The 71,901-nt window shown below is 44.8% G+C and overlaps 1 long non-coding RNA gene across 1 annotated transcript, besides 4 other annotated features; it reads right to left on the bottom strand.

Annotated features, from left to right (window-relative positions):
• Positions 1,399–1,900: an enhancer, noted in NCBI's record as "H3K4me1 hESC enhancer chr8:20241249-20241750 (GRCh37/hg19 assembly coordinates)". NCBI's record gives its function as "activates a minimal SCP1, AML or CMV promoter by ChIP-STARR-seq in primed H9 embryonic stem cells {active_cell/tissue: H9 hESC(primed)}" and the evidence as "EXISTENCE:reporter gene assay evidence [ECO:0000049][PMID:30033119]".
• Positions 23,227–35,310, bottom strand: LOC105379314 (uncharacterized). The gene is made up of 2 exons (NR_188141.1): positions 35,243–35,310; positions 23,227–25,912 (listed from the first exon to the last, which is right to left on the bottom strand). It is a non-coding gene; the product is annotated as an uncharacterized LOC105379314 (long non-coding RNA).
• Positions 30,286–30,809: an enhancer, noted in NCBI's record as "NANOG hESC enhancer chr8:20212340-20212863 (GRCh37/hg19 assembly coordinates)". NCBI's record gives its function as "activates a minimal SCP1, AML or CMV promoter by ChIP-STARR-seq in primed H9 embryonic stem cells {active_cell/tissue: H9 hESC(primed)}" and the evidence as "EXISTENCE:reporter gene assay evidence [ECO:0000049][PMID:30033119]".
• Positions 31,960–32,582: an enhancer, noted in NCBI's record as "OCT4-NANOG-H3K4me1 hESC enhancer chr8:20210567-20211189 (GRCh37/hg19 assembly coordinates)". NCBI's record gives its function as "activates a minimal SCP1, AML or CMV promoter by ChIP-STARR-seq in primed H9 embryonic stem cells {active_cell/tissue: H9 hESC(primed)}" and the evidence as "EXISTENCE:reporter gene assay evidence [ECO:0000049][PMID:30033119]".
• Positions 56,296–56,912: an enhancer, noted in NCBI's record as "H3K27ac-H3K4me1 hESC enhancer chr8:20186237-20186853 (GRCh37/hg19 assembly coordinates)". NCBI's record gives its function as "activates a minimal SCP1, AML or CMV promoter by ChIP-STARR-seq in primed H9 embryonic stem cells {active_cell/tissue: H9 hESC(primed)}" and the evidence as "EXISTENCE:reporter gene assay evidence [ECO:0000049][PMID:30033119]".

The raw sequence follows: 71,901 nt of genomic DNA, 5'->3' as shown, positions 1-71,901 counted from the left end.
AGCTCAGGTGTCCTTCCACCTCAGCCTCCCAGGGAGCTGGGACCACAGGCATGCACCATCACACCTGGCTAATTTTTAAAACTTTTATAGAGTAAGGGTTTCATCATGTTGCCCAGGCTGGTCTCGGAGTCCTGGGCTCAAGTGATCCACCTGCCTCAGCCTCCCAAAGTGCTGGGATTACAGGCATGAGCCACCGCACCAGGGGCTCTGCTCTCTTCTAATCTGCTGCTTTCTGCTGTTTCTAAGCATTATGGTCTGGAAGGCCAAACATAAGATCTCTGTGAAGCATGCTACAGAAGAGGAAACAAGTGTCCCTCAGATGAAGCATGAGTGCCTCAGCCCACGGTCACCCGGAGATACTGCCTCCTCAAAAGCCACTTCCCTTCCTTTCTCATTCCCACAGGCGTCCCAAGCAATTGATACACATACATCTGCACATCTGCAGCTAGCGTACGCACAAACAAGACCAACTGAGAGTGTATTCCTGCTGTGAAGATCTTGGCCAGTGTAAGAGTGAAGAAAGAAAGAAGTGGAGCGAGAAGATGAGATTGGGAGGCACTTTAGTTTCCAAGATTAAGCCCAAAGAGCAGTGGTGACTTTAATGAAGGCATGAGCAGGCAGCATGGAGGGGTGCATTGAACTCTGGTGTTTCCCCTATATCTTCATCAGACTCCTAGGCTACCCCTAGCCAAGACGTAATGCAAGCACAAACAGTGGGCTTGCTATAAAACATGACTTTCTAGAAGGCCTTTAGTTAGCCTTTCAAAATACTGCCACCCCTAAGCCTCTCTTATATAAAAATTCTGGAATCACAAGCATTGACATTTCCCAGTCAGTCACTGGCTTTCCAGCCATTCTTGGATAGGGTCCTCCCCAATGACAAGTCAAGATACCATGACAGACTGGGCACAGTGGCGCACGCTTGTAATCCCAGCACTTTCGGAGGCCGAGGCTGGAGAATTGCTAGAGCTCAGGACTTTGACACCAGCCTGGGCAACATAGTAAACCTTGTCTTTACTAAAATTAGCCAGACATGGTGACTCAGGCCTGTAGTCCCAGCTACTTGGAGGAGACTGAGGCAGGAGGATGGCTTGAGCCCAGGAAGTGAAGGCTGCAGTGAGCCTTCACTCCAGCCTGGGTGACAGGGCAAGACCCTGTCCCAAAAAAAAAAAAATGATACCATGACAGATTAAAGGATCAAAGATGTCCAGAGGCTTCCCAATGATGAAGGGAGACCATTTCCCATCTTGCCCCCAGGCTGCCAGCCCTCTGAGGCCAGTTCTCCAGGGAAATCACATCAGAACCTATGGAGGCCAATCCAATCCTGCTTTGTGGCCCAAGTCGCAGACATCAGTCCACACCAGCATGGGCACGCAGACTCCCGCCTGCCCTTCAGCTCAGGGCCCAGTGCCTGTGAGAACCAGGAGACCGTGCGGCCCGGAGGTGGCTGTCTCCAGGCTGCGGCTCTCGGCTGCCACGCGACTATTCACAAGGGGTAGGTAGCTAAGAGGAGAATGCCTGTGTGCTGTTCAGTTAAAAGAATAAAACGACCCATAAGGCTGGTAATAACCATCCCTGTGAAGAGGTATGAGCGACACTAAAGCCGTCACGCTAGGAAGAAGGAAGGATTGCTGTTATCTTCTCGTGCTCTCCCCACTGGCAGGAACCTCAGACATGCGTGGTCATTCACTCTGGGCTCAGCTGCAGCTGGTCAGAGAAAGAATGGAGCTGACAGAGATGGATTTATTTCAGTTCAGTCAAGCACGCTGGGTGCCCACAATGTGCCCAGCCCTGTCTCAGACAATGTAGCAAACTGGCCCCCAAGCCAATGTGCTTCAGAACTACCCAAGGAACTGTTATACAAAGACAGACCCTAGGGTTCCACTTCTGCATATCCAGAATCAGAAATCTGTGATTTTTTTTTTTTAACTCCCCAGGTGATTCTGTTGCAGCTTGTCTGGGGCCTGGCATTTGGAAACCACCGCGGTGAGGAATGTAATAAAAGCATAAAATACAGTTTGTCCTTAAGGAGCTTACCATACAAGCAAAGAGATAAGCCTCATTCAAATGAAGCAAATTTAATTATTTCCTCATCTGTGTTCGAATAGTGCTTTTATACCTTTCTCTATCATAGCTTTTGTCACCTTGGTTTGGAAATGTTTATTAGTCTCTCTCCTTTACAAGCATTCTGTGAACTATTTGAAGGTAGGGGCTATGTTTATTCATCTTGGATACATTCAGTCACGTGGTCTTTTTACCATTCATGCATTCTTTTATTTAAACAAATATTGAGTCCACCAGACACTGTTCTGGGCTCTGGCAGTGTGGCAGAAAGCAAAAGTGACCACCCTCTCACTTTCCTAGAACTTACATTCTAGTGAAGGGAGGAGGATGGGGAGAAACAAAATAAATGAATAAGACAAGTGCCATAAAGAAAATAAAACAAGGTAATGAGAAAGAGATTGACAAGGAGGCCAATATTTGATAGCATGGTCATAGGAGACTTCTCTAAGTTGGTGACTTTTGAGCTAAATCCCAAAATGATAACATACAGTTTATGGCATAAACAACTGGAAAGAGAATCCCTGGCAGAGACACCAAGTGCAGAGGCTCAAAGGTTGCAACCAACTTTGGTTCAGGCTGAAGCAAAGGAGAGAAGGCCAGGGAGGTGGAACTTAGTGACTGACAGGGAGAGAAACAGGAGACGGGGCCAGAAAGGTGGGCAGAGGCTAAGTGACATGCACCCTCATAAGCCATGGGTAAGGATGGTTCTATTTTATTTTCTAGTTCTATTTCTATTTGATTCCAATTGCAATAGGACAAACACCACTGGAGAATTTTAACCAAGGTGATTAACCAACATGATCTGATTTCCTCCCTTCAAGAATCCCTGTCTATGGAGAATGCATTACATTGGGGCAATAGTGGAAGTGAGGTGATTTCAAAATCTGGACTGGAGATGCTGGGCAAGGCAGAAGAAGTGGAGAAAAGGCCAGGCACAGCACATATCTTGGAAGCATCTCTCAGCCCGATTGACAGATTGATCCTGGAGAGACAGAAAGTCATCAGGGATGACTCCTAGATTGGTGAATAAGCCCAACCCTGAAACATAATAATAAGCACTCAATGAATGATTACTGAACAATTGGATAAATGAGTATAAAACAATTCAACATCAGCATCTCAAACATAATTACATTCCAATGTGTCTGGTGCAGACAAAAGTGCTCTGGGTCATGAAGAAAGATGTCAGTGTGGATTCAAATTGCCTGGAGGCAGGATTTGAATTCTGACTCAGAAGTTAAGTAGCACTGGGTTACAGAAGCAGACAGGAAGGGGCATTCTAAACCAGAACATAAAAATGAGCCTGGTATGGCTTTGTGTGTGGTTTTTTGTTTATTTGCTTGCTTTCTTGTTTGCTTTCATCTTTTTGGCTCTAGGTGGTTTTTTTTTTTCAGGGATGGGAGCTTCAGGAGAAGGGTTGAGACAACGGCACTGGCAAAGCAGAGCATAGAGATGCACTTGGATGATTATGAAAACCGGAGAAGAATATGAAGTGCCTCGAAAGCCAGGCAGCAGTTTGGATTCACAAAGCAATAGACATCCATCACAGGCCCTTGTCTAGGGAAGCAGCACACCGTGGGTGATTTACGTCCTGAATTTGGAATGGTCTGGGGCTGGAGGTGGGAGCCGCAACACAGAGAGACAACAGATCAGATAGAATTACAGTAATCCAGACACTAGGTTCATCGAACTACCCTCCCTGAAGCAAACCTACAATGCCACAAGCCTGGGCTCTGACTAGGAAGAAATATCATTGTGCCAGAGGCTCTCACAGCTGGCCAGAGGGGACAGGGCTGGAGAACGGGTTGGGAGGCGGGATGTGGGAAGAAGCAAGTAGCTCTGAGCCAACCAAGCAGCCCTTACTAAGGCTTGGAGAGGACACCTAAGATTCATCAGTTACAGGTGGGTGCCCTGGAGCAATCTGTGTAATTTCTGTCTCTTTCAAACAGATTCCAAATCAAAGCAGAATTCCTGGTCCTTCCCAAGGCATTTGCAGCTGCAGTGAGGGGGTCACATCTAGGGGAGCATCGTATCCTCCCTGGCAATCAGGGACTTAAGGACCAGCCATGACCTAACCCCAACCTGGCAGCCCTTGCAGGGAGTGAGAGAGGTGCTCCGTAGAGGATGGAAGCAGAGGTCCTTTTTCCTGCCCATATTCGAGATGCTGCTAGAACCTGGCCTTTTCCCAGGTTCTCTCCCTCTGTCTGTCTGTCTGTCTGTCTGTCTCTCTCTCTCTCTCTCTCTCTCTCTATATATATATATATAATATATGTAAAGTATATATATAAAGAGTATATATAATATATATAATAAATATATATATAAATATATATATATATATATATGGGAAAAGCCTAGGTTCTAGTAGCACCTCAACTATGAGGGAAAATATATATATGTGTGTGTGTGTGTGTATATATGATATAAGTCTCTCACACAAATCTGCGAGTTTCAGGGACCCCATCCCCACCTCCAAGTCACCAGCAGGTCAGTAAACGACCATCTGTCATTTGGAAGCTGGAGGCAACAGAAAGGGGCAATGGATGATGGAGTCAGGGCTCCAGAATGAAAGGGAATTGATGGAGTGACAGAGAATGGCAGCAGCAGCCTCTGGTGGACACTCGCTGTCTTACAGCCGGAAGCTTCAGGCTGCTCCAGCCCTGGAAATGAGGATGCCGGCCCCACAGCCAGGAGACAGCAATGCAAGCTAAATCTGCAAGGAGGCTGGGATGGTTCTAAAAGGCAGCCATTTAGAACTCATCAGAAATGATTCACAGACGGGCTGCACCAGGGCCGCTTGGCTCGATCAAGGAGCAGTGGGTCTTTCCTGAGGTGCACACACAGATGACAGCTTCTGCCCCGCTAATTTTTATTCTGAAGTATAACAAGAAGTATCAAGGATGCAGTCCATTGACAAAAAAAGGGACCTAGCATGTTCCTTCTTACTTCAGGCTCCTTCACTGTATTGTCCTTCACCCCAAGAACGCCACATGTACACCTGCACAGACAGACACACCAGTCAGTCAACAGATATTAATTGGGCATCTACTGTGCCTCTGGCATGATGCTAAGACCTAGGGACATAGATGACTATGACAGGGTCCCTGACCTCCAGGGGAAGATCAAGCCCTGTAGAGTTGGGTCCATTAGAGAAGTTTTCCCAAGGTCAACATATTGGAGTTGTATCTTGAATGAGGGGTTTTTCCCAATCAAATAACAATGATGAAATTCCAGGAAGAAGAAATAGCATGTAAAGGGGCAGGACATCCTGAAAGAGTCTAGGGAAAGGTCCAGGATGCTCAGAGGTTCTGTATGGCCAGCAGCAATGGCAGAGAAGATGAAAATGGCCTGGTCAGTTGGGAACAGATTATAAAAGGCCTCTGCTAAGGAGGCTGAGCTGCAGAGAGAGAGATTAAATCAACAGTTCATTGGAAACAAATAGATGTTGACATCTGGTGACTGAGGACCCAGGAATGCCTAATCTTACCCAGCAAATCATTTGTGCTCTCCATGAGGTCTTCAAGAGAGCATGTACACACCAATGGCATGACTGTCAGTTTTGCAAGCCCTGTAGACTCCAAATCAGGAACATGTGGCTTAGAATTGAAGACCCATGTGGGATCTTTTGTTCTCTCTGCTCCCAAACCTAAATTAAGAGAAAGAAGGGCATCGTGTGATCATCAGGACCTGTCTTCACACTCCTACCCTACCCCTTCCATGGAAAGAGCTGTGGCCAGACTGCCCTCTTGAGACAGGAGGAAGAAGAGCACCAAACCCAGATGCCAAGGACCAATTAAGTGCCATGACTGTGGAAATTCCACATTGCAGTAGTTTAAAACTGCACTCCAGTTTCTCCCTGTGACCTGTCTCAACCAGTGAGGTCTCTGAGAGAACCATAGATCTCATCAGGGTTCTTTCTTCATCATGGGAGCCTGGGCTACCTTTCACTTTTCCCAGTTTTCAAAAAGTGTACATACAAGATGCACGGTAATATGACTGCACTCTCCCACAACCCAACACAGCTTCAAAATTTAGAAGACAAAACTGAAGCATTAGCTTTTCCCAAGCAAAAGCTAATTCCCACTTTGTCCGTCAGTCATGAAATATAGCCATGTGGTAAATATCTAGGGAAAAAGGAAAAGTGAGTTGGGAGAAACTTGCTATTGAGCTGACCAGGCCACCATATGCAAATTTTATAGAAACTCCAGGCTTTAATAGGACTGCTCGGTCTAAGGCAGATGGCAGAAGAGGCCCTCCAGAAAAGTGACCTTCAGCACAGTGACCAGACCCACTAGCATGTGGACATAGGGCAGTGGGGTGGCTGTGAATGAATGCTGGTATATTAGACTAGCAATTTCCAGGATCATCTCCAGGGGCCAAATGAGAACACTTCCCTTGAGCCTTTTAGTGCTGGAACATTGATTAAGCTTCACTTTCCCAATTGCAGTTCAAACATTTTCTTCTATCACCAAGCTTCTCACTGAAGCAAGGCCTGACTTTCCCAAATAATGATGTAACAAATCAAATAGCACTTCTCCTGAAATCTCCCTCAATTCTTCCAGCTGTAAACAGCCTCTCCACACTTAGCACTTCTCTAATCCTTCTCTGTGCCTTTCTTGTAATTGCATATATGTGTAATTTCTCTCCTCTTAGAAGATTATAAACTCCTTGAAGACAGAAGCAAAGAGCAACTAAAATTGGAATTCTTTTTCTTCTTTATATGGGAAGGAGAAACTCCATGGAGCTCTGTTTTGAACTCCAGGGGTAGGTTCATAGCTCCCACAACTCTCAGCGTAACCCCAGCTAACCTTGGGGATGAGACACAAATGGCAAAGCCAGGCAGGCACACAGGCAGAGTAGGAAGTGGCTTGGGTGGTATTCTTTGGGGAATGCAAGGAATTTTCCTACTGTGCTCCCAAACCTCCCACCCTCAAAACACAGCACAATATCTGAAATTCCATCATTATTAATACATTCCTTTCAGTCTTTGAGATTTCTCTCCTGTATTAGTCCATTTTCACCCTGCTATAAGGATCTTCCCTGAGACGGAGTAATTTTTAAAGGAAAGCAGTTTAATTGACTCACAGTTCTGCATGGCTGGGAGGCCTCAGGAAACTTACAATCATGGCAGAAGGAGAAACAGGCACCTTCTTCACAAGGTGGCAGGAGGGAGAAGAACGAAGGAGGAACTTCCAAACACTTGTAAAACCATCGTATCTCATGAGAACTCATTCACTATCATGAGAACAGCATGGGGGAAACTGCCCCCATGATCCAATCACCTCCTTCCCTCCACATGTGGGGATTACAGGTCCCTCGGTCAAGAGGTGGGAATTACAATTCAAGATGAGATTTGGGTGGGGACACAAAACCAAACCATATCATCTCTTTTGCAGTTCCCTCTTGAATAAGCACTAATTATCCCATAAAAGGAGAATATCTTAAGCCATAGCCATGCAATGGCTTGGCACGGGATTCCTCAGCCCCAGTGATAAGTAAAGTTTTACAGGACTATGAGAATGCCAGCCTGAAGGTAGGTATTCGAACATGTAAAAATCCCTAAGGATAAGGTTTGTTGTTTGGTTTTAATCTACTCTTATAACCTCAACACCCATTAATGTGCCTGGAACATAGAAGTTGCTCAATAAATGTTTGCCAAAAAATGAATGACTGAGTGAACGATGAAGGAAAAGTCCAGAAGACAGTGATATTCCCCTGGGAAAGGTCAAAAGCCAGAAAAAAATTCCCTGGGGTTAGAATTTGTTCCTTTTTTTAAGAGACAAGGTCTTGCTCTGTTGCCTAAGCTGGAGTGCAGTGGTACAATCATAGTTCACTGCAGCCTCACACTCCTGGGCTCAAGCAATCCTCCCACCTCAGCCTCCCAAGTAGCTAGGGACTACAGGCATGCACCACCATGCCTGTCTATTTGTTTTTATTTTTTTTGTAGAGATGAGGGGGGCTTGTCTTACTTTGTTAACCAGGCTAGTCTTGAACTCCTGGCCTCAAGTGATTCTCCTACCTTGGCCTCCCAAAATGCTGAGATTACAGGTGTGAGCCACTGCACCCAGCCCTTTACTCTTCTTGTCTGACCTCCACAGTGTCTTTGACTGCATAACAAATACTCAGTAAATTTACCCAAACTGATATATCTGTAAACCAAAAAAGTATCTGAAATAGGTCTCAAACAATTTAAAAGTTTATTTTGCCATGACTATGAATCATGACCAGTGACACAGCCTCAGGAAGTCCTGAGAACATGTCCCCAAGGCAGTTAGGCTACAGCTTGGTTTTATATGTCCTCAGGAGACATAAGACATCAATCAATACACTTGTTCTGTCAGGAAAGACAAGACAACTGAAAGGATTGGGGAACTTACAGGCCATAGGTGGATTCAAAGATTTTCTGATTGCAACTGGTTGAAAGAGTTAAGTTATTGTCTAAAGACCTTGAGCCAATTGAAAGAAGTGTCTGCGTTAAGGTAAGAGGTTGTGGAGACCAAGGTTCCTATTATGTAGATGAATTCTCATAAGTGGCATCCCTAGAGGCAATAGGTGGCAAATATTTCCTTTTCAGAACTTTAAAATGTGCTAAACTCTCAGTCAATCTCTTCAGAATCAGAAAAAGACCTGGAAAGTAAGGGAATTTGCTTTATAATGTAAATTTTCCCCACAAGAGACAGCTTTGCAGGGCCATTTCAAATTATGTCAAATAAATATATTTTGGAATAAATACTTTGGTTTCTTTCACTTTGGAATAAATACTTTGTTTCTTCGGCCTTGTTATCTGTCATATGATGTTATACTAGAGTCAGGTTGGAATTTGGGATCTTGTTGCTACAAAGAGTCTGTTCCATCAGTTGTAGGATCTCTGTTTTAAAATTAATGCTGGTCAGTTGTGTCTAAACTCCAAAAGGGAGAGGATATAATGAAGCATGTCTGACCGCCAAGCCTCCTGGTCCCATCATGGCCTGAACTAGTTTTTCAGGTTTATTGGGGTCCCCTTGGCTGAGAGGAGAGTCCATTCCATCGGTTGCGGAGGCTTAGAATTTTATTTTCGGTCCACATATCCTCGTTCTTAACAGCTTTGCTGGATGACTCTGTGGCTCGGCCCAGGAGTAGCCCTCCCTCGCTGTCAAAAATCAGTCTCACCACCAGGGGGCAATGCAGACCAAAGACCAGGGTTTTCTTGTACAAACCTCTTATGCCTAACAGCAGGGGGCCCCCAAATGCCATTTGCACCACCAAAGGCAGCATTCCCTCTGCATATTTGTTAACATCAAAATCTCATTTAAGCATCTTTGCTTCTTGGAGTTACATCTGAGGTAATAGTTAAAAAGCCATCCCAAAATCAATAAAAACAGTGGCCTATATTTGGGAAAAAATATGTATAATAATAACTTCTGCTGTTGGTACTGCATTCACCGTTAGAAAAATTCCCTATTGTATTTGTCTAAGCAACTAAAGTATGATCCCTGAGGAGCCTGAAGCATCCCACAGATGATTCATATTTAATTGATAATTAATATGCAGTGAGTGCTGCATAATATCTATGAAATGCACATGAGTCTCTTCTCAGGAACAACTAGCACTAGACTAAAATCTCGTATTTGGAATCCAAATGGTTAGGATTTTAGCTAAGCCCTTCATTGTTCAGTTGTAAAAACAAAACAAAAGCAAAAACAAACAAAAAAAAACTGGTCCAAAATGGGAAAGAGACATGCCCAAGCTAAGGAAGGAAGCAAAAAGGGAATATGTAATATCTGTTGATTCAGGCACTGTATCTCATTAAGCACATATGGAACTGAACTTATTCCATCTCTACCAGGCTATAATTAGCACCCATTTTCTCACATGAGGAAGTAGACTTAGGAAATTACAACACTCTTTGCTTTATTTCACTAGTGCTTTCATTCAACATTGATTGAGCTCTAATTTGGCGCCAGCCACTATGCTGAGCTGTAGGGATAGGGAGACTGTATGACCTCAGGTAAATGGGGCAGAGGCACACAGACATTACAACGACTGAGTATAGTGAGCATTATTCTATAGCCTCAGTTCTCCCTTAAGCCATAGCTTGATATTGTACTGCATTTTGCTGCCTTGACTGTATCATCACCTCCCTCCTTCCCAGGGCAGGTTCTGTGTTGTATCCTCTTTGCTTCTCCAGTGTTTAATATCTTGTACTCCAATAATGACTGGTTGACCAAATGGATGGAAGGAAGAAAGGAAGGGTGGGTGGATGGATGAATGGATGGATGGATGGATGGATGGATGGATGGATGGATGGATGGTGGATGGACAAATGAATGGATCAATGAATAAATGAACAGATGAATGAAGTCTGGCCACTGTGGGTCAAAAAGGGAAAGAAGTGAGACATTGAAAGACTTTCTTCATTACTATATTCTTATTATCTGTGCAGATATTTGATCTGCTTAGCATGTTGTGAACCCCTTGAACTTTCCTGTATTTTTCTACTGCTGGCACATGTTAGGCAGCTTCTAGGTGCTTAGTAAAAGCTTGTGGAATGAGTGGTATTTTTCCATGTTTAACTTCATTCTCTCTCGTTTCTTTGATAAGTTTTAGGGTGGGGGGTGAGGTTCTTCGGTCTTTCATGCAAAGAGGAAGACTAAGCCACAGAAAGGTGAAGTGTCTGGGGGTCTAAATCATCTAGAACTCTGGGATTCGGAGACCCCAGACCCTGGGGCAAATCCTTGAGAGAGCCTGTGGCCTTTACAAGAAGTACCTGGAGGTCCCAGCCCTGAGGAGGGAGGAGGAGAGCCTCCCAGCTGTGTCTGGAGGAAGGCCCCAGGCCTGAACCTTTCAGCTAGAGGTGTCCATGCCCCCAGTGGCCAAAGGGGATTGTGGGAGCTGGGGCTGGCTGCTCTGGAAGAGAGCAGGGAGAAGGAGGCAGGAACAATGGCTGGAGTCCTTTCAATAGAGGAGCCGGGAGGAGGTTGGTGGAACAGCAGGTGCAACTCCAACCCAGACAGCTCAGAGCACTCTGCCCTCGTTACTGCCCCAGCCCTGTGGGGTTAGTGAGGGGCCGCCTGAAACTTGAGGCCCAGGGTGGGGCCTCCAGAGGCCAAAGACAAACCCTGGGTGTCTGTAGTGCTGCATTTTACCCAGGTTTTGAAAGGAGTACGCTTAGTTTGAGGAGGCCTGCCCTTCTCTGTGCCTCTGTTTTCTAATCATTGCAGTGGCGTTATGGAGAAGAATGAGTGAGTCACTGCTAGAAAACACCTGACAGAGGCCAGGTACATATTAGGTGGTCATTAAATACTTTCCCCTCCCTCCCTCTTCACTGTTTCCTGATGTGGCACCTTAGTTTCCTCATGAGTGAAATAGGAATGACAGTCCCCACACCAGCTTTGTCTTAGGGATCTTATGAAAAATGATAATAAGATAGATGTAAAAGCACTATAAAGTCTATAGGTAAAATGTGAAAGCGAGGTCAAACGAACGCATGAGGGCCCCAGGATAGAACACGCCAAGGCAAGCAAATCTCTAAGGTAAAAATCTGGGGGAGAAAAACCTCCTTCAGTTTCATCCAATTTGGCCTGTCCACAATGGCCTCTTTACTCGCTGCTGCCAAACCCTCTCACTATTCCCTCCAGGTGTTAGGAAGGCTCCTCCTGCCGCCGACTCCTCCTCCTCCTCCTCCTTTCTCTCCTCCTCTTTTTCCCCCTCCTCCTCCTCCTTCTCTTCCTCCTCCTCCTGCTCCTTTTCCATCTCCTCCTCTTCCTCCTCCTTTCCCTCCTCCTCCTTTCCCTTCTCCTCCTTTCCCTCCTCCTCCTTTTCTTCCTCCTCCTTTCTCTCCTCCTCTTCTTCCTCCTCCTCTTCTTCCTCCTCCTCTTCTTTCCCCTCCTCCTCTTTCCCCTCCACCATTTCCTCCTCCTCCTCCTTCTCCTTTTCTTCCTTCTCCTCCCCTTCCTTCCCTTCCTTCTTCTCCTCCTCCTCCTCTTCCCCCTCCTCCTTCCCCACTTCCCCTCCTCCTCTTCCTCTTCCTTCTCATCCTCCTTTTCCTCTTCCTCTTTCATCTCCTCCTCCTACATCCCCACTGCTCTCATTCCAGTGTTCACCAGCACAGGCATGTTGCTGCCACCTGTCCTTGGGAGAGGACTCAGATTGCTGTCACTGCCACTGGACAGAGGGCGGGAAGAACAAGCCCATTGGCCCCCTAGCGTCCTGTAAACATGCCCAGAATAGAACCCGCTCAAATGGCAGCTGTTTCATGAAGCTATCCTAGAAAAGCTCACTTGGCTGAGCCAACTCCTCCCTGTGGATGATGGGAAAGTGGAAAGAGGCTAGACTTGAAGGCTGGACTTGAAGGTGGGAAGGGGGAGCTGAAGGCCAGGTCTACATCTGAATCTAGAATGCTGTGTGACCTTGAATAAGTTCCCGAACGCCCTCGACTACAATTTTTTCTCACATCCAAGGTGATGCTTGGTTTTAAGGGTTAAATAAAACAATTAGGGCGTGGTGGCCTGTGCCTGTGGTCCTAGCTACTTGGGAGGCTGAGGTGGGAGGATCACTTGAATCCAGAAGGTCGAAGTTGCAGTGAGCTATGATTGCACCACTGCGCTTCAGCCTGGGCAATGGAGTGAGACCCTGTCACAAAAAAAAAAAAAAAAAAAAAAAAAAAAAGATCTATCTATCCACCTATCTATATCTATATATACATGTCCAGATCTATAAATATATAGGTATAGACTATATGTAGATATAAGTTATAGACAAAGAAATAGAGAGACAAGGAGCACGAGAACAATCCCTCCTGCCCCTGTGGGCATGCCTTTGAACATGACTTTTTTTGGCTGCACCCATCAAGTAATGGAGTTTATTTACCCTTTCCTTGAATCTTGACTGGCCCTGGGACTTGCTTTCACAACCAGAAATGACAACTAGAATGTGGCAGAAGTGGCATTGTGTGTCTTCCTAGTCCAGGTCTCAACAGGACCTGCAGCTTCCACTCTTCTTCTCTTAAATCAGAACTCTTCCACTGCTGTGTGATGAAGCCTGGGCTGGCCTTCTTGAGGATGGGAGATCTTGAGGGGGAGAGGCAGGGAAAACAGTCAACACCAAGCACCAGATGCATCCATGAGGCCACCTTAGACCAAGGGGCCCAGCTGAGCCACGCCAGGAATACACCCATGTTAGTGACCTCTGGAGAAAGTATCCCCCATGGCACCATCTGCTCACCTTCTATTTCCTGCAGGGATCTTTGTCCAAAGCTGAGCCCTGCTCAGAGTGTGGAACTGCAGACTTGTGAGAAAATAAAATAGTTGTTGTTTTAAGCTACCGAGCTTTGGGGATGGTTGGTACAAAGAAAAGATTATCATACGTGCATAGGTATATTTGTGTGTTGTGTGTATGTGTGTGTGCGTAATTGAATATGTGCATATTAGCATCAGGATTAATGAAGTGAACAATTGAATTAGTGAATGAGTTCAAAGCTTTAATATACTCGACTTTTAGACTTTTGCTTCCTGAGCCATTTGGCACAGAATTTGTTTTGTGAAGTTGACTTTATTCTTTCTTTTCCCTCAACAAAAGAGAAAACTAAGAAGGATCTGAAAGAAACTCACATAGTGCTTAGCAATATCAAGGGTGTAGAGGAAGGCCCACTCTGCCAGTTTTTCTTGGATGCACCAAAATAAAAGTAAATAATCAGAGTTGTTGACAAGAATGTCTTAACTTGACCAGGAGTAGTGGCTCACGCCTGTAATCCCACTATTTTGGGAGGCTGAGGCAAGAGGATCACTTGAGGCCAGAATCTTGAGACCAGCCCTGGCAACATAGTGAGACTCCATCTCTACAAAAATAGAAAAATTAGCTGGGCATGGTAGTGCAAGCCTGTAGTCCCAACTACTCGGAAGACTGAGGTGGGAGGATCACTTGAGCCTGGCAGGTTGCGGCTGCAGTGAGCTATGACCACACCACTGCATTCCAGCCTGGTTGACTACAGAATGAGACCCTATCTCAAAAATATGTATATGTGTATATATATATATATATATATTTTAACTCTTTTGACTATGGATGGTGAGTGCCTGTGGGGCAGAAAATCAGACTCAGAGAAGGGAGATGAGACCACTGGATCACACTGTAAGGCAAGAAAGCCAGAGACAGAACAGAGGCACTACTGCTGCGTTTTGGGGACTGGCCTGGGACACCTGGGCCACACTGGGTCCCATGTGCCTGATGGGTCTCAAGTGACCTGGCTAGCACACTTCAGCTGGAATTCACAGGAGATGATGTTTTGTAAGATGATCCTGAGTCAGCCTCAGAAATAGCTATGGAAAAAGATGACTTTTCACCTTGATGTGAGTCTGATTGGAAAGAGCAAGGAACAATCATATCTGTTCTCTCTGCACTTCATCTATGGCCACCACTTTCCTGATGACCATCATGACCAGCCATTATGGAGGGTCCGTCTTCCCAGCCCCCTTACACTCCAGCCATTAGGTATCTCACTGTCTCATTTTAAATTGGAAGAAAGCAGGGCCCAGAGTGATGAGCTAAATTGCCCAATGTCCCACAGTGAGGAAGTTCAAGAACTAAACCAGGTGAGGCGCGGTGGCTCACACCTGTAAACACAGCACTTTGGGAGGCTGAGGCAGATGGATCACTTGAGCTCAGGAGTTCAAGACTAGCCTGGCCAACATGGTGAAACCCCATCTCTACTAAAATACAAAAATTATCCAGGTGTGGTGGCACATGCCTGTAATCCCAGCTACTCAGGAGGCTGAGGCAGGAGAATCACTTCAAGCTGGGAGGTGGAGGTTGCAGTGAGCGGAGATCATGCCACTGCACTCCAGCCTGAGCAACAGAGTGAGACTCTGTTTAAAAAAAAAAAAAAAAGGAACTAAACCAAAATGTATCTGCTTCCCAAACTCCCAGCCTTTTTCACCATGCTGGCACCATCTTCCATCTCCTGCCGGGGTCTTCTTCCAAAGCTGAGGGCGAGGGAGGGAAGGACTTTGCACAGAAGACCGCGCAAGGCACACAGGCCTGTTGTGAAAACTAACCCGGCTGGGAGCAAGGCCATCCTCATATAGCTGCTTGCCATTCACCTTGGATAGGATCTGCTTTGGTTCCACTTCCTCCCAAATGCTTTTCCACTAGAAAATTGAGAAATTGTATAATTGCAGTGAATAGAGATACAGAAAGGGCTACAGAAGCTTGGAGTTTCTATCTGAAGCCTTGTAAGATACTAATCATTTTCATCTGTCCTCCCAAATTAAAAGCAGCCAGACGACCGCTTCACATCAGGCTTTTCTACAAGGGAGCATAAGACATGGTCCCCACTGTAAAGGAGCTTAACCTCTAGTCACATAAATACACACAAAACTAACAATGCTGAGCTTTGCTGTACCAATTTAATACAACAAGAATGAGAAAAGAAAGATCCCAGCCTGGCGCGGTGGCTCACACCCATAATCCCAGCACTTAGGGAGGCCAAAGCAGAAGGATCACTTGAGGCCAGGAGTTCAGACCAGCTGGGCCAACATAGAAAAATCTCATCTTTAAAAATATATTTTATAAATAGCTGGGTGTAGCGGTGTGCACCTGTAATCCCAGCCATTCAGGAGGCTGAGGCAGGAGGATCACTTAAGCCCCAGAGTTAGAGGCTATAGTTTGCTATGATCATGCCCCTGCACTCCAGCCTGGGTGACAGAGCCAGAACTTGTCTCAAAAAAGAAGAAAGAAGGAAAGAAGAAAGGAAAGGAAAGGAAAGGAAGAAAAGAAGGAAGGAAGGAAGGAAGGAAGGAGAGAGAGAGAAAGAAAAAGTAAGAAGAAAGAGAAGGAAGGAAAGATAGAAAGATCCTTAAGGAGAAAGATTTTTTTTTTTTTTCAGATGGAGTCTCACCCTGTCACCCAGTAAGGAGAAAGAATATTTTACAAAACTTAGGGAATTTGAGCCAGATCTTGAAGGAAAATGTGTTTGGGCCAGAGAAGGAAAGGTGGTTCTGGCAGTGGCAACAGCATGGGCAAAGACTGGGTGGGAGGGATGAATGCCTTCTGCAGAGGGCAGTGAGGAGACAGACCACTCTGGGGACTGGGAGGCAGAGAACTGAATAGCCCCATAGTGAGCTGGAAAGCCAGAGGTCAGGGAAAGGGAGGCATCCGCTACCCCAGCCCCATCCATCCCAATTTCCAAAAGACAGAGGCACGTCCCTCTACCCACGCAAGACCCACAGACAGACGTATGCATGTGCGCCCCCTACTCTGTTTGCTCCTGTCAGAAACCAGCCTGCAAGATGATTGTGGATTCCAGAGGAGGGTGGGGAGGGCCAGGATAGCAGATTGCAGAGGCTCTAATTACATATCTTTGAGGTGGAAATTTAGTAAAACCACAGACTTGGAACAACATAAAAGTGCATAAAACAGCCTCATCCATTCATTATGCAAAGGAATTGCTCATTTATGGAGTTTGGATTACAGCAGAGAGCTTATAAAGCAGAAAAATGGTGCTTTATAGAATCCATAAGCAGCAACATGCTAGCTTCACAGAAGCACACCTGTTGGAGGCAGCCTAACCAAGGCAGCCAGTGGCACCCCTAACCAAGGGGTGGCCCCACAGTGCCACTGCCACCCCTACCTCCAGAAGTGATGAGAAAGGGCAAAGTTCAAGAGAAGCTTGGGGAGAGGACAACTGCCTGTCACAGTTCTGGGATCATAGGGAAAGGGGTCTGAAGAGCCATTTATGATGAGAAAAATTAACGTAAATATTGGGGTCATATTGGGGGCAAAGGACTTAGAAAACTATGATAAGGTCAAGCATGGTGGTTCCTGCCTATAATCCCAGCAGTTTGGGAGGCTAAGATGAGGGAATTGCTTGAGTCCAGGAGTTTAAGACATGCCTGGGCAACATAGCAAGACACCGTCTCTACAAAAAAATTAAAAGTTAGTCAGGCATCATGGTGCACACCTATAGTCCCAGCCACTCAGGAGGCTGAGGTGGGAGGATCGCTTGAGCCAGGAGATGGAGGCTGCAGTGAGTTGTGATTGTGACATGCACACCGGAGCCTGGGTAACAGAGGAAGACCCTATCTCAAAAAAAAAAAAAAAAAAGAAAAAAGAAAAGAAAAGAATAGAAAGAAAAAGAAAGAAAGAAATTATCTGAGACCAGCATCCCCTATTGAAGGTTGTGGGGGGAATCTGAATCTAATTTTGCCTTAATTTTCACATTTTATTACCTACTTTCCTTTTCCTTCATATTAAAATTTCTTTAGAGATGATTAAGTCCCTAAAAGAGCATTTCCCAAAGTGTGTCCTTATGAAACACTAGTTTACGAGGGGAAAACTGTTTGGTGGTCCAATACACTGAGGAAATTTCAAATTAAATATAACCTTCTCAGAATTTATAGTGAACATCATTAACATGGTACAGGCTCTGAGAGGTCTTGTGATAAAGAAACTTAAATTTGTTTAACTTGGTATTTCTAAAATTTAAGTAATAAAAAAGTCTAGGGTTTTGTTTTTATTTGAAAAACATCTACTATCATCCGGAGGAACAAGTGGTTTTCTCAAACAGGCTTTGTGAAATAATGATTTTTGTTTGGCTGTTTTTTCAGTTCCTGTCTCTGGAAGTAAATTTTGGAAACCCTCCAGTCATCCAAGACCTATTGCTTGATCCTTTTGTTTTCGTCCAGCATGTGGAGTTCTGTCCTAATCGCTTATATAGGGTTGTATTATTTACTCATAAGGAGACTTCATTACCAGGTTTCTAGGTGGAACCAGGGGACTCTGCAAACGCAGGCTTTCTGGGACTTGGAAAGTCATGTCCTGGTGCCCAGAGGGGGAAATGAATCAAGGTGCTCTGGTCAGTGGCACTCAGCCATACCTGGGTACCAAAGGGAAGACGCATGCGAGTGCCATGTTAAAAACAACAGTAGGGCTGGGCGGGATGGCTCACGCCTGTAATCCCAGCACTTTGGGAGGTCAAGGCCAGTGAATCACAAGTTGAGGAGATTGAGACCATCCTGGTTAACACGGTGAAATCCCATCTCTACTAAAAATACAAAAAATTAGCCGAGTATGGTGGCACAAGCCTGTAATCCCAGCTACCCAGGAGGCTGAGGCAGGAGAATCGCTTGAACCCGGGAGGCGGAGGCTGCAGTGAGCTGAGATTGAGCCACTACACACCAGCCTGGGTGACAGTGCGAGACTCCATCTCAAAAAAAAAAAAAAAACTAATGGTAAACCTGAAGACAGCCCCAAAGTCCATCAACAGACAACTGTATAAACTAACTGTGGTATATCCATACAATGGAATGCCACTTCTAAACTAAAACAGAATAAACTGTCAGTATAGCCACCACCAGGAATAAATTTCAAAATGACTATGCTGAGTAAAATACTCCAGACAACAGCAACAAAAAAGAATATAGATCATATGATTCATGTATATAAAACTCTGAGAATTGCAAACTAGACCAGGTACAGTGGCACACTGGGAGGCCCAGAAGGGAGGATCATTTGAGCTCAGGAGTTTAAGACCAGCCTACGCAACATAATGAGACCTCATTCAAAAGAGGTGTCTTGCTTTTGAGATGGTGTCTTGCTCTGTCGCCCAGGCTGGAGTGGAGTGGCACAATTTTGGCTCACTGCAACCTCCGCCTCCCGGGTTCAAGCAATTCTCGTGCCTCAGCCTCCTGGGTAGCTGGGATTACAGGCGTCTGCCACTACACCTGGCTAATTTTTGTATTTTTTTAGTAGAGACGGGGTTTCACCATGTCGGCCAAGCTGGTCTCGAGCTCCCGACCCCAAATGATCCCCCCGCCTTAACCTCCCAAAGTACTGGGATTACAGGTGTGACCCACCGCACCCAGCCAAAAAATTTGTTTTAATTAGCCAGGGGTGGTGGTGCGGACCTGTATTTCCAGCTACTAGAGGCTGAAGTGGCAGGGTTGCTCGAACCCAGGAGGTCGAGGCTGCTGTGAGCCGTGATCATGCTACTGCACTCCAGCCTGGGTGACAAAGTGAGACCCTGTCTCGACTAAAAACTAAAAATAAGAAAGCAAACTAAAGTAATCTGAAGTGACAGAAAGCACATCAGTGGTTGCCTGGGGATGGGATTATAGGGAGAGAAAGATTCTAAAGGGACACTAGGAAGTCTTTGGGGGTGGACGATGAAACTGTCTGGCATCTCACTTGTGATAGTTTTATAGTTGTATACATAAGTCAAAACTCAGTAGATGGTCCTTTAATGTTGTACTACCATTACATGGCATATTATGGGTACCATTTATTATCTATAAGCAATATCTCAAAAAAATGCCAAAAAATAAAATTGGAAATTTTTCTCTGAAAAAGAACGATGGGAAATTGTGCCTGGCTTCCCTCTCATTAATGATTTCTAAATCATCAGGCTTTGTAAGCAAATGAGTGAATGTGCTCAACTCCTTGATGGGCTCCATTTCTAGACATTGTCTTCTGTATCCTTTTCTCAACCACGTAGGCAGAGATAACTATTCATCTTTGTTTATTTTCTCATCAAAGGAAAGGACTTGAAAGAATTTCATCTGATTCCTAGAAATTGTAAGGATGCAGAAGAAAGAAGCTTTCCATTATTCCTTGGCTTTTCTTGGATCATGAAGTTCTGCCAAAGTTTGTGTGGTCTAGGAGACTAACAAAGCTGGATCTCTCTGTCCAAGCCTGGGCTCATCCTCACTGGCTGTATGTCCTTGACTTGGTCATTTCCTCTCTCTATGTCTTTGGAGAATCAGACACTTCAGAGATGTAATCATTTGTGGGGTTTTGTTTTGTTTGAGACTGGATCTGGCTATGTGGCCCAGCAGGCTGGTCTCAAATTCCTGGCCTCAAACAGTTCTCCTGCCTCAATCTCCTGAATAGCTGGGATTGCAGGTGTGAGCCACTGCACCTGGCTGTAAAAGATTTAAAGGATTAAAAGAACAGCTTTCTTTCTTTTCTTTCTTTTTGAGATGGAGTTTCACTCTTGTTGCCCAGGCTGGAGGGCAATGGCTCGATCTCGACTCACTGCAAACTCCGCCTCCTGGGTTCAAGCGATTCTCCTGCCTCAGCCTCCTGAGTAGCTGGGATTAGGCATGTGTCACCACGCCCGGCTAATTTTGTATTTTTAGTAAAGACAGGGTTTCACCATGTTGGCCAGGCTGGTCTTGAACTCCTGACCTCAGATGATCCGCCCACCTTAGCTTCCCAAAGTGCTGGGATTACAGGCATGAGCCAATGCGCCTGGCCAAGAGAACAGCTCTCTTTGAGAAAACTGAGGCAAGAAATGAGTTTCTTCATTCCTAAAATGAAAAGGTGGGCAAGTTCCTTCTTATTCTGACCTTTTATGATTCTTCAAATTTTTCTGTGCTGGTGAGAATGGCAAGTGAGCGCTCTAAATGAATACATACGAGTTTGAGAGAAGAGGAAAGATGGAGACAAAAAAGGGAGAATTGGCTATATTGAATGCTAAGAGCCTGGTTTTCTGTTGTTTTGTTTTTGTTTTTTGAGGCAGGCTCTTGCTCTGTCGCCCAAGCTGGAGTGCAGTAACGCAATCTTGCTCACTGCAACCTCCACCTCCCTGGTTCAAACAATTCTCCCACCTCAGCCTCCTCAGTAGCTGGGACTGCAGACATGCTCCACCATGACCAGCTAATTTTTGCTGCTTTTGGTAGAGACGGGGTTTCACCATGTTGGCCAGGCTGGTCTTGAACTCCTGACCTCAGGTGATCCGCCCACCTCAGCTTCCCAAAGTGCTGGGATTACAGGCGTGAGCCACCGCTGCTGGCTGAGTCTGGTCTTTGAAGTTAGTCAGCTTCATCACTGGATGAATCTCTGGCAAGTCCTCTGACTGAGCTAATTCACAGCTCTGAGTCTCATCTGCAAGCTGGGGTTCTTGGTAACTACCATAGTTACTCTCAGGAGTAAAGTTTTTTATTTGTAAAAATCTCCAGCACAGTGTCCAGCCTACAGAAGGTCCTGCCTTCTATACCCGCTTCTAGACCATATGGGCAGAGATAACTATTCATCTTTGTTTATTTTCTCATCGAAGGAAAGAACTTGAAAGAATCTCATCTGAAATTCAAAACATTAGTTCCTTCCTCTCCTTCCAGAGACAAATTGCTTATTAAACATTTTGCCCTATAAGTTCACTGACAAATACAGGGCGAAAGAACCCCAAATCCTCAGACCTGATTCCTCGGCAAAACCTAAGCCCTCTCCAAATGACAAGGCGCCCAGACCTCGATTGTTGCTTAACTGACCCACTTATCACCTCAGTCACTTATGACCGAGCCTCGGTGACCCACTGCCTCTGAGTGGCCTCACAAAGGAAGCAGGCCCTTCTCCCTCAGCCCTGAGGCTCTTCATTCCCTCCCACCTTTCCAGACTCAGGAAGTGCTGCTTCTGCCACTTCAACCTCTGTTTCCAACACCCCACCTCCTCTTCCACCTGACTTCCTTTCCTTCCTGTCCCTCTTTGCTTTTTAGGGGACAGGCAGGTCTAAAGCACCTTCAGAGATCAAGGTAGTGAAAGTAGGTGGATAATGTCAAATGAGGAGACAGGGCTTTCTGTGTCCCAGTAAGTTAAGAATAGCAGAGCTGGAAGACTTCTTAGGGTCTATATTAGTTTCCTGTGCCTGCCATACTAAAAACTGGGTGACTTAAAATAACAAGAATGTATTCTCTAACTGTTCTGGAGGCCAGCAGTCCAAAATCAAGGTATCAGGAGGGACTTGTTCCATCTGAAAGCTCTAGGAGACCATACCTTCTTGCCTCTTCCAGCTTCTGGTGGATGAGAGTCTTTGGTGTCCGTTGGCTATAGACCCATCACTCCAGTCTCTGCCTCTGTCATCACATGGCATTCTCCCTGTGGGTCTTTCTGTCTCTGAATTTCCGTGTGTCCTTTTCTTTTAAAGACACCAGTCACAGTGGATTATGACTCACTCCAATCCAATATGAACCCATCTTCACCCGATTACATCTGCAAGGACCCTATTTCCAAATACGAACACATTCTGAGGTTCTGGATGGACATGTATTTTGCCAGGACACCCTTTAACCCTTTACCCAGTGCAGACTCCTCCATGTTTAATTCACCTGAGGACAGTAAGCCCTATAGGTTAAGCTACTTAGCCGGGCATGGTGGCTCACACCTGTAATCCCAGCACTTTGGGAGGCCGGGGTGGGTGGATCGTTTGAAGTCAGTAGTTCGAGACCAGCCTGACCAACATGGCGAAACCTTGTCTCTACTGAAAATACAAAATTAGCTGGGCGTGGTGGCGTATGCCTGTAATCCCAGCTGGGGCAGGAGAATCACTTGAACCCAGGAGGCAGAGGTTGCAGTGAGCTGAGATCTCATCACTGCACTCCAGCCTGGGTGAGACATGGCGAGACTCAGTCTCAAAAAAAAAAAAAAAAAAAAAAGATTGAGTGACTTGGCCTTTATGTGCCCAATGAATGGCAGAGCTAACACTAGAGTTCAGGCTTTTCGCTCCCATATCCAAGGTGATTTTTAGAGCACCAATCAGTTTCTAAAGAGCACAAATTTGACAATAAACTCAGGGTTGGGGCAAAGCGATGATTTTTGTTTGGGAAGCTTCCTGTGCTGAACTAGGCTTATAATGGTATTAGCTACTGTTTACCAGGCTTTACAGGCATAATCTCTAATCTCCACAACAATTGTCACACCCAGAGAGCTTCCTACGGGGCAGCCATACTGCCTAGCACTTAAATGTATACAGTAGTCTCCCCTTATCTTCGGTTCCTTTTTTTTTTTTTTTTTTTTTTTTTTTGAGACAGAGTCTCACACTGTCTCCCAGGCTGGAGAGCAGTGGCGCGATCTTGGCTCACTGCAAGCTTCGGCTCCTGGATTCACGCCATTCTCCTGCCTCAGCCTCCTGAGTAGCTGGGACTACAGGCGCCCGCCACCACGCCCGGCTAATTTTTTTGTATTTTTAGTAGAGACAGGGTTTCACCATGTTAGCCAGGATGGTCTCGATCTCCTGACATCGTGATCCACCCACCTCGGCCTCCAAAAGTGCTGGGATTACAGGCATGAGCCACTGCACCCGACCTTCAGTTCCATTTTTTCCATTTCGGTTACTGCAAAAAAACATTTTGTTTTCCATGGTTTCAATGTAGTCAATCACTGTCTGAAAATACCAAGATATTTTGAGAGAGAGAATACATTCACATAACTTTTATTACCTTATATTATTATAAATTTTTTCTTATCAGTTGTTAATCTCTTACTGTGCCTAATTTATAAATTAAACTTTATTATAGCTACATATGTATAGGAAAAAAACATAGTGTATATAGGGTTCTATACTATTCAAGGTCTCAGGCATTCAATGGGGGTCTTGGAACATGCCCCCAAAGATAAAGGGCCACCTACTGTATTAACTTATTTAGTCCTCTGAATAAGCCAAGTTATGTCTGAACCCAAAGGGTGTGACCTTCCTCCAGCACCAACCTGCCTTAAATGAGAACTTAGAGTGAAAACGGCGCTTTAGGCAAACCCTCCCTGACTCCCTCTAACTGCCTATGAATAATTTAAAGCTAGGAGAACTTTGAAAATGTCCACCTAGGCCAAGAATGGGATAACCACAAAAGACAGTTGTCTATCCAGAAGCCAGCTGGCAGCCAATCAGCTGGGAACCTCCCTAAGCCAAATCTTTAGATGTGCCTACAGATTGAGACAAGGCATGGGCCATTAAGCCCATTCCAGCTGATTGCTGTGGTTTCTGGCCAGGGATGGCCAACAGATGTGCACCAGCAGCCTCCACGGGTCCGTGTACAGATATTGGGCAAATTTCCCCAGCATGATGCAACTCTGAGACAAGGAGGGACCCAGAGAGAGAGAGAGCAGCTCCAGCTACTCGTGTGAACAGCTCAGATTTTTAAGGCCTGCTGGTTGGAACCCCGCGGCACTGGCTCACCACTCATTACATGCTGGGGAACTGTGGGCAGTAATTAAGGATTACCCAATGGCATCAATTAGTGCCAACAAGAGGGCTCAGTTGGACGTGTTGACTCTCCAAGAGGGGATACAGAGGAGGGGAAGGCCATCTCTTACTGGGCATTTGCAGAGAAGAAACACTTGGGGAGGTCACAGGGAACAAAAAAAAAGCAGTGGAATGTCCTTTGCCTCTGCCACTCCCTTTGTAATGGTAGTTCTTATTTGAGACAAGGCACACGTGAGCAATTTGGAATCTGGACAGGATTTATTTTGAGGACACACCCTGTGTTTCTGGACCAGATTTTTTTTTTTAAACAGGGTCTTGCTCTGTCACCCAGGCTGGAGTGCAGCGCTGCTATCATAGCTCACTGTAGCCTGGGACTCCTGGACTCAAGCCATCCTCCTGCTTCAGATTCCCAAGTAGCTGGGACTATAGGTACGTGCCACCACTAATTTTTTTCAACAATTTTTATAGAGACAGGATCTCACTATGTTGCCCAGGCTGGTCTTGAACCCCTGGCATCAGGTGATACTCCTGCCTCAGTCTTCCCAAGTGCTGGGATTACAGGTGTGAGCCACCACACCCAGACTGGACCAGATTTTTAGAGGAGTCTGAACTCAGTGCCACTCTTGGCTGCTTTGCTCATTAAGAAAATGGATGTGCCCCTTTTCATTTGTAAGGATACTTAGGAAGTGGCAAAGAGCACCAACTCAGAGCCTTGAGACCTGTGGCCCCACGACAGCTCCATCATGGCCTTGCTACATGACTTTGGATAAACCAACAACCCAACCATGGAAACTGGAAAAGTCATCAAAAACTCCGACAGTGAATGACAGTCTTGGACCATTAAGTTTTTTGCAAATCTGGTCAAAGCAATGTATCCAAGGTCTCCCAGGAAAATGCCCATAGAAGCAATAATGTTCGCAGATGACCTCAGAAGCTTTTTGTGGCCCTCTACCAAGGCCACAGAAGCCAAGATTGAAAGCGCCTGCCCACAGGAGCCTGACAGCAGCTGCCCAGGGCTCAGCTAACACACCTTGAGAAAAAACATCTTAATGTCACCAAGACCATTATCAGCAGATTGAAAGTGAGAAAATGTGTTATTTGTTATATATATCATCATCATCATAAAACTAATACTGCACATAGTGTAAATATTTTTCACACAGTGTTTGAGGGTAATCTGCTCCCTCATCGCTGGCAGCACTTTCCTGATCATGTTCTAAACTGTAGCTTTTTCCTCCATATGTTCCCTTCTTCTTCCGTCTTTCAGAAATTCACCAGAATCTCTGGGCACAGAGGGCCACCCCTGCTGTTCTCAGCACAGTTACGAGTTGATTTCCTTTTTATATCTTTGCTGTCATGTCAGTGGGATTTAGGAGGCAAGGGAGGCAAACATGCAAACTCAGGCTTGAGCCAGAAGTTGCTAATTTCTTTTAGATTATGTAAAGGACTTGTCTTCTCCATCCCAGAAGGCTCGGATGGGAGGCACTGCCTAGGCTTGCTTTTGTAGGTCCATGTCTGACCATCTACCTCATTGCCCATCAGCAGCCCCTGAGCGCCAGCATCCATGCAAGGCACTATCCCAGCCATTGTGGCCCGGCGAAGAAGTAGGAGCAGGACTGGTCTCAGTTGATGCAGCTTCAGCAAGAATGTCATGACTCACAGGGTACCATTCCCAGAAATCTGCATGTCCCTCCTGTGGCCAGGGGACTGGTGCACTCACCTGAGAGGCTGCACTGTCTCTGTTCTTTGGATAGGTGTAAGCGCTCATTTTATGTTCAGGTATGTGGGTTTGGACCCAAGAGGCAGCACAGCACAGAGGTCAAGAAAGTAGACTCCAGGACACTTACCAGCTGTGTGACTTCGAACAAATTCCCTCAGCTTTCTGTGCCTCAGGGTCACCAACTGTAAAACAGAGACAATAATACTCACGTATGGTTGCATATGATATGTGTAGAACATTGGCTAGTAAGCACAATAAGTGCTCAATAAATGAGAGTTATTTGAGAATGGGGATAACGGGGTGTTACAGACTTAACGCTTGTGTCCCCCTAGAATTCATATGTTGAAGCTCTTAACCCCCAGTGTGATGGTATTTGGAGGTGGGACTTTGGGAAGTAATTAGGTTTAGTTGAAGCCATTGGGGTGGGGCTGCCATAATAGGATTAGTCCCCTTGTAAGAAGAGGAAGAGAGACCAAAGCTCACTTTCTCTCCATCACGCAAGGACACAGTAAGAAGGCAGCTATCTGCAAGCCAGGAAGAACCAAATCTGTGGGCATCTTGATCTTGGACTTCCCAGTCTTTAGAACTGTGAGCAATAAACGTCTGTTGTTTAAGCCACCTAATCTGTGGTATTTTGTTATAGCAGCCCACATTGACGATATAAGGTGGGGTATATTAGTCAGAGTTCTCGACAGAAACAGAACCAACAGGATATGTGTATTACATGTTTAGAGAGAGAGAGATTTATTTTAAGGAATTGGCTCCCATAATTGTGTTGGCTGGAAAGTCTGAATTTTGCAGAGCAGGCTGGCAGGCTGGAGACCCAGGGAAGAGTTAAGGTTGCAGGTCAATTCCAAAAGCGGTCTCCAGGAGGAATTCTCTCTTTCTTGGGAGACCTCAGTCTGTTTTACCTTAAGGCTTTCAACTGATCTGATGAGGCCCACCACCCTGTGGACAGTAATCTGTTTTACTCAAAGTCTGCTGTTTTAAATGTTAATGTCATCTAAAAATTACACTCACAGAAGCATCTAGTCTGTTGTTTCACCAATTATCTAGGGACCATGGCATAGCTAAGTTGAGACCTAAGATCAGCCATCACAGCGGGTGACCAAAGGTTCACAGGGCATATCGGGTATACCTCCATGGCAGGCTTGACCTCATTTTAACTTAATTACCTACTTAAAGGCCCAATCTCCAAATACAGTCACATTCTGAGATACTAGGGATTTGAACATTTAGATTTGGAAGAGACACAATTCAGCCCCAAACAGGGACCCGTTGGTCTCAAGGGTCTTTCCATATACTTAAAGTGCCACAGGAGCCAGCACTGTCTCTGGAGCCAGGGCCCCTGTGTCTAGGTCTGCCAAAGGTAACTGAAGAGGGCTGCACAGGCCTGTGTCATTAGCACACACAGAACAGCACAGATTGTCGAAGCCAGATGGCAGACACCTGCTCTGAGGGCAAGTGCAGACCTGGAGCAAGTGTGTCCTGGATGGCATCCAGCAGGCTTCCCTGAAGGCCCATCCCATCCTAATCATTATGCTTTCCACTTGGAGCTTCGCCTGCACTTTCTTCTTTGGTTCTTATGGCCACCCGTGGAGAAGGCTGGAGGAGGATCACCATGCCCATTTCACAGAGGCCTGATGAAAGCTAGAGGCAACACAACAAATGAGGATGGAGTCTGGACTAGAACTTAGCTTTTTTGACCCCTGCTTCAGGGCACTTTTCCACTACACCAAGCTTTCCTCAAAGCCCACACACTGGGTCACACTGTGGTGTCCCCTTTGGCAAGACGACCAAAGGAATAAAGAAGTAGGATATTATGATCTCAAGAAGTCAGCTTAGCCATCTGAGCCTTGGTTTGTTGATATGCAAAATGCAAGGAGGCCAGAGGTTTCTAAATGATGGAAACCTCATCTCTTCCCTCCTAATATATCCCTGACCCAGCCTGTCATGTAGAAAGCATTCAGCAAATGCTTGTTGGACTGAATGGGTAATACAGGGCTGCATTAGTCTGCTTGGGATGCCATAAAAAAGCATTTGACTGGGTGCCTTCAACAACAGAATGGACGCTCTCACAATTCTGGAGGCTGGAAGTCCAAGATTGAGGTGTTAGCAGGATTGGTTTCTTCTGAGGTCTCTCCCTCCTTGGCTTATAGATGGCCGTCTTCTCCCTTTGCCTTCCCATAGTCTTCCCTCTGGTGTGTATCCTTACCCTAATCTCCGCTTCTTAGAAGGGCATCAGGCATCTTGAATTAGGGCCTGCCCTGCTGATCACATTTTAACTTAATTACCTACTTAAAGGTCCAGTATCCAAATACAGTCACATTCTGAGGTACTAGGAATTAAAACACATAGATTTGAAAGGGACACAATTCAACCCCAAACAGGGACCCACTGGTATCAAGGATCTTTCCAGCTCTGACATTTGATTTCTCTGATGGTGAATAAGGAAATTTGGCTAGGCCTTTCTCCCTGCAATGAACAGTTCCTGGTGAGAATGAGCCGACTGGAGCACTGCAGATACAGATTGGTGTCAGTCTCCAGACATGGCTGGATTGGGCCTGGATGGTGTGACTGGGTAGAGCATCCATGCAGTGGAACAATCCTCAGTGATAGCTTTGGTTTTGTGTCCCCACCCAAATCTCATGTTAAATTGCAATCCCCAATGTTGGAGGAGGGGCCTGATAGGAGGTGACTAGGTCATGGGGGTGGATTTCTCCCTTGCTGTTCTCATTATAGTGAGTTCTCATGAGATCTGGTTGTTTAAAAGTGAGTAGCACCTCCCCCTTCTCTCTCTCTTCCTCCTTCTCTGGCCATGTAAAAGGTGCCTGCTTCACCTTCACCTTCCACCACGATTGTAAGTTTCCTGAGGCCTTCCCAGCCATGTGGATCTGTGAGTCAATTAAACCTCTTTTCTTTATAAATTACCCAGTCCCAGGTAGTTCTTTATACCAATGCAAGAATAGACTAATACACTCAGCAATCACAAGGAATGAACTACGCATGCACACCACAATTTGGATGGATCTCAAAGGGATGTGCTGTTCTTTGCCAGTAGCAATCACAGTAAGGATGATACAGACACAAATTTAACGGACATGAAATTTTTTACCAATTAAATGGATACATTGTTTACTTTCACTTTTTATTATAAATAGAAAATTGTTTTCTAAAACTAAAATATTTGAACTATCAAAGTAATATACTGAGTGAGGGAAGCTGACCAAAAAAAACCTACATACCCTATAATTCTATTTCTTTTTTTGTTTTGCTTTGTTTTTGTTTGTTTCTTTGTTTGTTTTTAGAGATAGGGTCTTACTCTGTCATCCAGGCTGGACTGCAATGGCACAATCATAGCTCACTGCAGCCTTAAATTCCTAGGCTCCAGCAATCCTCCTGCCTCAGCCTCCCAAGTAGCTAGGACTATAGGTGTGCACCACCATGCCCAGTTAATGTTTTATTTATTTTTGTAGAGATCAGGTCTCTCTATGTTGCCCAAGCTGGTCTTGAATTCCTAGCCTCAAGGAATCCTTCCACCTTGGCCTCCCAAAGTGCTGGGATTACAGGCATGAATCACCATGCCAGGCATGTATGATTTCCTATATGTACATCCTAGAAACTGCCAACCAATCTAGAGAGACAGAAAGCAGGTGGGTGGTCACCTGGGGAGGAGGATGTAGGAGGGATGGGCAGAGGGTCACCAAACTGAATGACGAAGCTTTGGCGGTGATGGACATGGTCACAGTTGTGATTGTGGTGATGGTTTCACAGGTGTATGCATGTGTCAAAACATATGGAGGAACACACTTTAAACATGTTAATTACACCTAAATATGTTAATTACACCTGACACTTTTCAAAAGAAGACATTTATGCAGCCAACAAACATATGGGAAAAAAAGCTCATCATCATCACTGGTTTTCAGAGAAATGCAAATCAAAACCACAATGAGATACCATCACGCCAGTTAGAATGGTGATCATTAAAAAGTCAGGAAACAACAGATGCCGGAGAGAATGGGGAGAAATAGGAACGTTTTCACACTGTTGGTGGGAATGTAAATTAATTCAACCATTGTGGAAGACAGTGTGGTGATTCCTCAAGGATCTAGAACCAGAAATACCATCTGATCTCACAATCCCATTACTGGGTATATACCCAAAGAATTATAAATCATTCTACTATAAAGACACATGCACACGTATGTTTATTGCAGCAGTATTCACAATAGCAAAGACTTAGAACCAACCCAAATGCCCATCAATAACAGACTGGATAAAGAAAATGTGGCACATATACACCATGGAATACTATGCAGCCGTAAAGAATGAGTTCATGTCCTTTGCAGGGACAAGAATGAGTTCATGTCCTTTGCAGGGACATGGACGAAGCTGGAAACCATCATTCTCAGCAAACTAACACAGGAACAGAAAACCAAACACCGCATGTTCTCACTCATAAGTGGGAGTTGTACAATGAGAACATATGAGCGCAGGGAGGGGAACATCATACACTGCGGCCTGTCAGGCAATGGGTGGCAAGGGGTGGGATAGCATTAGGAGAAATACCAAATGTAGATGACAGGTTGATGGGTGCAGCAAACCACCATGGCACACGTATACCTATTTAACAAACCTGCATGTTCTGCACATGTATCCCAGAATTCAAGTATAATTAAAAAAAAAAAGAAATGAAAATCATCACACACACACACACACACACACACACACACACACACACACAAAAGAACGTCTGGAGGAAGGGCAATTAATTTATCAGGTGACAAGTCTTACAACTCAAGGCCTGCTGAGAGGAATGCCAGACAGATAAGAAACAATTTGCCAGGAGATCACTGAGAGGTTCCTGACACCCAGGAGGCCCAGGTGCCTGAGGAGGGGCAGCAAGCAGGCAGAGTAGATGAAGTCTACACACAGAGCACCTGTGACCCATGTTCCTCCCTGCCCCATCCGCAGGGGTGCCTGCTCCTCCAAGATTAGACTAAGGACAAAATAACCCAGCCTGAAGTCCCCAGGGACTGGACTCAGGTGTCTGGACTGAGGAAAATCCCTCTGGTACCCACTGTCCTTTCCTCTATGACACTCAACCAGCTGAGTACGGCCCCTAAACCAGCTCATCCGCTTCAAATATGGGCTCCAGCTATGACCAAAAGAAAGTGTCTTAACATGCGTGCTGTGAGTCCTCCGCAAAGTAGGGACAGTAATACGAATAGCTCCTGGCTACAGGACTTCAGTGACATCCACTTAGAGCACTGCCTGGCACCTTGGAAGGATCTGTAGCTGCTGGCACTTCCATCTTAAGAGATCTATACAGAGGAGACGACTTTTACATTTGTTTTTCTTTTCATTCCTGTTGAACTGCATGTTCTCTGGTAGGTCTTCGGACCATGGGGTTTCTTTGTGTCTGTCCTCAGGATATACTCCCAGCTTCTGAATTTAAATCTATGTTCCATGCAGTCTCCTGAATTCCATGGAAATGCCATCTCAACGAACTGGTCACAAATCTTCCAGGAAACTGAATTTCTCTCTTCCCTTCACTCCCCTTACCACTATCCCTGCCAACATGTTCTTCCCATGAACATCGCTCCAACCCACAGCTCCAGCACCATATCCCACTGAGGGTAGGATTCCCATCCCCAGGCCCCTGTGGAGAGGGCAGGGCAGCTGGCTCTGCTGGGTGCACTTCTCAGTTTCTTTTCATCAGCATATCTGATGTCCAATTGTATTTTGAGTACTTCACTTTCATGCAGTTAATTATTTAGTTTTAACCTACAAGATTTGCAGGAAGATCTTTGTTTTCATGAAACCAACTATCATCTGCAAATTAAAAACAGTTGCTGTCAAGTACTCAGATCTGAATGTGTGTGCAGGATGTTACCTGTTACATTCAACAGGGTGTGATGGTTGGTCAAGAGGGTTAGCGATTGCCTTTCACGAAACTGTAAACACCACCCCCTCTGTCTAGCAAATGGCCCAGCTCTAGCTTGTGTGGCCAGTGGGTGGGGACAGGAGAGAGGAAAAGGAAAAGGAGGAGGTGATGCCCCGTGATGGGTCCCCAGCAAACTTTTCCCTCGGCCCTCACCCCACCCCATCCCAAAGCTCTTCCTCATGATGACACAGGATTATTTATTTTGGGAAAATGTGACAGGGAGGGGCTGAACGGTGTGAGGTGGGTAAGATGCTTGCATCGTACTGCCTGGGTTTGAATCCTGGTTCTGCTCCACAGTAGCGACTGACCTTCAGTAAGACACTTATTGACTTCCCTGGGCGTCAGTTTTCTCATCTGTAAAATGGTGCCATGAATAGTACCTGTCTCATAAAATTGTTATAAAGTGTATGTGGGATAAATTATCTAGTCCAAAATTTTAAATTTAGGGACCAGTTGGAGAGTCTAAGCAGACAAAGAGAGAGAGAGATCACTTACCCAAGGGCAAAGGGCTAATTGTAGCTTGGGGACTAAATCCAAATCTCCAGGCTCCCAGTTCAAAACACGTCCCCCCACCAGAGCATGAATGGTCCTAAGCACACTCTATTAAAATGCAAATGTTCCCCAGGAGGTTTAACTCCAAGTTATTAGCACCTTAATGTGAGGGATGTGAATTGGGTTAACATGCTTCTTTTTTCTTTTAATTGAACTCGATCTGGTTCAAAAGGAGTACAGAAGGGGAGTGGGAGGGGGGAAATTGAGCCCATGATTTTGGCAGGGCTCTAATACTGCATCTTGCATCAGGAAAAAAGCATCCCTTTGCCCACTATCAGGGAACAAGGTGGAGATTCAGGCTCCAGGATCAGGCACACAATGAAAAGCACTGCTCCCAAATATTTGGCATCTGAGAAAGAAACTGGGATCCAAAACTGGAGTTTTAGGTGGGCCTGGGTGTTGCCCATGCAGAAGGAGAAGCCTGTGTGCCCAAGCAGAAGGAGACAGAGAGCACTCCAGAGTCCCCAGCAGCTGTCCTGGAAATGAGATGGCAAGGGCAAGACAAGGCGTGAATTCTCCACTCAATCACTCACTCACTCACTCATTCAGCCACATATCGTGATTGTCAGAGGCGTGTAAACCAGAGCAACTCCATCTTAAGTAGGGGCTGGGTAAAATGAGTCTGAGACCTACTGGGCTGCATTCCCAGACACTTAAGGCATTCTAAGTCCCAGGATGAGATAGGAGGTCAGCACAAGATGCAGGTCACAAAGACCTTGCTGATAAAACAGTTTGCAGTAAAGAAGCTGGTCAAATCCCACCAAAAACAAGATGGAGATGAGAGTGACCTCTGGTCATCCTCACTGCCACACCACCACCAGCACCACGACAGTTTACGAATGCCATGGCAACATCAGGAAGTTACCCTATATGCTTTAAAAGGGGGAGGCATGAATAATCCACCCCTTGTTTAGCATGTAATCAAGAAGTAACTACAAAAATGAGCAACCAGCAGCCCTCGGTGCTGCTCTCTCTATGGAGTAGCCATTCTTATATTCCTCCACTTTTTTAATAAACTTAATAAAAGGATCGGGACCCCTTTCCTGTAACAAAAGCATCTGCTCTATGCCAGAAACGAATGGCGGTCTCAGACCTCAGGGAATGGACGCTCTCACATTCCTTAAGCACCGGCAGTCTTGTGAGCTGCTAATGGTGGAAGTGATGTCTAATCCAAGCATTGAAGCCTCAACCCAACAACCAAGATGTAGCCCAAAAAATCCAGTGGCAATCCTGTGGTCCCCTCCTTCAAGGAAGGTGAGGCTACAGTTAAGTCGCTGAAGTTCCTCAGCTTCCCCACTACTTTGAGAGAAAATACAAATACTAGGTTGTTTTTTGTTTTTCTTCTTAATCTTCTAAGTTTAGACCTGCTTCTCTGAGATCCTTACGTAGGGAACAGTGGACTAGAGAAAATACAAGAAGGGAAATATCTTGTCAAAGAGGGGATGCCTTCTTTTCATTATTCAACTCATATTTGCAAGGACTAACTATGACTTTAAAATAATATCTCATTTGATCCTCACGAATTCTATGAAGGATAAAGATTACAAAAGGTGTGTTTGTTACCCAAGGCCTACATAAGGGGCAGAACGGGGAATTGAAGCCAGCTTAAGCTGATCCCAAAGCACAGGCTCTTCCTGTGTGTGGCTTCACACTGCCTCTCCATGGCGCCCCTCAGTCCCCTATGCATTTGTTCCTTCACCTCCTCGCTACTCAAATGCATTCTCTACACAATTTGCCCTGCCCTACAGTAGTGGTCCCCAATCATCTTGTAGAGTTAACAAATCACCCAGCATCCCTACCAAATCATCTCTGTTTAAGAAAAAATTCCTCAAACCAGCCAAGCGCGGTGGCTCACGCCTGTAATCCCAGCACTTTGGGAAGCCGAGGCGGGCGGATCACCTAAGGTAGGGAGTTTGAGACCAGCCTGACCAACATGGAGAAACCCGGTCTCTACTCAAAATACAAAATTAGATGGAGGTGGTGGCGCATGCCTGTAATCCCAGTTACTCGGGAGGCTGAGGCAGGAGAGTCGCTTGAACCTGGGAGGCGGAGATTGCAATGAGCCGAGATCGTGCCATTGCACTCCAGCCTGGGCAACAAGAGTGAAACTCCGTCAAAAAAAAAAAAAAAAAAAAGAAAAGAAAATTCCTAAAACCAAAAGTCACCACGAACTCTGTGATGCTTTACAATTAATTCACATTTTAATAATCACAACAGTATCCATGCACATTTGAGAAATAGCCTCATGGGGAATCATGATATATTCACCCTGTCTAAAATGCTTCCTGTGCCCAGGCATTAGAAAATTCCCTAGAAATAATTCACCACGAAGTCCCCAGAGGTTGGAACTGGCTAAAGATTCTTTCCATCCCATAATCTGTCTACCTACTGGACCAGGGAGATCGGGTAGTTGGAAAGTAGTGTGCATCTTTCTTCTTTCTTGTGTATTCCCAGCTAGCATCCCCCCTCCAGCATGGTCAGTGCTGCCCTACCCTCTCCTGGCCTGGGGGAGCTCATAGAAGGCCCAAATTTGTTCTGACCGTATCTTCTTTTGGTAACAGTAAACAACTCAACAGCAAAAACATTTTATAGTACCTGACAGTCTACACTGCAGATTTACCAATATTTATTCATTTCATGCTCAAATAGACCGCATGGAAGTGGGTGGTAAGCCCGCCATTTTTGTCAACAAACAGGCTGGGTGAGGCTGAAGCAGCTCGCCTAAGGTTGCTCAGCTAGTGAGTGGGAGAACAAGATCTCAAACCCCAGGTGTGAGTGTGACTCCTTCTCTTTCTACACCCTCTAGCTTCCTCTCCCCAGCCACTCCCTCTCGCCCTCTCGCGCTCTCGCGCTCTCGCCCTCTGGCCCTCTGGCCCTCTCTCCCTCTCGCCCTCTCGCCCTCTCCCTCTCTCCCTTTCTCCCTTCAATTCCCTCGTAGCTGTGGCCATGGGAGCTTCCATGCTGTCCCGGAATAGGCACCCTGCTTGGGAGCACAGGCAGAGCTGCTTACCTTCACGGCTCACACGTGGCTTCACTCTCCAGCCCTTTTGATGTCTGAGGCTCCACGCCAGCGTAAAACGACAATCCTATTGGATTGATGGGGGCTGTTCCGCTCTTCATTCCTGCCCCAAGCACCTTTGGGAGGCACAGAACTGCCTTTGTGTGGTGGGAATGACTGCCTCAGAGAGCAAAGCCTGCTGGGACGAGAGCAGCTGCCAAGCTCGCTCTGGCCAGTTAAGCCTGAGCCGTGGCTCTCAGAACTTTTGCTCTGCAGTGCTCCCGGCCGAAGCCTTGGACCGCAGCACACAGAGGCTGGGAAGTGCTGACTTCATTCTCTCTGAGCCATTGTCTTCCCCTTCGGGGCTCCCCTTCCAAATGCCCCCCCTCACTCATAGCTGAAATGCCACCTGTGGTGTCCAGGGGCTCAGCATCCCGGGGCAGCGTAGACACTTTAAGAATGTACTGATGCATAAAGTCCCATCTCTGCAGCAAAGACTCCCCAAGAATGCTCCAACTCTCATCACAGTCTTCTCTAAACTCCCACTGTGGTTTGGCATCTCGTTTTTCTCTTCGTGTCTTTAAACAGGACTGTAAGTTCCTAGAGAGCAGAAATCATATCTTGTTTTTAAATTTCTTCACGGTCTCATGAAAGGCCAAGTGTATATATTTAATTGAGGGATCGGTTTGCATAAGGCCATTTTCCTATACACTCATTCACCCTAAACTCTCTGATGGGTTCTTCTATGTACAGGCAAAATGAAGCTGTAACTCCAGGGAGATGCCCCTGCCTCCCAGGACCCTTCCCCACCCCACAAAGATCTCAGCAGCAGAGATGGCTGCCGGGCTTTGACAATTATTCTGGGTGCCTTCCAAGCTCCCTAGGTTAATCACCAAACAAACAGCTGCCTAATAAAGAGGTGTCTGTCCTCTAGTACCCAAGATGACTGAGGTTAGGACAAAATTCACACCTTGAGGCCCAAAGCCTGTGGCCCATCTGGTCTTTCTCCCTCCCTCTTCTATACTGAATAGTTTCGGGCAGGAGGTGGCCAGCTGGGCAGAGACCTCTGGAGATCCCTCCCCCTAGACTCACTGGAGTGAGAACCCGTGCCCCCCCACAAATCAAGGGCTGACGAGGGCCATCTGTGCCTGAACTCTGAGAATTGAGCAGGCAGTGCCTCAGGCCTCCAGGGGCCTCCAAGCTGTAAGGAAATTCTGCCAAGCCCCCAGCTCCTCCCTGAGAGCCTCTGACACTAAATATAACCAGCAATTTCCCTGCCTTTCCCCACTGCCTGAACCAGATTTCCTACCACTCACCCTGAGGAAAGGCAATTGCATTAGTGAAGCAAAGAAACTTCTGGCTGCTGGTTCTACAGCTCCTAGAAGCAGGCAGGCAATATGGATGGGGACAGAGGAGAGATGTAAAGGAAAGGTAAGCAGCAGAAACCAGGAATTTATAGGTAAACCCACTGACCTCATAAGTCCATCTGTAAAATATGTGCAGAAAAACCAACTTTAGGGTCATTGTGAAGAATATAAGAGATAACATCTATTTTTAAAATACTGCCTTGATAACTGTTAGTTTAACCTGTCCTTTACAGTACACTTTAAATCTGAGGATTTGTTAAGAGTTCTCTATTTTCCTATAGACCCCAGATGTTGTTTTTTGTTTTTTTTTTTTTTTCTGAGACAGGGTCTCACTCTGTCACCCAGGCTGGAGTGCAGCGGCATGATCCCAGCTCACTGAAGCCTCCACCTCCCTGGGTTCAAGCTATCCTCCCACCTCAGCCTTCTGAGTAGCTGGGACTACAGGTGCATGCCACCACACCTGGATAATTTTTTTGTATTTTGTAGTGGCGGAGTTTCACCATGTTGCTCAGGCTGGTCTTAAATTCCTTGGTTCAAGTGTTCCACTCATCTCAGCCTCCCAAGGTGCTAGGATTACAGATGTGAGCCATCATGCCCGGCCCAGGCTTCTTATCTACCCCAATCTAAGAGGAAGGCCTGCAGGTGAATAGAATGGATGCATCTTCCTTTGGTTTGGGATCTCCTTGGGAGGTAAAGTTGCTTCCCCTGGCTCTGTCCATAGATAAATAGGTTATGCTCATCCTTACCTTGATGTCTGCCCTCCTGCTGAAATGATCTTCCTTCCACCTGTCCAGTGTACCCATTCATGAAGTCCCTTCTCTGCAGGGAAGACTCTCCCCAAGAGTAGACCATCCCACATTGATACTCCCCTTCTCCATGCTCCCCTGTGACCCAGCATCTCATTTAAATAATCTTGTCTTTTAACAGGACTGTAAGTTCTTGGAGGGCAGAAATCATACCTTCTTTATTTTTAAGTCTCCTTGTGGTCTAGTGAAAGAACTAGTGTGATATGGTTAGGCACTGTATCCCCACCCAAATCTCAACTGAAATTGTTATCCCCACATGTCGAGGGAGGGACCTGGTGGGAGGTGGTTGTATCATAGTGGGGGTTTCCCCCATGCTGTTCTCATGAAAGAGTTCTCACGAGATCTGGTTGTTTGATAAGTGTCTGGCACTTCCCCCTTCTTGCTGTCTCTCCTGCCACCATATGAGATGTGCCTTGCTTCCCCTTCTCCTTGCACCATGATTGTAAGTTTCCTGAGGCCACCCCAGCCACGTGGAACTGTGAGGCAATTAAACCTCTTTTCTTTATAAATCATACAGTCTCAGGTAGTTCTTGATAGCAGTTTGAAAACAGACTAATATAAACTGCATGCATTAATTGAAGGTCTCAGTTTGCATAAGCCATTTTCCTGTACTGTCATGCACCCTAAACTCTCTTGTCATGGGTTCTTCTATATATAGGCAAAATGAAGCTGTAAATCCAGGGAGATGGGCACAAAGGAGAACTTGTTCACTTGCCTGAAGATCTGAGGCTTTCTATGTTCATTCATTTATTCATTTTTTAATTCCTTAAGAAGACAAGAGTTCCTATACCTGCCAAGCATAATTCACGTGGAAGGAACTCTGGCCAGAGGTGGGCAAGTACCTGGGAGGCACCATCAGACCTCAAGATAGAACCAACAAATCCTGTGAAGTCATTTATATCCACAATGTGTGCTACAAGCTTTTCATGCATTAATAATTCTAAGAGCTTTACCTATTTACACGTAAAATCCTTATAACTGTCTTTTGAAGTGGGAACTCTGATGACTTCCAATTTATTGATAATGCAACTGAGGCACAGAGATGTCAAGTCGTTTGTCCAGGGTCTCATGCTAGGGAGTTAGAGTCAGGAAGCCAGGCATTCTGGCTCAGAACCTGTGTGCTTAAGCATCCCACTGAAATGCTTCTCAGTGGGGTGAATGGAGGGACACTCAGGAAGGGGAGGACATCATTGAGAAACTGCAAAGCCCGAGTGGGCTGGGGGCAATTGGAGGGTGCCAGCACCTTGGTCAGAGCCACTGAAGATGCCTGGGTCCTGCTCTGCCTCTAGCCCCTGTGAGCCCTCTCCTTAAAAGGACATCCTGAGCCTCTCCAGGGAGCGGCCCTTGGGGCTCAACTGACACAGGTTTCTTAGGGGCAACCCGGCAGGCCCATCTGCCTGAGATTAACCAGACCCTGGACACAGGAGTTCATGATTTCTCGAAAACCCACCCTTTGTATTTCTAATGCAGTTCTTATAACATCCTAAAAGACCGCTGCTCCACCTTCAGATCACTAGTGACAACCACAGAGTGTGCTTCATCAGTCCTGTGGGCATGGGCGGCAATGCAAAGGGAAACATTCAGTAGGGACATGAAAGATCATTAGAAGATGCTAGAAAGGAGTGGATGCACATAGCATTCGCTTCTGAGAAAACTGGGGTGGCAGGCAAGGCTTCCACCATCCCTCGTGCAGGTAGGGAAACGAGACTCTCAGGGATATTCTTAAAGAGAAGAACAGAAGCTTACAGCTATGTCTGCAGTACAGCTTGGTGCAGGTGCGGCTGTGCACTAAGACAGCATGAAGACACAGGCCATCGCTATTAGTTAAGGCCAAGCCAATGGCAAGGCATGAAATGAACTGGATGCAAGAATAACAGGACCACAGGCAAACTCAGTGAGAGTGGAAATTGCTGGCATTGCCCAAATAGATTTTCAAAAGCAAAAACTTTTGGAGAAAACTTCACCAGTTGTTGGTACAGTGGTCACTTGAGGAAAATCAGCATTTTATTCATGTTGTCAAAGACAAGCATAAGCTAGGAGGTGGTGTAAGCCCTAGCCAGCTTCACGGCCTATTGATGTGAGATGAGCCAACAGGATAGAAAAGCAGGAGAAGTGGGGCTTTCCTGAAAGAGATTTCACATGAAAAAGAAAGGAGCTGGAGCCACAAGCTCTCAATGCCATCAGGTCATTTTAGGATTTGATTGCAGCCAGCACAGCTCACCCATGGGAATCACCAACTGCAGTGGAGCATGGATTGTAGTGGGTAGTGCGTATGCAGGTACGCCACATTGATTATTTTCCTCACGTGTTTTCCAAGGCCTCTCAGGATCTACCATCTCCCATGACTCCTCCGACTTTGTCCCCTGCCACTCTCCATTCTCCCCAGCCCAGCTCATTTTTCTTTTCTTTTCTTTTCTTTTTTGAGACAGAATCTTACTATGTCACCCAAGATGAAGTGCAGTGGTGCCATCTCAGCTCCCAGCAACCTCCACCTCCTAGGTTCAAGTGATTCTTGTGCCTCAGCCTCCCAAGTAGCTGGGATTACAGGTGCCTGCCACCATGTTTGGCTAATTTTTGCATAGGAACAGGGTTTTGTCGTGTTGGCCAGGCTGGTCTTGAACTCCTGACCTCAAGTGATCCACCTGCCTCGGCCTCCCAAAGTGCTGGGATTACAGGTATGACCCACCGTGCCCAGCCCCCAGTTCATTTTTCATCTATGGCACTGGCCAACCAGTTGTTCTATGAACACCCCACAGGCTTGTGCCTCAGGGCCTTTGCACATGCTGTTTCATCTGCTTAGATGACTCTTTCCCTAGCAACCCAAATAGCTCACTCTCTTCCTTTTGGTTTCACCTTTCAATCAGGTGACCTGATCTCTCCCTTAACACCCCTCAAACACTGCATGCTCCCCTGGAAGCTGCACTCCTGAGTACCCTTCCCTGGCTCGATTCCTTCAGATGCATATCACCACCTGACATCGATGTGTCTACATGTGTGTGTGCATGTGTATATATCATCTATTTGATCCTCATAGAACACAAGCTCTATGAGAACAGGCTATGTTTTGTTTATTGCTGTATCTCTGTGCCTAGACCAGAGTCTGCAAAATCACTTATTGAATTGAATTCTCCTCCTTTGGTTTCCAAATGATTCCCACCTAACTGCGTCTAGTGATTTTCTTTGTTGATATTCTTTGTTTGTTGGTGTACTTTTTAAAAACATTAAAAAAATTTTTTTTAGAGACAGCTCTGTCGCCCAGGCTGGAGTGCAAATGGTACAATCATGGCTCACTGCACCCTCGAACTCCTGGACTCAAGTGATCTTCCCACCTCAGCCTCCCAAGTAGCTGGGACTATAGGCTTGTGTTACCATACCTAGCTCATTTGTTTGTTTTCTGAACCTACAAGCAGAGTGTGAAAGGACCTGCCAAGCAATCAAGGCCGTTGAAAATAAGACATCCCCTCTATTCCTGCCACTCCCCCACGTGAACCTGATTCCCCAATGACAAATAAGTTTCCAACTTGTTCTTGGCTCTGGGCCCCAACTTGTGCTGGGTTCCAAACCAAATATGAACTTCCTTCTGCTTAATTAAATCATACTCAAACTTTCATACTCTGCCTACCACTTCCTTTTTTTTTAATCTGTTCACCAATTTCTCCTTTCTCTGGGTCTTTATGTCTCTTTGACATTGTTTAGCACTAAACGTTTAAAATATGCTAACCTCTTCTTCCTTATCAGACTATTGTTGTCTGGGGATAGAAACCATGGCTTCCACATCTTGCACATCCTCCAGCAGATGCACACCATGCAGGGAGACAGTGCTTCCATGTTGGCCGATTTTCCAAAACATTAATAAAATCATAGGGCAGGGTGGAACGGCATTGCTGCTTCTTGCTGATGTGGCTCCTGCTACCTCCATGTGGGTATCTCTGATCACTGAGTGAGATAGTGAAAAGCACAGCAACGGGAACGTCTGAGGCAGGGATCCTGTGGCCTATTTGTTCAGTCACTCAGTAAGCATTAATTTAGGGGCCAGCAATGCACTAGCTGATCTAAAGACAAATTCTAGAATTGCAGAACACTGAGATAGAAGGAACCTTGGAGAGCATCTTGTCCAAGCCGTGGTGATAGAGGCATGAGGCAGAGAAACTCTACGCAGACAGGGACAGGTCCCCAGTGGAAACCCCACCTTCAAGCCAAAAGTAGCCTGAAACTGGCAGCCCAACGTGAGAACTTCTATTCCTGTTTGCCGGCTCTCTCTCAATTGGTTCTTTCTGAATAAAGTCTTTTTACAAATTGAGTGTTGCCCTTTCCAAAACTACTTTTACCCCCAACCATCCTGTGCCTATAAAGACCCCAGGCTCAGCCAGTAAGAGAGGAGAAACAGCTGGACATTGAGAAGAGGCAACTTGACTTCAGAGAAGCAGCTGGACATTGGAGAGAGATTACCTGACTTCAGAGACATGGCTGGATGTCGGGGAGAGGTGACTTGACTTCAGAGAAGTGGCTGGATCACAGGGAGAGGTGACTTGACTTCAGAGAAGCAGCTGGACATCAGAAAGAGGTGACTTGACTTCAGAGACAGTGGCTGGACGTCAGAAAGAGGTGACTTGACTTTGGAGGAAAGAGGCAGTGATGCGATTTGACTTCATGGGAGAGTGACCCCATCCCATCCCAATTCCAGCTCCCCCCTCCACTGACAGCCATTTTAATCCTTCAATAAAATTCTCTGCATTTACCATCCTTTGATTTGTCTGCATGACCTCATTCTTCTTGGGCACTGGACAAGAATTCAGGAGCCACCAAGTGCAGATACCCAAAAAGGCTGTCACAGTGGCTCTTTGCCCTCCCTGGCAGAGGACAGCTGCCCCACGTGATGAGGCAAAGGGCCCACTGAATTGAAAACACATTGCTGTCCACAGACTGCAGAGCTAAGAGAGCATTGTGACATGCCCTCTGGGGCCTTGGGGTCACAGGCACCCCCACCTGGATGCTGCTACAGGGCCTGCACAGAGTTTGCTCCTGCCAGCACCTAAGCAGCTGGCCAGTTCCTGCACTCATTCAATTCTGTGCTCCCTCCTGTGAATGGTTGAGCATGGCGGGCTGACTAAACAGGGTACCTCTGTTGTGAGTCTCATGAAAAGGTCAAGAAAATATCCTGCACCATTGTTAGTAATTAAGGTGCTTAGTAGCAAGCAGCAGAAACTGGGAATGCTTACATCACCAAAAAAAGGGAACATCTTCAAAGGACAATGTATGTGGTAGGGGAGCAGGAGAACCACGGTCCGGGAGCAAAGCCTGACATCAGAGCAGGTCATGGGAGAAAGCGGGTGCTGCTATCGTGGACACTGGACTTTGCAGCTTGCACTGCAGAGACACAGCCCTGTCTGGGACAGCTACCACCTGCAGGAGGACTCACCACTGTCCTCACTTCCTTCTGATTCATACCCTGTCCAATGGGCTTCTGATCAGGAGAACCGAGTTCACCAATCTCCACCCGAGCTGCAAGGAAGGGCAGGAAACTGGCAAATTTCACATTCTCAATGAGACATAGACTTTTTCTCTGACCTAGAATTTTTAGATAGAGGATTCCTTAAATGGAGAAAGGGATTCAATGGCAAATGTCCTCTTTACCTCTCAAAGCACAGCACTCACAACTGTGTCTAATGCTCAGGTCACATTGGAAGTTACTAGTAGCTGAGATGAGAATCCAGGTCTCCTGACTGAATGATTCACATTCTTCCTACTTATTTGTGCATGCAAGAAGCAACTGGTGGAAAAATTACAGGGGTGAAGTAGGACAAGTCGCGGGGAGCAAAGGATCAATGATCCATGTCCCTGGCAGCTATTTTAGGAAATAACTGCCTCTTAGATTTGATCATCACTCTGCCACCCTTCACAACGCCATAGCTCAGACATCACCTCGTCTGTGAACCTCACTTCACTGGTTCACTGACTTAGCACTGCTGCACCATTTACCATTTATATTGCAGTTATCTGCATTTGTATCAGCTTCCTCATTAGACTGTGAGCTACTTGAGGACAGGCATTAACTAAGGCTTATTTATATTTGAATACTGAGTGCGGACAAATGGGAAGGATGAAGTCTTGTGCTGAGATAGATCCGTGCAAGGAAGCCTGGCAGTTGGTACTCATATCTCATTCCACAATTAATACATTATGTTCATGCTTAACCTTTGTGCCTTTCTTCTACCTACAATGGACTACTCCACCTCCAAGGTCCCTCTAAGAATGGCCATTCTGTGTGTGCATATGTGTTTGTGTACATGTGTGAGTCTGGGGTCCTGGGGCTTTGTTGATTCATTTATTCAGACTAGAAATATTATGGCATATAAAGTGTGTTCAATAAATAAGGATTGTTAAACTGGAGTGAGGAGGGCAAGTGTTAATACCTCCATTTAACAGATGAGGAAGCCAAGGCCCAGAGAGATTATACAAGGTTCCAAGACCTAAGCTTCCATTGCATGTCAGTAGCAGAGCCTGCTTTCAATCCAGTGCTCCTTCTGTGGTCACCACTGAGCCCTGGCCCATGGGTCCTCCAGCACTCAGATCTGCCCTACAATGCTCGCAGTGGACGTTGATAACAGTACCCCCATCTTCCAATACTTCCTGGGTTAATACTACAACTGTCATTCATCTCTTGTATCCAGAGTGCCTGAAATCAGCTTCTTGAAGCATCTTGTAAAGGACCCCAGCCACATGTCACAAGTCACAACTCATAGATGCTGGCACTTGAGGTGGCCTCACAAAGTCATCACCAAAGACTCTTGCTGATGGGTGGGAGAGAGCAAACGGCAGAGTTGGCAAAGTAGGTGTGTGAGACCAGGAGACAGAGGTCTGAGCAGGGCATCCCCCAGTGGGGTAGAAAGTGCAGGCAGATGCCTGACGGCAGGAATCAAGCTCTTGGCATCTAGGCCCCTTGCAAACAACAGGAACAGCCCTGCGGAGAAGCTGAGTCAGCAGAACAAATGTCACAGGGATGAGCTACGAGCTCCTGGAACAAGATGTGGCTTCCTTCACCTTGGAATGGAAATACTTCAATATCTGTTTGAAAACCTTTTCAAGCTCTCTCTGGCACCCTCTACTCTTGATTTCAAGTTTGCCTAGCCTCATCACTGGCCCCCACATGACAGGTGCATGGCCACATGATGTTGCCATGCTCAAAGAAGCCTTCCTCTGAATCCTCACATGCTTTAAAGCCCAGCTTGGGTGTGATCTCCCCCAGGAAACTCCTTGGACACTTGCTGATATCTTAGAGCAATATTTGTCTCTACCATTGGCTTTGATATTTCTTCCTGTTGTATGTATCCTACTCTATACTAAGCTCTGAATATAAGACATGTCTCCAAGACTGCAGTATTATACTAAGCTCTGAATATAGGACCTGTCTGCTAGAATGCAGTATTATACTGAGCTCTGAATATAAGACATGTCTCCTAGACAGCAGTATTTGTCTCCCGATGGCTGATCATCTCAGACATTTCCTTTTCCTCTACAAGCCCCTTGCACAATGTTGTGCACATAACAAATATTAGCAAAACAACCAATTGGAATTGTATCATCAAATTCTACACTCTACAGCATTCATGTGGCCTCCAATAAAATAATCTATTGATTATTAGCAATCTCTTTTTAAAAATGTTACCTTGTTGTCAATTAATACATACTGGGGCAGATGTCAGAGGTTGACTCTACCAAACAATCCTAGACAACTCTCAGTTGTCAATGCTGGAAAAACTGAGATACTCAAGTCCCCAGCATCCCTTGGAGTTGGGGAGAGGGCAGAGGGCACAGGTTCCAGTTCTGATGATAAGACGAAAGTGGTGACCTGCCATGTTGCTGCTTCCTCCTTTGGAGTAATTCTGCCCGGAATGCAGGCATGATCATGACCTCTAGAACTGCAGCATCTTCTGGCTCATGGGGTGAATGTGAGGAAAAGGCTCTAAGACTCTCAGAGATGCTGGTGACATGCTGAGCAGAGACCTCAGGATAAGGAGCCAGCCCTTTGAGAGACTTGGGTGTAGGAAAGGGCTCCCAGTTCCCCCAATGACATTATCAGTGCTGAACCAAGGCCAGGTGCCATCTACACTCAGATTTCCAGTAAATGAAGTGGGGAATCTATTTGATGAGCAACTGAAATCAGCTTTCTGTAATTTGCAGGCAGACAAACACATTCCTACTACACACATACATTGTCAAAAACAGAAAAGCACAAAAATGAAAAATACCCTGTCCCCTACCACCACAGATAGTTTGTTGCCTATGATTCAATATTTTTGTAAATGTTACATTTTTATAAAAATGAGATCTTTTAGTCATATGGTTTTCCACAACTATTTAACATATATTATAAAACTTTTAAACCTTGTCATCAAGAAGTATTTCACAGCATTATTTTAGATAGTATATACTATAATTTATTTTATTGACCCCCTTCCACAGTGATATTGTCCATATCAGTGGACATGAGTTTCTTTCTAATACATCACTTTCATGAATGTAGTTATAGAAATGTCTGGCTAAATTTTTGCACAACTTGAAAATGATTTCAAGATTTTCTCCTAGTAGTAAAATTGGTAAAGATATGCATATCTTCAATGCTTTTCTATTCAATGTTAAATTTTCCTCTATCAATATTATATTACTTTTCTCGATAGCATAAATGATAAATTACAAAATATTTAATATTTATAAAGACCCAAGAATGTATAAAAAATAAAGAGAAAATGAATGCCTAAAATAACATCAAACTAAATTACCAAGCTTACAAGTATGTCAGAGTTTAAGATGTCTGCGTAGGGATTCAGAAACTTATCCCTTCACACCATCACCACCACAATAGCCTCTTGCCCTTTTTCTTACTTTAAAAGAAAAAAAATTCCACACACTTGGATTCTAGAAATAAAAAACAGTCAAAGACGACGAAAAACATTCCCTAGGGAGTTTTGTATGATGAGAGGTTGGAGGGACAACTATTTGGAGCAGAGTTTTCTGAAGAACAGGGCCAGATTGAGAGGTGATAGAAGGAGTAGAACATGGAGACAGGATAATACGGAGAAGAAGAAGATCTTCTGGGTTAGAGGTGTCCAGGAGTTGTTGAGCACTAGAGAATAAGTGAAGACACAGCATGTTAATAAGAGAGTCTCTAGACTGTACTTATGTCTCCCTGAATGAGTTTGGAAGCCGTCAGTAAGAATTTGATTTTCTGTTAAATTGTTCTTTAGGTGCAACACTTTACTGCTAGGTTGTATCAGTTAAGGCTTTTACATGGGTCATGCAAGATACACTTTACTCATCTTTAGCTAACAGCCACTACTGTCACTTATCCCTCCTGCTCTCAACCGTCTCCCACATGATGGCAGAGACCATCAAAACACCACTCCAGGTATGCCTATCAGGCCTCCAGCATCCACAGTCCTAGATTCAGGAGAAAAGCAAGCAAGAAAGAGAGCAGGAAGTCCTCTTTTCTACTCTCACATCTTTTAAAGGTCTACCTTTCTGTTTTCCACCTAAGACCCAAGAGAATTTTTCTCCTCACAAAGAATGAGCACTCACTGCAGGGGATGCCAGACTCACCCAAAAGGTGTGGCCTTCCTCAACAGGCCTAAATTTTAAAAAGTCAGAATGGAATGCAACACAACCACTCCAATATTCACACCAGGGACTAACTAGATGATTTAAAAAAAAAAAAAACATTAGTTTATTTTTCAAATTGACAAAAGTTTTATTTATTTATTGCATACAACCTTTTGTTATGAAATATCTATACATTGTGGAATAACTAAATTGAGTGTATTATATGCATTTCCTCAAATACCATTTTTCTGTGTGGTGAGAACATCTAAAACCTACTCTCTTAGCAATTTTCAAGGATACTATACATTGTTGTTAACTACAGTAACCGTGTTGTACAATAGATCTATTCCTTCTATTTCACTGAAATTTTGTGTCCTTTGACCACTATCTCCCCAACCTTCCCAGCCTCCATAACTGTTCTTAATGCCAAGCCACCCTTCTCTCCATAGGGTCACCTACATGGACCAAATGAATATTCTTTATACTCTTCCTTTTTCTCTCCACCCGAAAATCCATTTCCTGAGTTTCTTACCACACCTCCATCACAAAAGCAGGGATATAAGTCTGTTTCGTGTTCTTAATATATGAGTATGTGTGGTAATATCCCTTCTTTCATTTCTGACATTGGTCATTTATGTCTCTCTGTTTTATTTCTTGAGATCAGTCTAGCTAGAGATTAGTCATTTTTATCTTTTTAAAGAAAAAGGTTTTGTTCTTTTCCATTGATTTTTATTTTCTCTAATTTTACTTTCACTGAAATAAATGAAAATGTCTGCTCCTTATTTTTCCTTCCAGGGATTTACTTTGGGTGAGATTTAATTTCTTTTTCTTCCCACTAGCTTATTAAAGTGAAATTGTAACTCACTTAGGAGAGTTACTATTGTCGTGGGTTTTTTGGGGGGTTTTTTTGTTTTTTTGTTTTTTGTTTTTTGAGATGGAGTCTCACTGTCGCCAGGCAGAGTGCAGTGGCACAATCTCCACTCCCTGCAACCTCCACCTCCTGATTCACGTGATTCTTCTGCCTCAGCCTCCCAAGTAGCTGGGATTACAGGTGGCCGCCACCATACCCAGCAAATTTTTGTATTTTTAGTAGAGACGAGGTTTCACCACGTTGGCCAGCATGGCCTCGATCTCTTGACCTCTTGATCTGCCCACCTCGGCCTCCCAAAGTGCTAGGATTACAGGCGTGAGCCACCACACCTGGCCAGATAGTTTCTATTGCTACATCTTCAAGTTTACTAATCTTTTCTTTTGTAGAGTCTAAACTTCTATTAATCTTATTCAGTGAATTTTTCATTTCATATTTCTATTTTTATTCCATGTATTTATTTTATATATGTATATTTCTTTCTTTTCTTCATATGTTCCTTTGAATTTTTGAGCAATTTTATGCTAATTTTGAGGTGGGAGGATAGCTTGACCCCAGGAATTTGAGGCTGCAGCGAGCTATGATCACACCATTGCACTCCAGCTCTGGGTGGCAGAGAGAGGCTCTGTCTCCAATAAGAACTAACTAAATAAATAAATATATAAAAGTCCTTGTCTACTAATTTTATCATTTCTGTCATTTCTGCATCTACTTTCATTGACTGATACTTCTCCCCATTATGGTCTCATCTTTCTGCTTCTTTCTGTGTCTATTAATTTCATATTGGGGGCTAGAAATCATAATTTGTATTTCGTGTGTTGAATTTTATTGCATTCCTTTAAAAAGTGTTGAGAGTGTTACATTTTATTCTGGCAGACAGTTAAGTTCCTTATGGATTGGCTTGCTCCTTTCAAGGCTTGTTTTTAAGCTTTATAGGGCAGATTTAAAGAAGCCCTTATATTAGCACTAGTTTAGCCCCCCTATTATGACGAGACCCTCTGGAGCTTCCATTCAGCCTGGAGGCTCAGTAAGCACTCTCCACTCTGGCTGCTCAGAACTAAAACATCTTGCAGACTGACTCTGGCAGCTATTCAATCTCCTGCTCCCTGGTTGTTCCTTACCTGGCCTGTGAGAGTTTCACCCTATGCTGTGTAGCTTAGTATTGAGCAACAAATTTAGGAGAATTCTTATGTGGGTTTCTGGATCTCTCTCTCTCTCTCTCTCTCTTTTTTTTTTTTTTTAGGCAGAGTTTTGCTCTTGTCGCCCAAGCTGGAGTGCAGTGGCTCAATGTCGGCTCACTGCAAACTCCGCCTCCCGGGTTCAAGCTATTCTCCTGTCTCAGCCTCCTGAGTAGCTGGGATTACAGGCGCCTGTCACCACGCCAAGCTAATTTTCATATTTTTAGTAGAGATGGGGTTTCACCATATTGGCCAGGCTCGTCTCGAACTCCTGACCTCAAGTGATCCTCCCACCTCGGCCTCCCAAAGTGCTGGGATCACAGACGTGAGCCACTGCGCCCGGCTGGATCTCATTTTTTTTTTTTTTTTTTTTTGAGACGGAGTCTCGCTCTGTCACCCAGGCTGGAGTGCAGTGGCGCGATCTCGGCTCACTGCAAGCTCCGCCTCCCAGGTTCACACCATTCTCCTGCCTCAGCCTCCCGAGTAGCTGGGACTACATGCGCTCGCCACCACGCACGGCTAATTTTTTTGTATTTTTAGTAGAGACGGGACGGGGTTTCACCGTGTTAGCCAGGATGGTCTCAATCTCCTGACCTCGTGATCCACCCGCCTCAGCCTCCCAAAGTGCTGGAATTACAGGCGTGAGCCACCACGCCCGGCCGGATCTCTTTTTTTATGCAGCTCCCTCATCTCTTACTGTTCCAGAATTTCTAACTGCGTAAGCTTCCCCAAATTCTATCTTCTGTTTGTACCACTCAGAAAGACTGTCGTGTTCTCTTGGGATCACCTCCCCATGCTAATGTCCAGAAAATGCCCCAGGTAGAAAGCTGGGGAAATCTTAGGGCTCACCTTATTTGTTTCATTTCTCTTAGGACCACAATTCTATGCTACCTATTTTCCAATGTGAAAAAACTTTTGTCTCATATATTTTTCCAGTTTTCCTTTTGTTTACAGCAGGAAGGTATGCATGGTTTCAGTTATTCCAAAAAGGACCGATGTGAAAAGCTTCGTCTGTTTTGTAAACTAAGCCACAAAACCCTCCTAGATTTGAACAGCAGAGAGCTCCAGAGATCCACTATGCCTCCTCCAACAGGAATAAATGAAAACCCCAATATGAAATATAAGGGAGAAAATTCAGGGCTGCTTTTACTGCCACTGTCTTTTACCTAGAGAGCTTTTCTTGGCTAAAACTTCAAAATTCTCTGTACATTATTTGGTTTTCAAATATCTGTCAAGAACCTGATTTCAAATGCCCAAGAGCAAATAGAAGAAGTGAGCTCAGGCTTCATTCGGTGAAAGTGAGATAAAATGAGTCCAAAAATTTTTATTTTTCTTTGCTTAACATCGTAAGTCCTTCGGACTGACTCCTTACTTCAAATTAGTACACGCTGCCTGCCTGTTGGAAGCAAGTCATCGTAACTGCCTTCTGTGTAAGGATCTCATAGAATGAAGGTGATAGCACCAATCTTCATTTCTGAAATATCAAAGAGAATTCACACTGTTATCTTGGCCTGGTTAGACCAGACACTGTTATCTTGGCCTGGTGGTTATCTTGGCCTGGTTAGACCAGACTAAACCTCAACAAATCCTTGCACTGCTTTTATCCTACTTCCTCATCACCTTAGTCCTGGACCATGGTCACCAGTAATTCCCATTCCAATTCAACCTCCTCATGCTGTGTGGTCACGTTTCCTATAATTCAACTCTAACCATGTTATTGCCTAGTTGGAAAATGTTTGTCATTCCTCATTGCTATAAAATTCTCCCTAAATTTGGCCACAACCTTCTTTTCCAATGTTTTTCCCCATGATTCTCCTTCACTGCATTTCAGCATTAATTTCTGGTTACTGTGCATGAATCATAATTTCCCGGCTTTCTCTCCCTCTCCCAGCTCATACTTTTTTCCACCTCTCTGGGAAACTTATACTGAAAATTTGAACATAAAAACATAAAAGTCCCACTGTAAGACTACCACATTCATGAAACTTTTCATATTCTTAGCTACAAGAAATCTCTCTCTCCTCTCTCATAGTACTTAATCTTATTTATTATATGTATCATTTTCTACCTTACATTTTAAAACCACCCCAGCAAACCCCTTGAGCATGGAGTCTGTATTGGACTCTGCTTTGTGGCTCTGTAAGCATCTAATGCACTGATCTTCACATAAGGGTGCTCAATGAAATATTTATTGAGAGTGTGAGTGAATGAATGGTAAACTGAAAACCTAATACAGTCATGAATCACTAAATGGTGGGGATATATTCTGAGAAATGCATCTTTAGGTGATTTTGGCATTGTGGGAACATAATATGTCATATAGAGTACACTTACACAAATCTAGATGGTATAGCCTGCTACACACATAGGCTGTGTGGTATAACCTGTTGCTCCTAGGCTATTAACCTGTAACAAACAGCATGGCACTGTACTGAATACTACAGGTAGTTAGAACACAATGGTAAGTATTTGTGTATCTAAACAGAAATGGTACAGTAAAAGCACGGTACAAAAGACAAAAAATAGTATATGCGTATAGGGCACTTAACATGAATGAAGCTTGCAGGACTAGAAGTTGCCCTGGGTGAGTCCATGAGTGAGTGGTGAGTGCGTGTGGAGGCCCAGGGTATTACTGTACATGACTGTAGACTTTATGAACACTGTACACTTAGGCTACACTACATTTAATTTTTTAAATGTTTCTTTCTTCAATAATAAATTAAACTTAGCCTACAATAACTTTTTTACTTTATAAAATTTATAATCTTTTAAAATTTTTAAGAGTTACAGCTCTCTTTTGTAATAATGCTTAGCTTAAAACACGAACATATTGTACAACTGTACAAAAATATGTTTTCTTTTTATCATTATTCTATGTCTTTTTTTTTTTTTTTTAACATTTTGTAAAAACTAAGACACAAACACACACTTTAGCCTAGACCTATACAGGGTCAGGATTATCAATATCACTATCTTCCACCTCCACATCTTGTCCTGGTGGAAAGTCTTCGGGGGCAGTAACAGGCGTGGAGCTTTACTCTCCTAGGCTAACAATGCTTTCTCCAGGAAGACTTCCTGAAAGACCTGCCTGAGACTGCTTTACAGTTAACTTTTTTTTTTTTTAAAATAAGCAGAAGGAGTACACTCTAGAGCAAGGATAAAAACTATAGTATAGGCCAGGCGCAGTGGCTCACGCCTGTAATCCCAGCACCTTGGGAGGCCAAGGTGGGCAGATCACAATGTCAGGAGTTTGAGACCAGCCTGGCCAATACGGTGAAACCTCGTCTCTACTAAAAATACAAAAATTAGCCAGGTGTGGTGGCACATGTCTGTAGTTCCAGCTACTCGAGAGGCTGAGGCAGGAGAATCGCGGGAACCCGGGAGGCAGAGGTTGCAGTGAGCAAAGATCGCGCCACTGCACTGCAGCCTGGGCGAAGAGCAAGACTCCGTCTCAAAAAAAAAAAAAAAAATCTGTAGTGTAGTAATACATAAACCAGTAACATAGCTGTTTATTAGCATTATCAAGTATTATGTACTATACATAATTGTATGTGCTATATTTTCATATGACTGGCAGTGAGGCAGGTTTACTTACATCACCCTCACAACACCTCAGTAATGTGTTGCACTACATTAGGACAGTTACAGCGTCACTAGGCAGTAGGAATTTTTTAGCTTCTTTATCATCTTAAAGGATCTCCATTGTATATGAGGTCCATTGTTGACTGGAATGTCATTAGGTAGCCCATGACTATTCCTTGCTGTTCCTACTGGTTAACTTGAGATACATTACTCTGAATCATATGAAATTGCTGTAGGTAAAAAATAGTCAAATACCAGGAATTTCAAGCGGTTCAACCTGATACATCTTCTACTCTATTTTAGTGCAAATGTCTGTTTAGCAAATTGTATTACATTATTAAATTCATAGGATATCTAAATTAATCATGGGCAAGGGATGCTCATTCATTAAATTAAAATGTTGTCATTACAGGCACGAGCCACTAAGCCCAGTCTTGCAGTTATGGAGATAACTGCAATAAGAGAACTGAGTATAAAACGGACACATATCTGTTAAAGAGCATATACCTACAAGAGTAGGTGCAGTGGCTCATGCCTGTAATCCCAGCACTTTGGGAGGCTGAGGCAGGAGGATCGCTTGACCCCAGGATTTTGAGACCAGCCTGGGCAACATAGCAAGACCCTGTCTCAAAAAAAAAAAAAAAAGTAAGAAAAGGGGTGTATATGGAAAAGAATAGATAGATCAAATCAAGCTAGCTTACATCTACAAGTGAAGTGTCAGCAGGATGTTGGGGCATCTCAGAGTCTGAACAAGAGGCACTGGTAATGGTGGAGTCCGGGCAACTTTGAAGCCCTCCGCAGCAGGTCTTTCTGGGTTTTTCTTTCTAGAGCTCTAACTTCCAGACTGCTTGAGTTCCAAATTCTTGATGGAGACCACCTGAATGACTCAGCCTGCTGGAGGGGGCCACTGCTGGAGGGGGCCACTGGTGATGAGAAAGCTGTCTGCAGGATGGCCCTATAACCCAGTAGCTAGAGAGAGACAGTAGGTAGAGAGAGATGATTTTTTACAGAAAAAGCGCACAGATTAAAAGAAATTATGCCACTCCTAGGGAGACACCTACTCTGCTTTGCTACCAGGAGAAAAGTTTAGGGAGCATCAAGCTAGATGGTCTCAATGGCGTCTTCTAACTCTAGCTTTTCTCATTCAATAAATCTCCATAGATAGCCCAAAGCTTTTTTTTTTTGTTCTCCGAGCTAGCTCAGGGTTTTTAAAAGTTGGTCTGTAGGTGGCTGGTCTGCTGTTCGGAATGTCTGAGGTAGAGAAAGATACGGAAGTGGAATTATTGGCCCAAGTTGCCAGTGAAACACAAAAGAACTCATTTCAGCTTTTTCTCTATTGTTTTTTCTCTTTTTTCTTTTCTTTTCTTTTTTTTCAGACAAGGTCTTACTCTGTCCCCTAGGCTGGAGTGTAGTGCTGTGATCACAGCTCACTGCAGCCTCGACCTCCAGGCGAGTGATCCTCCCACTTCAATTTCCTGAGTAGCCAGGACCTCAGACACACACCACCACACCCAGCTAATTTTTGTGTTTTTTTGCAGAGATGAGATCTCCCTATGCTACCCAGGCTGGTTTCAAACTCCTGGGCTCAAGCGATCCTCCTGCCTTAGCCTCACTCAATTCTTTATAAACCATTTTTTTCATTTTTTTTTTATTTTTTATTTTTATTCTTATTTTTTTATTTTTTGAGATGGAGTCTCGCTCTGTCATCCAGGCTGGAGGGCAGTGAATCTCAGCTCACTGCAAGCTCCGCCTCCCAGGTTCAGGCCATCCTCCTGCCTCAGCCTCCTGAGTAGCTGGGACTACAGGCGCCCACCACCACGCCCAGCTAATTTTCTGTATTTTTGGTAGAGATGGAGTTTCACCATGTTAGCCAGGATGGTCTCCATCTCCTGACCTCACGATCTGCCCCCTTCGGCCTCCCAAAGTGCTGGGATTACAGGTGTGAGCCACCACGCCTGGCCCATTTTGTTCATATTTTTAAAGCATCTACTGTATGACAAAATCTAGCACTTGACAATACAAAATAGTGTGGATACTGTGAGAAATACAAAGAAATCTAAGGAATAGTCTCTGCATTCCAGAAAGTTATCATCTGATTAGGAAACCAAGATCAACACACTGGAAACATTAATAACCATGCAAGCTTAGTGGCTAAGGGTGCAAGTGTGTCTCCTCAAATGCAAGTGCAAACATATATGTTATTTCATCATCAAACATGACATAGACATGAACCAAAAGAATTATTTATTGCGTGGGATTATTTGCTACCGAAAATTGGCAGCAACCAGACCAACAAAATCCTGCAGGAGCTATTTGCCAAGACTTGGAAATAGAGTTCTTCAAAGCTCACCTCAAAAGGTGACTGGGGCAGGACGTGGTGGTTCACGCCTGGAATCCCAGCACTTTGGGAGGCCAAAGCGGACAGATCACTTGAGCTCAGGAGTTGCAGACCAGCCTGAGCAACATGGTGAAACCCCGTCTCTACCAAAAAATAAAAAAAAAAAAATTGGCCGGGCGTGGTGGCATGCACCTGTAGTCCCAGCTACTGAGGTAGAAGAATCGCTTGAACCCAGGAGGTGGAGGCAGTGAGCAGAGATGGCGCCACTGCACTCCAGCCTAGGGAATAGAGCAAGACTCCGTCTCAAAAAAAAAAAAAAAAAAAAAAAAAAGGTGACTGGATCTTTATTCTTTTGAGTCTGATCCATTCTCAATGCTGAAAAACACTGAGTCGTGTCTAAGCTTTAGGCTGCCTCATCATCCCCTTCCCATTAAGGAAAGACAGCAAGTATTCCATAGTCTCAACACATAGGCTTTAGATGAGAACGAAGGCCCAGACAGGGAGGAATCGACAAGAATCATGAATTAGGAAACAGAAAACCTTGTTTCTGGTCTTACCACTGACCCTAACCTATGGCAGTGCATTGAACAAGTTACTTAACCTCTCTCTGTCCTAGTTTTGGAGCATTTGTAAATCAAGGTGTGTAGGAAAAGCTTTAAATTCAAGCTTAAATTCGAGCTTAAATGTAAAACCCTTGGGGCCTTTAAATTCCATTGTAAGCCCCCAAGGAAATGCCTTGTTTCATTAAATACCTGTGGGCAAAATTGCAAACTGAAGTTCGAATCTTGAACCTCCAGACTGTCTAATCCTAGACAATTAATGGTGCAACATCTGCTCCGTTTTTCTAATCCCCGGCCCTATATCTGACTACACAGAACACATGCCGCCACTCTCTGATGCAGCAGAAGTCTGTCTGAAAATAAGCTAAACCAGATCCTTTTGGGGACTTGCTCATGGCTCCCACTGAATTTTAACTTGCAAAAAGCTCTCCCTTGCGGGGGCGTTAAGAGGATCTAATGTGATACTGTACATGAGAGCACAGAAACCAGCCTGGCTTCAGAAGCGTTTCTACTGGAAGTTTATTGTTGAAAGTTGTGGGGTTTGATAGAGCATTACCCAGGGACTAATCCCGCCGCTCCCAACCCTCCTCCTCTTCCGCCTCTGTTTATGCTCTTAGTTCCGGTGCCTCCGACGATGACAAAGAAGGGTCAGCGCTGACTCACAGCAGCGCTGTGAATACCATGACCCTGGTGGGCTGCAGGGCCTGAGATGTTTATTTCATTTCCCTTTCATTCCGTACTCAGCTGGGCTCTCAGGGAAGGAGAGGGAAAGTAGCCCACACTGACTAACCAGTCAAGAAACACTTACTGAGCCCTAGTCAAGTACTGCGCATTACGAGAAAACATGAGAACACATCGAACGCCCAGGGCTTTAGAGCTGTGCAGGGACTTGATGAGAACCCCATGCCCCGGCTTCCTTAAACAAGGTCACCAGCCCTGAGAAAGAACACTTTGGCTGTGTTGGAGTGTGTGGGGGCTGGGAGAGGCCTGGGATGGAGGTTGCTGGAAAGTGCTTATGACCAAGGGGCCTCAGTGCATTCATGCATTCCATTTAAACATGTCAACATATCCTCAACCTGGGCATAGGGGCATGCACTTGCAATCTCAGCTGCTCAGGAGGTGGAAGTGGGAGGATCCCTTGAGTTCAGGAGTGCAAGACCAGCCTCTAAAAAATAGCAAAAGAATGAGACCCTATCTCTTAAAACAAAAGAAAAAATATATATCTTACCAACATCATCAGTCATTAGTCAGTGGACTGACTTTTCTTCAGATTTGAATGCTTTGGAGGGTATAGATGAGTGTCCTGAACTAAACACTCTTTCACAGAAAGAAGTGGGACAGATGGAAGAAAGAAAGTGGCGACTGTTTATCCCTCACTCCTCTTCTCCAGCCCCCACCCCAGTAACAAATCCAGAAACCCCAAACTCTGAGGGGCCACAGTTACTGTTTTGTGTGTTTGTGCAATTGGGCAGCTGCCTCTACCCTATCAAAACGTGCAGGGGAGACGATTCCCATAAAAGCGGAGGAAGATGTTACAAGTCCAGCCCCATGGGACCATGCCTGACGGCAGAGCCAAGACGCTGGGAGTTCAGCACAATAGGGTGCCTCCACACCACGCTATCTGGGGTGAGCTTTCTGCCCAAAGGAGGAAATAAGAACAGCTGCTATCAATTGCAGACCACTCACCAGGGGCCAGACACCATGCTAAATGCTTTAGTTGCATTATCTCCTTAACTCTTGATACCACCACTACCCACGCCCTCCAGGGAGCTATAATTCTCTCTAATAAAGGCAGAGAGCAGTGAAGTGACTTGGTCCAGTTAACACAGATAGCAAGAAGAGGAGGGAAGATGCTTATCAGGTTTGTCTAATTTCGAATTCTGTGTTGATCTATTCCTGATACTGCTTGCCAGAAAAGAAGTTGGAAGCTCTAGAAAGAGGGTGGAGGAGGGGAGAAGATGATGACAGAGGCAGGAGGGAATATAAGGGCGAAGCCTATTGATCCAGTCTGGGTTCAGCAAGGGGAGAGCTTCAGCTTTGGAACAGGATAGAGCCTGTTTCCCGGAAGCACCCTTTAGGTCAGGGAACAGCACAAAGTGGTAAGATCTGTCTTCTGTATCTGCATCTGTAGACGAAGGTCTTGGGAAGAGATTCTCCAGGAACTGAGAGTAATTAGCAGACTTTCTGAGAACTCGCACTCAGAGTTCATGGAAGCGTCCTAACTTTTCCAGACATAATTGCAGATCGAGGCACTTGTACACGGCTCCCACACCATGGTGGGCAACGACAATAAGAAGGGACCACCAGTGACAAGGGCAGGTCTGTGAGGTAATCCAATGGTGACAGAGTATCCAACAGCCACAGGCATAGAGGGAAGGGGACCGGCTTTCCAGTGCCTGTTGCTGTTGTTGGTATTTCTGGACCCAGCCTTCCCCAAGCGCCTTAAGAAAACTGCCCGGGGAGGTGAACTCTCCTCTGCCCCATGCAGTCTTCAGAAACATCACTGAGAAGGAGACCCTTTTATTGTTTTCAATGCTCTGAAGACTTGAATGGCTGGAGGACCTCAATCAAGTGCAAAATCAGCAAGGTACACTCCTTTACTCATTCTCATTGCACAAAGAAGTGCCAAACATGATGTCTACCTTCAAGATGTAGGCATTTTTGTTTTGTATCATTTTGTTTGTCTTTTAAGAGAGTTACTGAGATGTAATTCACATACCTTACAATTCACACAATTGAAGTGTACCATTTAACGATTTTTAGTATAGTCACAGAATTGTGAAGCCATCACTACAATCAATTTTAAAATATTTCATCACCCAAAAAGGAGCCCTGTACCCATTAGTAGGCAATCCCCATTTCCCTTCAAATGACCCCCTTTCCCTGGTCCTAGGCAACCACTAACCCACTTTCTGTCTCTGTAGATTTGTGTATTCTGAACATTTTGTGTCAATGGAATCACACAGTATGTGGTCTTTTGTGACTGGTTTCTTTCACTGAGCATGTGTTTTCAAGGTTCATTCATGTTGCAGCATATGCAAGCACTTCATCCCTTTTTATACTGAGTCGCATTCCATGGTATGCATATCCATACCACATTTTGTTTATCCATCACCAGTTGATAGACATTTGGGTTGTTTCCACTTTGGGGCTCTTATGAATAGTGTAGCTGTGAACATTCATGCGTAAATTTTTGTGTAGATGTAACTTTTAATTCCTCCTGGGTACATAAAAGAGGTGAAATTACTGGGTCATATGGTAACTCTATAAACAGGTTTTTTCAAGAACTGCGAGACTGTTTTCCGAAGTAGCTACACTCATCAGCAATGTTTGAGATTGCAATTTCTCTATATTCTCATCAACACTTATTATTACCTGTCTTTTTTCCTAGCCATCCTAGCGAGTGTGGTATCTTATTGCATTTTTTATTAACACTTAAACAATTTTTTTTTTTTTTTTTTTGAGACCAGGTCTTGTTCTGTCACCCAGGCTGGAGTGCAGTGGTGCACTCACGGCTCACTGCAGCCTCGACCTCCTGGGCCCAAGTGATCCTCCCACCTCACCCTCCTGAGTATCTAGGACCACAGGTGTGCACCATCATGCCTGCCTAGTTTTTTTAATTTTAATTTTTTTAGAGATGGGATCTCTCTATGTTGCTCAGACTGGTCTCAAATACCTGGGCTCAAGTGATCCTTTTTCCTTGGCTTCCCAAAGTGCTAGAATGACAGGTGTGAGCCACCATGCCTAGACCTTTTATTGCATTTTGATTTATATTTTTCTAATGAGTAATGATATTGAGCATCCTTTCATGTATTTATGGGCATTTCTGTGTCCTCTTTGGAGAAATATCTATTTAGATCCTTTGCCTACTTTTTAATTGAGTTATTTGTCCTTTTATTATTTACTTGTAAGAGTTCTTTATATATTCTGAATATTCTGATATCTTTTTTCAGATATCTAAGAAATCATTGCCTAAACCAAGGTCATAAATATTTTACCTGTTTCCTTCTAAGAGTTTTACAGTTTTAGCTCATACATCTAAATCTACTATTTTGAGTTTTTCTTTCTTTTTTTTTTTTGGTATGGTGTGTGGTGGGGGTCCAAATCCATTTTTATTTTTTGGCACGTGGATATCTAGTTGCCCCAGCACCATTTGCTGAAAACACTGTTCTTTCCCTTATTAAATGTCATGGCACCTATGCTGAAAATCAACTGACTAGCTTACCATCCTGTTTGAGGAGCAGGTTACATCACATCACTGAAAAGGACAAGATACCTATGAGAATTGAGGTAGCCACAGGTGTTGCTGTTAGACTTAACAAAAAACCATTCAGATGATTAAATACTTCAGAGTCCAATTAAACAGTGCTAAGAATGGCAAAAGTTTAGAATCAAGATAAACTAAAGCTTACAAAATGCAAGCATGACAACGTAAAGGGCTTTGTTGGTTTGTTTCTTTTTAACATATCTCTAGAGCAAAACTTAGAGAAAAGAAGGGACGGACTTCCAGTTTGGGAACTCTGTTGCATAGTAGATTTATCAAACACCACTCTTACATTCCTATTTAATGCAACCTCTTCCACATGGATGGGGGGGGCACATCCCCCTCATTCAAGATTCTTCTTACATAGGAAGGTGTGACACTCCTGGACTCTCTGGACTTCTCACTTTCCAGGGGAAAAAGTATATTTTAACAGGATTCATGAATTTGAAGAGAAGAAACTGAGGATGCTCAGCTCAGCTCAGTTCTTCCCTTTTTCATCTTGGGAATGAGCTGCCTATGGGGAGCAGCAGTTTTTTAATTTAAGGAGTTAGGAAGCATACTTGCCCAAAGATGTAAGCCACATCTTAAGATTTTGCCTTCGGCCGAACGCGGTGGCCCACGCCTGTAATCCCAGCACTTTGGGAGGCCGAGGTGGGTGGATCACGAGGTCAGGAGATCGAGACCATCCTGGCTAACACAGTGAAACCCCGTGTCTACTAAAAATACAAAAAATTAGCCGGACGTGGTTGCGGGTGCCTGTAGTCCCAGCTACTCGGGAGGCTGAGGCAGGAGAACGGCATGAACGTGGTGGGTAGAGTTTGCAGTGAGCAGAGATCGCGCCACTGCACTCCAGCCTGGGGGACAGAGCAAGACTCCATTTCAAAAAAAAAAAAAAGACTTTGCTTTCATCTGTATCAGAACTGAGGTAGGGAAAGGAGAAGCCATTGATGGAGAGCACACTCAGAGACACCATCATTTGTTGCATGGGTCAGGAATACTGAGAATTAAGACAGGTGTATTAGTCCATTTTTATGCTGCTGACAAAGACATACCTGAGACTGGGTAATTTATAAAGAAAAAGAGGTTTAATGGACTCACAGTTCCACTGGCTCTGGAGGCCTCACAATCATGGTGGAAGGCAAAAGGCATGTCTTACATGGCAGCAGGCAAAGAGAGAATGAGAACCAAGGAAAAAGGGACACCTTTTATAAAACTATTGAGAACAGTATGGGGGAAACTGACCCCATGATTCAATTATCTCCCACCAGGTCCCTCCCACAACACATGGGAATCATGGGAGCTACAATTCAAGATGAGATTTGGGTGGGGACACAGCCAAATTATATCAACAGGAAATGGAGTTTTGAAACCAAAATAACACATGAAAAGGTTTTTTGGTAGGGCCAGGGTGCATGGGTATTGATCTGGGCAAGGCCCTGGGGCCTTAGGTGGTTGTGGAGGTTTATATTGAGCCAGTTAGATTTTTAGCCATTGTGCATTTGGTTTTTAATTACTGCACCCTGAGCAAAAGCTTATAATGGCTTTGTTCACTGGAGAGAGGCTGTTTCCATAGAGTCGAAACTGAATTATGGGCCAGGCACACAGTGGCTCACGCCTGTAATCCCAGCACTTTGTTCACTGGAGAGAGGCTGTTTCCGTAAAGTCGAAACTGAATTATGGGCCAGGCACACAGTGGCTCACCCCTGTAATCCCAGCACTTTGGGAGGCCGAGAAAGACAGATCATTTGAGGTCAGGAGTTCGAGACCAGCCTATCCAACATGGTGAAATCCCATTTCTACTAAAAATAAAAAAAGTCAGGCATGGTGGTGGGCACCTGTAATCCCAGCTACTCAGAAAGCTGAGGCAGGAGAATCAGTTGAACCCGGGAGGCGGAGGTTGCAGTGAGCCGAGATCACGCCACTGCACTCCAGCCTGGGTGACCAAACAAGATTCCATCTCAAAAAAAAAAAAAGGGGGACTGAATTATGGGCAGCTTCCAGCAAATGCTGCTCAGGCTGTACCTGCCTTAAGCAAAAGTACTCAGGCCATATGATTGGCCAGAGAAAACACCAGCCTAGTAAGTCAACTATGGCCTCAATACAGAAACAGTAGTGTCCAGGCCACCTGCTGCAATTTATTATGCAGAAGCAGCTTAGACCTGCATCCCAGGCTAGGCTGAGATGGGATTTGATCTTTTCAGTCTTTACAGGGCAGAGCAATATCAGTTCCTTTTAAAAAGCAAGGCATCTTAGTTCTGAGTTTGTTACAGGGTACTACTGAGGCTCTAATTTTAAATTATTAGTGCCAGGGCCAGACACGGTGGCTCATATCTGTAACCCCAGCACTTTGGGAGGCTGAGGCAGGCAGATCAACAGAGGTCAGGAGTTCAAAACCAGCCTGGCCAACATGGTGAAACCCCATCTCTACCAAAAAATACAAAAATTAGCCAGGCATGATGGCATGCACCTGTAGTCCCAACTACTGGGGAGGTTGAGGTGGGAGGATCACTTGAACCCAGGAGGCAGAGGTTGCAGTGAGCCGAGATCACACCACTGCACTCCAGCCTGGGCAACAGAGTAAGACCCTGACTCAAAAAAACAAATTATTAGTTCCAGGCCTAAGTTGGCAGAGCCAAATTTGCTTTCCTGAATATCATTTTACATTCAGGTTCAAGGAGGGGCCTCTGGAAGAAGTAATTTTGTATTCATGAGCCTTATTCTAAGATGCAAACAAAAAATAAAATAATAGTATTTCCAGGTGACTTTCAAGGTAATTCATGTATTGTACGTAGACACTGGGCACTGCTCAGGCCCTGTGGCCATGTGTCCAAGACATGTATAGAATTTAGAAGTCTAGAAAATGCAGTGCCTTGAGAAGTCAAGGTGGAAAAATTCGTTCTTTCTGGGTCATGGAGGCAAAGCGTTTAAAAGCCCATAGCAGCTCCTCGCCAGAATCATCAGAGGGTAATTTTTCCAGCTTAAAAAAATGTGGACATGAGGTCAAAACCTTCTGTAGAAGGTTCTTGGTCTTAAACAATTCCAAAATAAGAATCAGTGGCAGCCCTTGTTGTGGCCCAGAACTGAAAATATCTGCTCACTTGATAGAACGGAGGCCGTGTTACCCATCAGGGCTCACTCCTCAATGAAGCACTGAAATTCCAGAACTCAGGGCTACAGAGATAATGTAAATGCGAATTTGCAAGCTCTGCAAGCATCTCGATGTCCTTCTCATACAGTGCAGACGGTGTACACAGATGGAGTCCCGCCCCAGTTTAGGTAAATTTATAGTGCTGAAAATAATGCGTAGTGCCAAAATTAACCTTTTGCTAGGAGATTTCTTCCAATTGAGATTACGTTCTTCAGATGTGGATCCCAGACAACTGACATCCACTGAAAAGCATGATGGTGAAGTAGAAACCAAGGTCTCCTCTGTCTGTTCCCCTGCCCTCAGAATGGCCCTGGGACAGCACTAAGTATTAGAGTCTGAGAATATAACTTTACCTGAGATAAGTGCTAAAAGTTGGCTGATTTTCTTAACTGGGGGTGTAGGCGTATGGAAAGTCTCTAACTGTGATCATCTTATGTGTCCTGTTAAATGATCAAGCTCTTTAAAAGTGAGGTGTTGCCCGCTGGGCATGGTGGCTCATGCCTGTAATCCCAGCACTTTGGGAGGCTGAGGTGGGTGGATCACCTGAGGTCAGGAGTTTGAGACCAGCCTGGCCAACATGGTGAAACCCTGTCTGTACTAAAAATACACAAATTAGCTGGGCGTGGTGGTGGATGCCTGTAATCCCAGCTACTCGGGAGGCTGAGGCAGCATAATTGCTTGAACCTAGGAGGCAGAGGTTGCAGTGAGCCAAGATCGCACCACTGCACTCCAGCCTGGGCAACAGAGTGAGACTCTGTCTCAAAAAAATAAAAATAAAAATAAATTTAAAAAAAGCAGCCGGGTGCGGTGGCTCACACCTGTAATCCCAGCACTTTGGGAGGCCGAGGCGGGTGGATCACAAGGTCAGGAGATCAAGACCATCCTGGCTAACACGGTGAAACCCCATCTCTACTAAAACTACAAAAAATTAACTGGGCGTGGTGGCACCTGTAGTCCCAGCTACTTGGGACACTGAGGCAGGAGAGGAGAATGGCGTGAACCCGGGAGGCGGAGCTTGCAGTGAGCCGAGATAGCGCCACTGCACTCCAGCCTGGGCGACAGAGCGAGACTCCATCTCAAAAAAAAAAAAAATGTGAGGTATCTAAGACTTGGCATTGCATTAATAAAACTCCTAAGGCCCTGCAAGGATTACATGATCTAATGAGAATCCAGGTTGAGGCTGCTGAAAGAATCCCAGCTCCACCCAGCCATCCTGAACTCTTCTGGCTGAGTCTGAGCAGAATAAGAAATCGAAGACGATGAATTTCAGACTTTAATTTCCTTGAACTTTAACTCACACAAGCAAGTGAATTTGATGATGGAGATTAGCTTCTTTGAACTTTGACTCAGCAAGGGAATTTAGACTTTGAGCTTTGAATTCTCCTTGGGAACTCAATAATGAGAGGCATTTATATTTGAATTTAGGGTGTTCTGAAATTGCTGGCATTTTATTACTGAATTGTCTTCATGCAGTTTATAACTAGAAGATCTTAGTGGATCACTCAATTTTATTCAAGGACTTCTGATGTACTATGTTGAAAAATGGGGTTGAACATAATTTGGGATGGGAAAGGGAGTCAGTTTCAACCACGGGTACAGAGCAGTTTGGGGTTTATTTAACCAGTGGACTGTTATGATTTATTTCAGAGCCTTCAGGGAAAAGCAAAACTGTCCTGTAGAAGCACCAGGAAGATGTCCAACAGTGCTGTAGCTGAAACCTGGGAGATGGGGACTAAGCTGGGAAGCTGGACTGCCCTGATTGAGTGTTGATCTTCACCCTTGATGGAGAGAGCCATATTCTTAGTTGGCCCTCAGCTTCATGGCTAAACACTGTGGGTTAAGCATCCAGGGTTTGTTAAGGAGAAATGCTTTGTACCTGTTTTTGATATTTCCTTCCATGTGATGTGTGGCTTTCCTGATTTGCATTTCCTCACAGGAGGGTTTCTTGGGGTACTTTTCCACAGACTCACATTTTCCACCACATTTTCCAACCTAGTCTTTGTGAATAATAAATGTGGAGTTTTGATTTTTCTTGCACCTCCATTGTTTCTTTATCTTATTGATCAATTGATTCTGAGTGCAAAGTAAAAAAAAAAAATGGTGTTTTTTAACGCCCAAAAGACCATCATCTTCAAACTGCATGTAGTTCACAAGGTCTATTTCAGGTGCTTACACTAACATATGTACCTATGAGAATTATATTAATATAGTACACAATGTATAATAAGTACATATATACATGAAATTACAAATATATAAGTCTATATAAACTTACACACACAATTGTGTAATTTATTATAAACATCTACAAAACACATTTATTTTACCCTTTATTTTGATTAGTGGTATTTGCAAAAGTAAAAATGGCCCTGATTTCTCAGATTAAAAGCAGTGATTCTCAAACTTCAGTGGTGCCACAAAACCATCCAGGCTGCTTGTAAAGCACAGATCGTGTCAGGTATGGTGGCTGACGCCTGCAATCCCAGTACTTTTGGAAGCTGAGGTGGGAGGATTGCTTGAGCTAAGGGGTTCGAAACCAGCCTGGGCAACATAACAAGACCTCATCTCTACTAAAAATCAGAAAAATTATACAGGCATGGCAGTGCATGCCTTTGGTCCCAGTTACTCAGGAGTCTAAGGCAAAGATTGTTTGAGACAGGGAGGTTGAGTCTGCAAAGAGCTATGATTGCGTCACTGCACTCTATCCTGGGTAACAGAGGAAGACTCTGTCTCAAAAATAAAGAAAGAAATAAACAAAACACACATTGGTGGCCCCATCCTCAGAGCTTCTGGTTCTACAGGTAGGGGAGGTGCATGAGATGTTGCATTTCTTTCTTTTTTTTTTTTTTTTTTTTTAAGATGGAGTCTCGCTCTGACACTCAGGCTGCAGGGTCACCCAGGCTGGTGCAATCTTGGTTCACTGCACTTCCACCCTACCCTGGGGTTAAGCGGTTCTCGTGTCTCAGCCTCCCAAGTAGCTGAGATTACAGGAGCGCACCACCATGTGCAGCTAATTTTTATATTTTTAGTAGAGTTGGGGTTTCACCAGTTTCAGGAAACTCCTGACCTCTAGCAATCCGCCCGCCTCAGCCTCTCAAAGTGCTGGGATTACAGATGTGAGCCATCAAACCTAGCAGAGACGCTGCATTTTCTAACAAGTCTCTGGACGTTGAATATCACAGCATAGACAATAGGGGCACATTGATTTCACAGCCGTACTTAAATTTCATACTTAAAGAACTTCCGCTTTACCGATCTCAATGCATGTTTTAATGTCTATAGCCAAACGGAGATTTTATGGAGGCTAGCGCTAGTTGACTTCAACTTCATTCCTGGCTTGCAAGCAACTCAAAGACGAATTGTATTTCATGTTTGAAGTAGGGAGTAGCCAGTGGACCCTTGGTGAGGTATGATTTTGAGTGGCAGCCTTCGAGTCCTAAAGATACTATAAAGCTCGGTCAAAAAAAGCAGGTCTTAGAATAGCTGACTGCAGGGACCGCAGATGCGTACATCTCCATCCCTTCAGAGAACCAGCTCTGAGTCTTCCTTTTTGGTTATCCTTCAAAGGCTAAATGTAAAGACAAAAAGATAAGGTATAGGGCAAGACACCAAGTGACTGCCAATTTCACCACAAGTTTGGGAACATCTTTGTTGATGCGTAAGACATACCTGTTATAACAGGCATCATTTAGATTAAAAGTAATAAATCTCTACTGGTTCAAGTGACAAGTGGCTGGGATCGTGATTTTTGGCTCTCAACACACACATGAAAACTAGTTATTTTGTAAAGGAGGTACCATGTCTGAAACGGAGACACAGAAGGATAAAGTCCAAGAAACTTAAAACAAACATTTAAATAAACTAAATCCCTGTATAGATGAGGAGCTAATTATGAAGCACTCAGACACTTTTAGTATATTTAAGAGTCTGTGTTCTGGCCAGGTGTGGTGGCTCACACCTGTAATCCTAACACTTTAGGAGACTGGGCATGGTGGCTCATGCCTGTGGTCCCTGCTACTTGGGAGGCTGAAGCAGGAGGATTGACTGAGCCTGGGAGGTGGAGGCTGCAGTGAGCCGTGATCATGCCACTGTACTCCAGCCTGGGTGATAGAACAAGACCCTGTTTCAAAATTCACATCTCTCTTCTGAGAGATTCTTTATGTGCCAGTGAGTGTGCTAGCTCTCCCACGACGCCATAGCCCTGTCCATAGCTGATCAGGACAGAGATAGTGCCTGATCCAAATAGCCAGGACTATATGGACACATGATTCTTAACACAGGTAGCTGACTCATTCAGATCTTCTGAGCATCAGAAGCAGCAAATACAGGTGACAGAAGAGTACAGAAGTAGAAAGAGGAAAATAAAAGATGACAGGAAGAGGCCAGGTGTGGTGGTTCATGCCTGTAGTCCCAGCTACTCAGGAGGCTGAGGCAAGAAGATCACTTGAGCCCAGGAATTTGAGGCTGCAGTGAGCTATGATCACACCATTGCACTCTAGCCTGGGCAACAGAGTGAGATTCTGTCTCTTAAAAAAAAATAAAGGGAAAAAGAAAAAAAAAAAAAAGGAAAAGGCAACAGGAAGAAATTATGAATAGAAATCACAGAGAGAAGGAAGAGGGAAGAGGGCTGGGCGAACTGGCTCACACCTACAATCCCAACACTTTGGGAGGCTGACGCGGGAAGATCACTTGAGCTCAGGAGCTGGAGACTAGCCTGGGCAACATGGAGAAACCCCGCCTCTACAAAAAACCACAAAAATTAGCCAGGCATGTTGGAGCATGCCTGTAGCCCCAGCTACTCAGGAGGCTGAGGCAGGAGAATCACTTGAGCCTGAGAGGTGGAGGTTGCAGTGACCGGAGATCTGGCCATTGCACTCCAGCCTGGGAAACGGGAGTGAAAACCTGTTTCAAAAAAAAAATAGGAGGAGGAAAAAGAGCAGAGAATAAAGCAGGAAGAAGAGGTAAAGGAGGGAGAATACTTCAGTGGTAGACAGGTCCCAAGGCCGTTCTCTTTTTTGCAGCTGCTGAGGTCACCTCCTCATTTATGAATAATAGTCCTTTCTCTGGGAGCCCTCACTGGGAGTCTGCAGAAGTTTTTCTTGTCTTTACAATAAACTCCCATGAACTCAGATAACCTGAGCATGTTTCTAGTTCTTGCAAACATATCTTTGTTAACAGGAACAGAGACAAGAAGAGATTGTTACAGACTAGAATCTTGAGCCAAACCAAAAGGATGAAATACAATATGTGTAAATTGTCGATTCCTTCATTGCCACTAAAAACATTAAACAGATCAGATCTGACTGGACAGTAGATCACATAGATTTTAGGTGAGCTCAAGCTACTAGAAGCCAGCAATACCGTGTATCTGGGGAAAATGCAAACTCAGCCTTAACATGCCTTAACAAAAGTATAGTGTGTGCAAAAAGAGAAAGAAGGAGAGAATGGCTGCTCTCTGCCTTGAACAAATATTTGAATTGATACAACCTTTTCAGGGGCCCACACATTAAAAAGACCTTAACGAGATGGCATGTGGGTACATAAGCAACAAGGATGGTTAGTAGCAGCACAGATTGGGTGCCTTCCCTAATATGGCTTCTAGATGTCCCTGTCCCTCCAACAGCATAACACTTGCCTTGCCTAATCTCCTCCAGCATTACATTCACCACATCTTATTTTATTTGTTCAATGACTACATTCCCCACCAGACTGTAAGCTTCATGAAGACAAGGACACACCTGAATGTTTGCTACTCTGTTCCTGGCATGTAGCACACGTTGAGCAGAGTTGGTTCTCCAGAAGTACTTGTTGAATGAATAAGAAAATCACATCACACAATAAGGATGAAGTCAAGTGGAAACACTAAACTTGACAGGAGGAAACTGCAGTAGACGGGATTGTCACAGTGCCATTCACAATAGCAAAGACGTGGAATCAACCTACATACACATCCATAGTGGATTTGAGGCCAGGCGCAGTGACTCACACCTGTAATCCCAACACTTTGGGAGGCCGAGGTGGGTGGATCACAACGTCAGGAGTTCGAGACCAGCCTGGCCAGCATGGTGAAACCCTGTCTCTACTAAAAATGCAAAAAATTAGCTGGGCGTGGTGGCACGAGCCTGTAATCCCAGCTACTCAGGAGGCTGAGGCAGAAGAACTGCTTGAACCTGGGAGGCAGAGGTTGTAGTGAGCCGAGATTGTGCCACTGTGCTCCAGCCTGGGAGACAGAGCCAGACTCTGTCTCAAAAAAAAAATAGTGGGTTGGATAAAGAAAATGTGAAATGTGGTACATAGACACAATGGAATACTCTGTGGCCATAAAAAATGAAATAATGTCGTTTGCAGCAATGTGATACTACTGGGGGCCATTATCCTAAGTGAATTAATGCAGAAACAGAAAATAAAATGCCACATGTTCTCACTCATAAGTGGGAGGTAAACATTGGGTATACATGAACATAAACATCGAGTACACATGGGACATCTTATTGTTCCCCTGAGATGGGAACAATAGGCACTGGGGACTGCTAGAGAGGCGAGAGAGTCGGGGAAAGAGTTGGAAAACTGCCTAGTGGCCATTATGTTCACTATTAAGGTGACAGGTTCAATTGAAGCCCAAACCTCAGCATCACGCGATATATTCATGTAACAAACGTGTACATGTACCCCCTGAATCCAAAAAAAAAAAATTTTTTTTTAAAAAGGTAGACTGGGTTGTGGTTTTCTTTATTTTTTTATTTTATTTTACTTACTATTATTATCTTTTGAGACCGAGTCTTGCCCTTTTGCCCAGGCTGGAGTGCAGTAGCGCAATCTCAGCTCACTGCAATCTCCACCATGCTGGTTCAAGTGATTCTCGTGCCTCAGCCTCCTGAGTAGCTGGGACTACAGGCCCGTGCTGCCATACCAGGCTTTTTTTTTTTTTTTTTTTTTTAAGTAGTAGTAGAGATGGGGTTTCATCATGCTGGTCTTGAACTCCTGACCTCAAGTGATCCACCCACCTCGGCCTCCCAAAGTGCTGGGATTACAGACATGAGCCACTGCGCCCAGCCTGGATTGTGATTTTCAAATCTCTGCAGGTGGAAAGTAGGCTCATCAAGGTTGCTCAGGTGGGCAGAACTAACCTGGTGTAGTCGGGCTAAGAGGACCAGACTGGCAGGCAGAGCCCTGAGCTCACCCACCCACTCATGGTAACCCCATCACTTAGACCTGAGCCATCATTGCATCATTTCTAAGATCTGTTCCGGCTTCAACATTTAATGTACCACTGACTGATGGGTAAACATTACCAGGAGAGAGATTTTTGTTTTCATTTCATCAAAACTCCCTCAACATTTACAGACGTAAAAAAAATAGAATGATCTGTCTCATAAAGTAGTGAGTTCTTTGTTAATATACATCTTCCTGCCGATTCGGAACACCACCTGCTATGTGCCTGGTAGTGAGGATTCTTGCATTGGGTGAGATGTTGGACAGGAAGACATTTAGCCTCGTCAGATTCTATGAAATTCTAATTACAGGCTGGGTGTTTCGGTTTTGGTGCCAGGAATGGGAACCAAAGAAACAAGTGATTTCTGCCTCATTCTGTGACTTGTAGGTATGTGACTTAATCTCACTGAGCCTCAGTGTTCTCATCTGCGAAGTGGGGATAGTTAACACCTGTCTGTCCTGCATTAAAAGGTTGGCAAAGATCAAATGAGAGACTGTTTGGACTTCGAACGTATAAAGTGCTCTACAAATATATTAAGTCTCTGCTCCTCAGGGAGAAGAGAAAATTCACAACGACACATCCCCCAATATCCAGGCCAAGATTCTGTCAGTCCAAAACAAGAGTATTTTTCCCTTAACCTCTCTCTCTTTCCCTACTTGGTGATAATAGGGCTATTAACTTTTCAGTTGTGGTGACTTAACTTGCTGCATAAATGTCAAGTTCCACTCAACTAGAAGTTAATATACAGTATCTCTTCCCTTCCCTCATGAGTACAATCCTGTTAAATTATCCCTTTATGCTCACATTGATTTTTTTTTTTTTTTTTTTTTTGCTTTTCAGTTTTAAGTCCTAAAATAGCATCTTCTACCCAACCGCTTTACTGCTTTCAAGGCAATGAGGATCGTGCCTGGCAATGTGGGAGTTTAACGCAGATCAGAGTGAAGTTGGCCGTTCTTCAAGATAACAAGAGCACCGCCAAATGGGCATTTATCAAGGAGAGCCGACAATCCCAGGAGCCTAAATTACCTTACGTTTTCAGCTTTTCATTCACAGTCTCCTGTCACCCTCATGCAAGCCAAATGGAAACACAAGATGAGTTTTATTATCCCCATTTTACTGGGAGGAAAAAACAAGATTACGGAACCCTGAAGAGCCTGCACAAGGATCACCGGGCCCGACCGGTGCTGAACCCAAGTTTGGCTTCCTCTTGGCAAATTACTCTTACTACAAAATCTTCAGATGCCACTGGAAGATTCTGCCTGTCCTGGGGGTCGATTCTATCCCCAATTCACTCTCATAATTATAGCACACCAGTCTCTCAATCACTGGCCAGCCTTGCTAAGAAAGGCTGGGACCGCCTCCACGGTACCTTCACAGATAGTCAGAAGCAGATCCAGCGAGACTGTCCCCAAAACAAGAGGAAGAAACAAGGAACAGCAAGTTTGTCTCTGTTAAAAATTTCAGCGTTTGACCCTTAAAGCAAATGGGAATATTGGGTAAAAGTATCAGCCAGAGGCTTAAAATCTGCACGAGAGAGGAGGAGATTCCCCAGTGAAAGGAATGCATCTGCCATGTGTTCACAGTGACTTACAGGAGCAGGGGGCTTCTCTCCATTTTACAGAGAAGTCAGCTCACAGTAAATGACCTATCCACCATCATGCAACTGGTAAATGTCAGAGCTGCCCAAGAGCTCTAGTCTGCAGATAACACCTGCCCACAGATGAACCCCAAGAATTGACTATCAATTACA

The sequence above is a fragment of the Homo sapiens genome, chromosome 8 (genome assembly GCF_000001405.40).
Source record: "Homo sapiens chromosome 8, GRCh38.p14 Primary Assembly".
Lineage (NCBI taxonomy): Eukaryota > Metazoa > Chordata > Mammalia > Primates > Hominidae > Homo > Homo sapiens.
This window is presented reverse-complemented; position numbering and strand designations above follow the sequence as displayed.